We start from the raw sequence: 72,089 nt of genomic DNA, 5'->3' as shown, positions 1-72,089 counted from the left end.
CCCTGTGGCATGGCGGAAGTACTTGTTTCCAGACTCGCCAAACTTCCAATGCTCAGGTTCATGGTACCTTACCCCTCTGTGCAACAAGGTAAGACGGTAAGAAGCTAATAGTGAAAAAATCTTAACTCCCTAATTCAATAGAAAGTTTTTCTCACTTTTGAGACAGGACAGGTCCAGATTTCATGCATCCAATGTATATCCGTTGTTTTGATCGGTGTCTAACTAGAGTTTCTCCCAATGTTGCTGAAAAAGATTGAGTAGGATATCAAGACAAAAGGTACATATATTTATATCAAAACAGCATCATGCATATACTGACAATTTGAACATAAACTGATGTGAAGCATTTGATTTATGCAAGGAATATTTATACTATTATATTGTTAGGAAAATATCATTCTAAACATTCAAAAGCATTAGTTAATCACTAAATGCCAACATGTCATGCTTAGGTATATACAGTTAGCAACGATAAAAACTCAAACTTCAATACCTATATTTACATGAACATCGTCATCAACTTTGACATAAAAATCAGCATCCCATAAGCTCACAGCAGTGGCAAAGTATGTCTTTGTCTTTGCTGACAATTCAAGGTATCCTTCAACATGATTCTACATAAACAAAGTACACATTTTTTAAAACTGGTGGTATTTTTCGATTTCTCCTTTAAAAGCAATGCCAGTGATAAGAAATTACAGAAGATGTAAAGTAAAACACGAGAAAAGGGATATGCGGAAAGGAAATAGTAATGAAACAAAAAGGATAATATGTCAAATTACCAGCCTCAAAAAATCTCCATGCTTTCTATCCTCTGCTTCAATAGCTCTGTCTAGGATACCTCCTGATGTAGCACTAGATAAAAAACAGAAAACCGGTCAGATATACGATTTGTCACAATAACTCTTATCAATGAGAGTATTTTACAGCAACTAGAAAAAAGGAATTCGGGAAAGCCTAAAATACAGATTTATGACATGGAGAAGTAATTACTGTAATAATTTTTTAAAGCATTTTGAACTGGGATTGAGCCTAAATGCATGAAGACACCAATTATGCAACAAAATGGTTGAAACAAAGATGGCATAGCTACCTGTGTCCAATTACAAAGCGCATTACAATGCCTTTCTCTTCCTCTAGCTTCTTTCTTTTGTCACCTATTATCCATGTTATCAAAAGAACAAATCATCACAAACCGTAACCACAGTAAACTAGAAAGATCAGCATAAAAACCATAGAAGAAGATATTAGGAAACGGGATCAAATTATGAACCTTGTGGCAACCAGGTAGCTCGAACCGAGTCCCTTCTTTTCCTGCTGCTAAAGGCAGTATTAATACCTACGACCATAAGGTACTTTCTCTTGCCCGTCGACTCAGTCGTCCTTATATCTTCTGAAACAGGAGCACCACTCCGTACCGACTCTTGAACAGCTCTTGCAGCAGCCAAGTCCATCTCTAAATTTGAAATAGTTTTATCCAAAGCTCTACATTCAATACAACACATTTGCATTGCATTAGTTTGGCATACAAAAAGATAATAATAATTGGACTTACAATTGCACAGCACTGCATATAACTTACTGTTTAGAATTATGACCCTTGAAATCTTCACCATACATATCTCTAGTTTCGCGCCTCATTTCCAAATCTTGCAACTAAATTGGAGGCCAACAGACACAAGAAAAGAATATAGAAAATTCAGACTATAAACACAAAACATATTTTTTCTTTATCAAGAAAGGAAAATGAAACTGACGCTTACAATTTTCGAATTACAACCCTCGGAAACTACATTCAATTTACCAGTTTCTGAAGCTGTCGGTCTTGCAAGTCCATTTTGTTCAGGAATACTCCATATCCTGTTAAGATATTAACATTTCTTATCAGAAAAAGTACCACAATAACCATCCACTTGATTGCCCAAGCAATATGTTCAACAGTTAATCTAATACAATGACAAGATATAAGCACATTAAAAAACAATTTAAGTCAAATACACCGTCGGTGCAAATATTTTTTTACGCTGCCAATCAATCATAATCATCCTATCATTAAAAAAGTTTGACTTTAATCATAACCAATAATTATAACTACTTCTAAATGATACATATGATTGTAATTTGTTGACAGTTTAAAACTTTTTTACTCTCACAATGTATCAAAATTAAACTCTTAAAAATACACTCCACCAACCGGAATAAAGAAGAAGGCAGATCTGCAAATAACTGGAATTCATTTCTAATGTTTTGTCAAGTTTGACTCTGTAACCTCAAGGGACGGAGTTCAAATTCTCTCGGGGACCGGTGTCAAATTTACATTAGTGTCACTTAAATTAATAATAATATCCCCTTTTCCCAATTTTTTAAAAGAAAAGCTTGTAAGGTTTTAACAGCTAAAATGAATCTAAATAGTCCTAAGTAAGGATTAAGCAATGATTATGATCATGTGAGTGCCAATTAACATAAACAGTAATTACTTCAAAAAAAAGCAATTAGACTCACTGATAAGAGAATCATAAAGAAATCAGTAATGATAACTGAATCAGAAATCAAGAGTTGACTTATCAATAAAGAGTCAACACAAACAAAAAATCTTGCATTATTCAGAATCAATTCATGTCAATTAAATCGATAATCCCAGATCTAAATCCACTTATTCCATAATACATAAGCGAAATAGTATAATTATAAAAAAATAAAAAATAAAAAAAATAATCAATTAAGCACTTAAAAATCACTAATCAATTAAATTAACTAGCCAAACAATGTCTCATAAAGATCTTAAAACACCAAATTGAAAACAAGGGAATTCATGAGAACCTGTTAGTGAAGAGCATTCCAGCACAGAAACTACCGAGACAAAGAAAAAGTGCCCATTTTTGAGATATTACACTTCTTGAAGAAAACTCTCCTCTACTTTTCCACGTCATTATTTCTTTTTATTTTTATTGATGAAATGAAACCAGCTTCAATTCAACTTTGGCACTTGAATATGAAAAAACACTGGGTTTAATTTAATGAAAAAAGAGGTTATTATTTCAAAGAAGAAGAGGATTGTTGAGGTTTGAGAAGATGGTGGGGTGCTATTATTAAAAAACTAATAGTGGTTTGTTCCTTAGCTTATATCTTATGCTATCTATGTGAGTTGTGTTGGGTGTGTAGCTTGTTTGCAAGTATGGTAAGGGACGTTGGTTGAGTTGAACACAACATAAATGAATGGACACGTTAACCGACAGACCGGTTTTTATATGTGAATGTAATGCCCAAATTGTCCTTGTCGGCGCAATCATTTTTCTTTAATGCCAACACACTCACTTACTCCCTCTTGAGAAGTTGAGATGCTAATGGTGACTTCTTTCTCATGGCATTAAAATACCTCTTTCTCAAATATGGTTTTAGGAGCATTTGTTAGCATTTTTCTACTTTTATTTTGCTAATTTCTAATGAGATGAAACTTTAATCTTGATGGATTATGATCTGTCCGGTGAGGAACTGGTGGAAGCGGGGCGGCATGTGCTCTGATACGGTGGTGGCGAGTCTTTACGGTGGGATGAAAGGTGTCTGCAGGTATGGTAGAACTTCAACGCTCAAGTCAGTGTGGGAATGAGATGGAATGTGTGAAAAGTGTGGGAAAAGTGAATAATACCTTGGGGGTGAAGTTAAATCACCCTTATATAGACGTGTGTGTGAATAACTCTCTCCGCGAGATGCAACACCTCATCAGCAGGCCGTTGGAGGACACACGTATAGTGTCTGATGCACGGAGGCGTGCTTCGGTGGGGATGACGTGCATCGCCAATGTGTGCTCCCTCAGACAATGCCCCTTGGTTAGATGGACTTTTGGTCCTCATGTCATCATAGGATTGGCCTTCTGGCTGGATGTGTGTATAAAGATACTTCATTCGTCTCACAATAGGTGTCTATTTTGAGTTTTACACAATTATTAAGAAAATGATTGGTATTGTTGATTTTAATGATAAAATATGTTTAGTTTATTGAAACACCCTTGTTAATTATAGTTAGTGTAGAGTTAGATGATTGAAATGCAATAAATAATGGTATGTTAGTGAAAAATAATAATAAATGTTGCATTGGTATTGTAAAAGGGACAAATAATATGTGACAAAGAAAAATAGTAAAAAAGACACCAATTTTGAGACAAAGGGAGTACATTCTAAATGTTTGGCAGACCGTCTAAAATATGTTGATGGGAATATGATGTATGATTCTAAATCGAATTTTGTAAAAGATAAACAAATTATCGATTGTGTCTTAATTACCAATGAGGTTGTGAATGAAGCTAAGAAGAAGAAAATGGGGCTCAATCGTATTTAAAGTTGATTTTGAAAAAGCTTTTGACTCAGTGTATTGGTCTTATCTTGACTCTATTTTGAAAATGATGGATTTTCCTTTAAAATGGAGGTCTTGGACATCACAATGTCTTAGGTTGGCATTCGTCTCAGTTCTTGTTAATAGTAGTCCCAATGATGAATTTTTCCATGGGTCATAAGTTAAGGCAGGGGGATTTCTGTCTTGTGATGAACTCAATAGGGATTTGTGGTGGTGTCTGGCCTGGGGTTGTGTTGGGGGGTGGGGTGGGGGTTCTTTGCCACCCCTAGACGTTCCAGCTTCTTGAGATTATTAATCTAAATGGATATTCATAGATGCGTGTATGTGATATATGTGTCTGTTCCATTGGACAAATATGAAATTTGTACCATATTCATATCCACGAGAATATCCGTTTAGCGGGTAATCCACAAATTTTGAGCTATCCGCGAGTTTATATAGATATCTATGAATAACATTTATAAAATAAAAATAAAAAATTTGTAATTTTTTTTAAACTGAAATTTAAAAACAAAAGTTCATCACATGCATTTTCTTTTCTTTTTAACAAAACATAATATCCATACATTACAATAACAACAATGATCATTGACTCAACAAAAACCTAAATAAAGTTCTTTGATTTAACAAAAGCATAAATAAAGCTCATCATATTCAACAAAAACAAAGTTTCTTGGTCAACAATCCCGACCACTTTCACTTCCTTTTAAAGGAGCGTAATACAAATTTGAACTGTTGTGTAATAACTAATTACAACTCACAATACCGATGTTTTTTGCTTAGGAAGTTCAAAGATATTAAGATTACTTATGTAATTTACTCGGTTTAATATCGGGTATGGATATCCGCGCGTGCGGATGCCATTAAGTCCGCATTCGTATCCATTAATTAGCGGATAGTTAAAATATTCGTTTATTTCATCCACGAATATCTATTAAGGCATCCGCTCTGTGCCCGTGGTGGATTTTATTAGCAGATATCCACATGTGCATATTTTCTTTGCCATCCCTACATGTGTGTTTTGTATGGTGTTTGCTTTTTGTTGCCTTCTGTTCCTTTGTTGTCGTTGTTTTGTTGGGTGTTCTCGTGGTGCTTCTCCCTGCATGTGAAGAGTCGTGGGTTAGCCCTTAGGTATTCTCTTTGGATAGTCTTTTGGCGGCTCTCTTGGTGTATTTTGTGCTATCCGTCTTTTGTTATATATATATATATATATATATATATATATATATATATATATATATATATATATATATTCATTAAAAAAAGACATGGGGATTCCTTGTCACCTTTTATGTTTTTGATTGCAACAAAACTTGTTATTTTATCAGGCTATAAGATTGGAAAAGTAATATGGTTTTAAAGTGGGCGACAAAGATGGGTTCAAAGTTACTCATATATAGTTTGTCGATGACATTTTGATCATTGGTAGAAAGAGTTCGTGTAATATTCATACAATCAAGGTCATTGTTCTGCTCTTTGAACTGATTTCTAGGTTGAAGGTGAACTTTCATAAAAGTTTGTTGGTTTGTCTTAACGTTGATAGTTATTGGTTCAATGAGGCTGCCTTAATGTTGAATTGTAAGACGGTTATGACTTCTTTCAACTATTTGGGTATTCCGGTTGATGATAATACTCACAAATTATCGTTTTTGAATCATGTGGTTGATCATAGACGTATTATCTTATTGGAAGTATTCTAATTTATCTGTGAGGGATCGCCTTATTCTCTTGAAAGTCGCCATAACCACATTGTTGATGTACTTTCTATTCTTTTTCAAAGCTCATTAAGGTACAATATTTAAAATTGAATCTTTATTTAAATACATATTATGGGGGTGAGAGTGACGAGACTCGTAAAATTCATTGGATCCATTGGGACAAAACATGTTTACCGAAAGAAAAATGTGGTTTAGGGGTGAGAAATTTAAGAGCTTTTAATTTAGCACTTTTAAAAAATAGTGTTAAAGGTTAAGGAGAGAGAATGATAGTCTTTGGCTTAAAGTATTTGTAAATAAATAAGAGATTTGAATGGATTGACAAATATGGAAAGGAGAAAATCGTTGTGGTGAATACATATTTAAAGTATTAAGAGGGTGATGAAGGGAATAGAGGAAGACGATTTTGTGAGAATATGTTGAAGAAAATAGGGAATTGACGCAACACTATGTTTTCAGTATGAACCTTAGTTAGGTGGGGAGGTATTAAAGGAATATTTTAGTATATTATTTAGTCTTCCAATTGATCAAAATGTTTATGTAAAAGATATGGTGATTTCAAGTGGTTTGGATAAAGGGGGATGAAATTGGAGAAGAAATTTGTTTGCATTAGAGGAAGAGTTAGCTAAGGGGTGTAGGACTCTACTAGATAACTTTTTGGTGTAGGAAGATGTTCGGCTATGAAACATTAATCCTAATGACATATACTTAGTCAAAGAAGCTTATGAGTTGATCTCTAAGTTTGATTTAACATCAGATTTTTCGTTGGTCAAGATTTTTTGGAATAATTTGGTTTCATGAAAGGCGTCTCTCTTTGATCCGAGATTGTTAAATGATTGCCTTTCAACTATTGATGACTGTGTGCCTGTAGTATAGTATCCCCTTGGTGTATAAAAGGATGTATCATAAATGAAACATCTAAATACTTGTTTTTGATTTTCATGTATCATGTAAGTTATGGTCGGATGTTTTATCTTAAATAAACATTAGTTGTGTTTTGTCAAACAACAACTCTAGCCATGGTACTCGGTATATAGGTTTGATTTCCCCATGGGGAAAAAATTGAAGGAATGTCTTCATTCAATATGGGTGGCTTGTTTTTGGATTATTGAAAGTGGCTTAATCAAGTTATTTTCGATAATCATTATAGTTTTAAAACTTCTCTTGTTGATTTGATGAAGTTTTTTCGTTTGGTCTTGGATTAAGTTAAAGCTATCAATGGATAATTCAATCTATTAGATGCTTAAGTGTGACTACTCTTAGAATTTGATTTATATTTTGATGGGTTGGATGCGCCGTTATGTTTATGTGGTTTTTTTATGACTTTAGTATCCTTTCAATCTTAACTCTTCTTGTGTCAGTTGTGACTTTTGTATCCTTTTAAAATGAAGTGACCATTGGTGAATTACTATTCAGCAATATATTATAACGTGTGAGTACTTTTCACGCCTCTGTCATGCCTTTCGATTGGTAGGTAGAGTTTTCAGCTCCCATAGTCATCACCTTTACTGCGCGGGTGTAGTCTCCTTCTTCACCTGCGACTGCACCAAAATCTTTTGCGCAGGCTCTAACCGCATCACATAATTCATCTTCGAATGACAATTTGCTTCAGCCGTCCATAAGAGGTGAGGCTGCTTCTATCAAGATTTCACAGGAACCGTATGAGAAAGGCATCGAAGTTTGCAAGAGCAGCCTTCGTGGGGAGACTCGTGCTGAATAAGGGAAACAAACCTTATACGTCAAAAGATTTCCAACTAAAACTTCAAAAGAAATGGAAGACAACACGATCTTGGACCATGATTGCTTTAGGTAAGGGGTATTTTGAGTTTTCTTTTACCTCATATTGATTTACTTGTTGTTTGGCCATTGGACACCGTTAATTTGAAACCTAGTGTTTTACGGCTTTTTGAGTTGACAAAATATTTCATTGCACATACACAACGAAACACGCATGCTCAGGTGTGGATTCAGTTGTGGGAATTACCTTAGGAATATTGGATGGAAAGGACCCTTAGTGCGGTTGGAACGCCGTTGATTATTGATAATGCGACCAGCAAACACATTTTTGGCCACTATGCTAAAGTCATAGTTGACATGGATTTTCCCGAAAACTTTTTCATGATATTGTGGTTGAGCGAGATGGTTTCTCTTTTAGTGTGAAGGTGGCTTATGAATGGCTCCTGGATTTTTGTTCCCACTGTCAGAATATTGGTCATAATGTTACCTCCTGTTGTTCGCTATATCCCCATAAGGACATAAATGTTGTTAAGGAAAATGTTGCTAATGGTAAGAAGCAAGTTCCAGTGAGTAAACTTGATTGGGTGCCTAAAAAGGATAATCCATCCGACATTCCAAGGCGTTTGAAGTTCCACTGAAGACATCACCACAATCTAGTGTCCTGGTGTCCGAAGCAGCAAATACACACATGGATATTGTCACCATTCCTAAGGATGTTATTGAATCTCACCCTCGAAATGATGTTGATTTGGGCGCAGGCCAACGAGTTACCACTACTTCCGAGCAGTTCGCCATTTAAGGTAAATCTGACACTTCTTTTCGTATGCCTCTTGACAATGTTACATATGAAGTTCTTAGGTCATCACCTCGCGAAGTGATCCCGGACCAGCAGCCAGTTTTGGAGCCCGTGAATAATGCCTTGGATATTGAGGCGGTTTCAAGTCATCCCACACAACAAACTTCGCATAACACAATGGATCTTCAATTGCGACGTGAACTTGACCTTGTTTAGCATTTAGTGATTGCCGGTAAAGATGCAGATGTTCATTTCACACCTTACCTTACTAAATGTCATAGGAAGAAGATTACTAAGGCAGCCGGATATCAAACCCGTTCTATGGGTCCACCTCCTAGCCCTTCCAAATGAGAGTTTCTTTAGTATTTGGTTGTCTGCTTATTTTCTCCAAGGGTTTTGGCCTAGTCCCCCTCTTGTACACATTATTTTCTCCTTTATTTTTTAATAATATATAGAGTAGGGGGTAGAGGATGAAGGTTACAATTGGATGTCAACCTAGTTGGAATATTTGTATAGCCTCTTAATTCCCTCCCTACTTCTTTACTCATAAAAGAAAATTCTCCTGTACTTGATGTTGACAAGGTGAAGCTTTAGGTCTTATCTATGCTATGAAGTGGGTATTTGATTTGGAGTTAGAGCAAGTGGGTTTTGAGCTTGATTATAAATGCACACTGGAGAGCTTTTTCAGAAGAATTCTGCTCTTTACCTAACACATTTTGCTCATTCTCAACTGAAATTCAAAAAAATACCTTTGCGTGAGTTAACTCGCGCTAGTGTTAAATCTGCGTAATTTAACTCACGCTGCGTGACTTAACTCACACAAAGATTTACAGTAGCATAAGTTAACTCACGCAGGAGCATTATAGGCATATTTTAGTTGGAAATGAGCATTTTTGGTTGGGTAAAGAGCCGAAATCTTTTCGGAAATAAATCAAACGCCCTTGAATTCGGTGATATTATTAATAAATGTGGACTTGTGTTTAAAAATCATTTTGTAAACTCTGATGTTGAGTCTCAGGCATTTGTGAGAGTTGACACATCTCTTGTTTGATTCCATATTTTCATTGATATCTCAACCAGAGATAACTCAAATTGTAAGAGTTATTCGTAGCCATCAGCCAAGCATGTGTTATGGACCGACGCATGAAACACTTTTACAAGACAGGGTCGTGACAAACTCCACGTGCGTCCTATAACTCAAATTTCTTTAGATTTAAAAAGTAAAAGCTTTCACATGTTATGTTTACGTCAATATTTATAAGTGCGTTACTGCACAACAATATTTTTTATTTGAAATTATTGAAGGAGAATGCTAACAAGTTATTTATTATTTAAGATTATTGTATAAGGTTTGCTGAAAAAAATAGTATTGTTTGAGGTTTTGTTTGCAAGTTTGGAGGGGAAATGATATTGAGAACGAAATGTTTTGGGGGTTTATTTTTTTTATATAATACAAAATTCTTTTAATTTGAAGGAACTCAAAAATTATATTGAAGGAAGATTTTTGGAAGGTTTACATGAATTCTCCTAATTTAATCTACGTAGTTATAATATTTTAAAATTTAAAATATATTAATCTTAAGTATTAATTTATCATTCTTTAAAAATTACTCTTTTAAAAAATGCGAAGGATTTTACCATTTCTCCTATACTTCCAACTCTCCAAAGTTTTCCTTTCCTCTCATCTTCAAACTTCCAAACAAAGCCTAAGAAACTAAAAATGGTAGTTTTGTATGCCGGAAAATCTTATAAAAAGTGAAAGTCGAAGAGATTTTTATAAGTTCTAAATTTGAAAAGGGTTAAACATATTTTTATTTCTTATAAATTTCAAAATTTGTTTTAATTTTCTTTGATCTATTTTAATCTCGGCTAGTCAACTCATGTTTCCTCTTTTAATTTTTGAAAGATTTTGTGCAAACATGTTTAGAATGTTTTAAACATCAAAAGTTCAAACTAACATAAATTTAGACCTAAATTCCCTAAAAAAAAAAAAATTGGGAAGTTTTCTTTAGAGAGAGGATTGTATAGTAAAAATAGGCACACATAATCACCGTAAAACTACTACTCCCTCCGTCTTTAAATAATAGTCGTTTAAGGTTGATGCACAGTTATTAAGGAAATGATTAATTGTGTTGATTTTGATGGTAAAATTAGTATCATTTACTAAAACACCCTTATTAATTGTAGTTAGTGGAGTAGTTAATTTGGAGGAAGTTCAATAAATAAAGGTATTATAATGGAAAAAAATAATAAACGCTGCATAAGTATTCTAAAATGACAATTATTTTAAGAAAAAGAAAAATAGATTAAAAGACAATTATTGTGAAACGGAGGAAGCACCGCAAGAAAAGAATATCAAACACAGTTAATGAACCTGTAGAACATGAAAAAGATGAAATGAAATGTGATCTATATGTTGTGTGGAAATGATCAGGGAGACACAGAAATGTCTTAATAATTACAGTACAGTAGTTGCTTGTAACAGGATCATTCTGTAGTAACTTTTAAAGCACTGCTGCTAACTACTCTTTCGTTTTTTCTTAAAGCAACCCAAAGCTGCCATTCCACCAGAAGAGACCAACTATACTTAATTTGGTAGATGGTTCATAAATGCTTTGTTGCACAAGTAAATATCTATTACCTTGTTTCACACTCAGTCTCACATTCTCAAGTTTTCAATAGTTTGGAAAAACTTTTGTCTTCCACTCTTTTAAAACAATATATTAAAGGAAAATGCTAACAAATGTTGATGAAATACTAGTTAACGAACAAAATATTTAGAAATTTATGTAGTTAAATTCTTAAAAGTATAGAAGAAAATGTTATTATTCGTCTATTCAATGAGAATTGTTTAAACGAGAATGAATTTTTTTAAACAGCGAATGTCGGTATCTTTAACTCTCTCCTCTTATATGAACCACAAAGTCTTATTTTTTGAATGAGAAATGTTAATACGTTAATTGTTTAGTTAGAATTTCTCCTTTGTCAGAAATCAAATTGTTGATAATTAACTTTTTAACTTTTTTAATCCCTTAACTCAACCAAGTGAACTAGTAATCCCTAACAACCAATCATTATATCTCTTAACTAGAATGATATAAATTTAAAATAAATGAATAATATCATGGTGCATTTCAAATCCAAACAGTAGGCATAACAATGAAGCGGGGAGGAGATGGAGTTTACCTTCCTCGTCTTCATACCCTACTCATATACTTACCTGTTACTATATCCAGTGGGGATGAGGAATCAAATTTCATCCCCATCCCGACGGGTTTGGGTATCCCCCATCCCTCTCTGTAGTGGATAATTTTTTTAATTAAAGTAAGTATTTTTTAGCCCCGAGCACAATGTTGTAATGCATTATTCAACAAAGAGATTATGACGATCAATGACTGTAGTGATGGAGAAGAGAGGGGCTGAGAGTGTGAGATATGGAAGGAAAAAAGAGATAACTATGATAAGTGAGTGTCATCTGAAAGACTGAGACTCTGACTTTGGGAGTGAAATGATTTAAGATTTGGGTTTTTATTTATATGAAAGAGTAATAAATTGATTTTCTACATTCGCGATGGGGTGGGTGCCTATATCTCTTTTACCCGTATCGTACCCGTGTTTTAGAATCGGAGAAAATCAAACTCATTCCCAAACTCAGTCAAAGCGGAGAAAATCCGTCAAATTGTGTTTGATTCAAGCGAGTACTCACATGTATAGGTTTTGTTGTCGTACCTACCAAACAAATAGCGAACTTAATTAATATTTCATAGATATTTTATTGGTAAAAAAATTCATACATATTTTTAAATAATGATAACGCGGGGATTAGATTATTAGATTAACACTAAAATTTTAAATATCAACTTAATATTTATTATCTAAACAATAGTGAAACTTTGTTTTCGTTTTCATTTATTTTTGGAAAGCAAATTCTATTCTATTTTATCTACGCACTTAATAGAAAGGGGGACAAAGTGTTGTCTTGTCCTAAAGGTAGTGATCAAATAAAGGAACTTCCCAATTTACAACTTTGGGATGACCATTCCACTATAAGCACATAGGACTTATGATGGAATGATAAGAATATGATTGTCCCCATTGTTCTAATTATAATCAGATGCATTTTAATTTGGATTGTCATTTTGGTCATATTCGAGACTCACTTTGCCATGATTCAATTTCTATGAAAGAACTACCCTAAACAAATATAAAGGCTATTTAACAGGTTTTAGGACCCACACAAATTAGAAATAACCTAACTTTTTTAAGATATGCTAATCATTCTAAAGACATAAAGTAAACTAGAGGGAACTGCTTTGACATGTTCACATTCATGGAAACAGAAAAGGGTATACACACTTATTGATAGTTGATGCATATATTTTCTAAAAAAAAATATTGTGTACTAGTTTTTATGATAAACTACTTTTATGTACTAAAATACCTCTATTAATATAACTGTTAATGAACTAATTATATGAGTTGAGATATGATGAATAAGATATATCAATAAAAAATTAATGAATATTTCAATATTATTCTGAAAAAGATTAATATTACTACGTCCATTTCATAATATAAATACTCTATGGACGAAGTTCAATGGGTGGCTACATTAACAACTTTTAACTTAATGGATGATTTCCTTAAAAATATTATGAATAGTTTTGTAATTTTATGGTCAATCAAGTTCTTTCAAAAACTAATAGTGAGAGATTAGAATGTATATATAGACCTTATGATGTTTTCTATTCTCTTTTTCATCATGCTATTCTAATTAGTTAATTAATTAATTGCTAAAATGATAATTTGACTCTTAGAAATTGTGGTTGGACCTAACACAACCTCATAAAATCGGCTTTTGAAGTGATGAATAACCCCACTTATAAACACATTGTCAGGCCATCACCTATCTGATGTGGGACTCTTAACACGCTCCTCACGACCAACACTATTAGGCTTGGTTCTTGGACATATATGGTGGATGACCTAATGGATCTTGGAAAGACTCTGATACCATCTTAGAAATCGTGGTTGGGCCTAACACAACCCCACAAAACCAGTTTTTAAGGTGAGGATTGCCCCACTTATAAACTCACTGTAGGACCATCACCTATCCGATATGAAACTCTTAACATTAACCATAAAATTTTGTTGGTTAGGGTTTTTTATTTTTAGTTTTCCTTCACGTCTCATTTCGGAATACACATGAGGACAGACTAGACTACAGTTATAAAGAAAGTGCTCTTCTTGAGTCAATAAAGAAAAGAGGCTCTTCCTTGACTAGTCTGGCAAAGTTTTTTGGCTCAAGAAGAACCATTCGTCGGTGCAGAAATCACAATCTAACCTTTTTTTTTTCTTCATGGTGGGGAACATACATATATTTATGATTACATAAAATCAAATGGCATTTTTATAATTGTCTTCACCAAATCCAAATTACCATCATTCTCATCATATAAGCATTCCTAGCAAAGTAAGATGTCACATTCATACTCCACCCAATGCCACACTTGCTACCAACTGTGTCCCGTCACTTTCATAGTGTTACTTCAATAGGAAAATTAACACAAAGATAAACAAACTCTTTAAAAGAATTATAGATCTGATAAGAGATTGTTGACAATGTAAATCCTTAACCCACAAAACGATTTTACAAGGTTACGTTATGTTTTGGACCATTCACACAGCTACACGTGTACAATATTACGTTGTTTCAAGGCTTTGCACGCCAACTCGCCTACGTCATGCCACATTGGAGCACGCCTCCTTGTCGGGATCACGGTACATGTGTTCACTCTCGCTCCTAATCATATGCCGCATAACACAGACGGTTATGCCAAGAGAGCGCGCCTATGTAAGGGTGAACTTGCTTCACCCTCAAGATACACAATACTTTTCGCAACACTTCTAAGACTTTTCTCTCAATTCCATTACTGACTTGATCGTCGGAGTGCTAACGTGCTTGCAGGCACATTTCGTTCCACCGCAAAAGACGTTGGAAGAGAATCAAAATCATCACATTGGTTAACTATTTTTGACCCTTTTAAAGTAATATAAGTTGATGTTATATAATTAACTTTCAATACTTCAAAGTTAATCGAATTTTTAAAATAACAATAGCTTATAAGATAATGCTAACAAAAAAACATTTCTTCTAAATCAATTAAATTAAATAAAAAGAAATTAAAACACATACACCTCTAAATAATTAAATAAAATATAAGAGCGTTACATTATTATCTCTTAAAACATTTTCAACCTCGAAACTAGAAAGTATTAGAATTACTAGGTTAGAGTTCCATCCTTTTAAATAAGATCACAAGATAATATGATCATTTTATAAAGAATGAGGAAGATAAAGTATACTTAAGAACAAATAGAACAAAATATGTATGTATATGTTTAAAGAAAATTCTGAGATCTTACAACTAGTTTACTCTTACATTCAAGAGTACGATACTTTTTGGGGCTTTCTAGTGAAAGTACTGATATGATCACCATCTCTTTTTTGAATAGCATAATATTTTCATATCCATTCTAGGTTGTTTGTTAGATACTTAAATACTTCCAATATATATATGAGAGTTCCATATGAATGCTATTTTTGCTTGAATTTGTTGTCGTTCTTTACGGATGATCGGTTAGGTTATATTACACACGAGACAACTTTTCTTTGGTACCTAGAGCCTTTCAAGCCGGGTGCGGTTATGGTGCATAAGGAAATCCTTATGCACCCTGCATAAATCCAAAATGATTTTGGAGTACAACTCACAGAAACCATTTCCACAGCAAAATGGTTTTGGCATAATTTTATACAAAACATACTATGATATATGCAGAGTGCTGCAAACCATTAAGTACATCTAATGGTTTTGGAATACAACTCACAGAAATCATTTCTGGATTTATGCAAGGTACATAAGGATTTCCTTATGCACCATAACCGCAGCCTTTCAAGCCACCCTGTTATATTCTTATTATCCTTTGTGAAACCACTTTGAACCTCCAGACAAATATTTCTTTCTTTATTAGTGATGAATCATGTCACAATCCTACACTTTAAATGCACCTTGTTTGATTTCACTTGGAGTTAGATAAGTATTATTATGACTGCACATGCTTTGAAACTAAGTTTGGGGTTGCTCTTTGGAATTAACAACATTTTAATTTTGGGATGGGGTAACAGTAGAACACATTTGCCAGAAAAAGAAAAAAAATTGAAAATGTAGATGACCATAGATCACCACAAAAAAAAAATAGAAAAAAAAGAAAGAAAAAAATCAAGAGCAAAAAAAAATGGTCTCTTTAAAAAAATGTATCTTTCTGTCAAAAATAAAAAGACAGATAGTTCTACTGGTTTACCCATCTTGTTTGAATCAAGGAAGGAAGGATGGCAGTGCATTAATGTTTATAAGGAATCCCTACGTTAGTGAACTAAATCCAAGTTCTTTTATTAGCCTACTTTTTCAAAATATATTCACCCTTAACCTAAGTCAAGTTATAACCCTCAAAGTCCTTTAAGTGTGTGAATAACTTTAACTTGACTGTCTGTTTAAAATTGTTTCAAATTTATAGCAAGGTACATTCATGTGACGACTGAAGTGGGCCAATGTCGTGACCAGCCCTACTGGCTTTAGGAGATAAATATGTGTATCTTAGAAAAGAGTATGGCTAAGAATATAGGTTACTTTCACCAAGTCGAACACACTTGAATGTACTGTCGTAAGTTAGTTGTTGCTCTACTATAAATGTGATGAATGATTCCTAAGCACAACTCCCGGAAAGGTATGTTTTTCCTAAAACATGCAAAGAATAAATTATGTTTTTCTTTCGTTACTTGAGGACAAGAAAAATTTTAAGTTTGGGGTCGGGATGACAAGTCATCTTACGTTATTTTCAGTAGGTTTTAACAGCAAAAAGGATGAGTATTAGAAAAATTGCCTATGATTTCAGGACTTTTGTAATGTTTTTTATATTTGAGTCTGTAATTCTAGTTTTCCCGAAACATAGCAATTTTATGGGGTTTTTGAAGTAATTCACGAAGAAATCATGCAAATCGGCGAATCAAGAACATTTGAAGAATTGTGAAGATTTAGGAAGACAAATAATGAAGATTCTAGAGGACTCATGAGACTTACGAGAGGGAGGGATTATGTTCCCAAGTTCCGAGGCAATTTATTTGAAGACGAAGACCTAAAACGATGAAAAATCGAAGAATTTAGACCCATAAAAAGACCCCATGCGCTTAGCACATGAAAAAATTCCTAGGGCATGGATTTTGCAAGCCATGCACCTATAGCATTTTCCATGCGCCTAGGTCATGGTTTGCTCTCCACTCACATGCATTAGGCATGCTAGCCATGCGCCCCGTGCATCTAAAAATGTAAGGCACGAGCATCTTTTCCTGCTTTTATATTGGGTAAATATCACACTTTTAGCCCAAACCCGTGTAGAAACTCTCACTATAAATATTAGTCTTCCTCATTCAGAACTCGTTCAGAACTGTTGTAGTTCAAGAGGAAGGCAACTTTGGAGCTTCATGAGAGTTTCTATCTTCTCCTTGATTTTCTAGGGTATGTTTTTATCTTTAGTAATATGTTTTTAGTTACCATATGTAACTAATTCTTTTTATGTTAGAGTTATAAGATGAACCTCTTTATTTTTGTTGGATATTTATTTAATTTAATGTCGTTTATATTTTATTTATTTTTGTTCGCTGTTAACTTTTATTTAGTTATTTATTTCAAAGGAGCGTAACCCTAGATTAGGTACTTAGATTGTGACAAGGCTTCATATTGTTATTATTATCTTGTTGCTTATATCTTGACATTTATAGCATTATACTAAGGCTTAAATATGAAAATAGTCCCTGCAAATATCTGACATTTTGGTTTTAGTCATGTAAAAATATTTTTTTGATTTTAGTCCCTGCAAATATAAAAAAATTGATTTTGGTCCTTGGTATTTTGTTTTAGTCCTTGTAGAATTGATTCATATTGGATTTGGTCCTTGTAATATGTAGAATATTTGATTTTAGTCCCTCAAAATGAGGACTAAAATGAATATTATAGGGACCAATTTCAATATGAAATGATTGTACAAGGATTAAAACAAAATACCAAGGACCAAAACCAAATATTCTATATTTGCAGGGACTAAAACCAAAAAAATATTTTAACAGGGACTAAAACTAAAACGCCAAATATTTTCAGGGACCATTTCCATATTTAAGCCTTATATGTCTAGGAAGTAATTAGTTAGTAACTAGCGAAAGATATCGAGTGCGAGTTGACCCTAGTAGTAAGTACTTAGGAGGTGACATTACTAATACTGAGTAGTAACTCTGCTGAACCTAGGATGTAACTACTAGTAGTTAAGGAAACAAGCGACTCCAGGAAATAAACCTAGATAGAATCATTCTCTTTTAACATTTGGTAACGTGGACAAGATAGGGCTGCCCGTTTGTAAAACTATTAAGTCTGAGAGAGGGTGTGCTATGAATGTCCTAATATTCGTAGATGGGCTGACCTACTGGAACATTGGTCTTCATTGCCTTGGGAAAACCTGAAACGCCGATTCAGGTTTATGTTTTCAATTACCTTAGAGACGGTAAGACCCCGCACGTAAGGATCATCGTGCGATCAGCAGGTGCAACCAGACTTAGGAGGGATAGACCAAGATAACCGAGATTTATAGACCCCATATGTATGGATCACCGTGTGATCAGCTGGTGCAGCTTACAACCTTCTAGGTTAGTCACGTCCCAACGGGCTCATCACTTGTATAGTCTACTTAAGATAAATAAATGTGATATTACTGTTATTTAATATCCAACAATATAAATAGGGGGAATTCGAAGGATCCTAACCACTGCTTAATTTTGTCATTAATAAGTTACAAATTTATATTTTTTGGAGTGTTTATTTAATTATTTTAAAAATTGAGTACAATTTTAAATAACATTTATATTTTCATGATTAAACAATTTTAAATCCAGAAAATGAGAATAAAAAAAACCCAAAAGGGGTGAAAACACCAGCATAACAACACGTTTGAAGCTTCTGTTATGAATCTAAAACATGCATTGAAACCCATAATCCAAATATGAAAACAAATTCAGACCAATCACAACAACCTCACTCTAATCCCGCACCTTACACACAAACGTGAGAACAATGAGCATGTTTGGGAAGAAAGTATTAGAAGACAGAGATAAAACATAACAAAATTGACCATAATCCAATTCAAATTTCATCCTAAAAAGCAAAATTGATCAAACCCAGCTGTAGTACATCATTAAATTGCAAATTGAATTAATACCCATTTCAAATCACATCCAAAAATGGAAAATTGATATATACCCCATTCCAAATTTGCCTTAAAAACGTCCAACAACAATATGAAAATGAAAACTTTGATGGGTAATCTTTGGCTTCATGGGTGAGAGAACAAAGAGAACATAAGAAGGAAACCATCCCCTCTTCTGTTGTTGTCATCCGTGTAGAAGGAGAATATCGGTGATTGGGGTTTGATTTTTGAGGTGACGTAGTTGAACAATGGAAAAGAGAAGAAGATAGTTCAACATACATCAGTTTTGGACTAAGTATCGTTCCTTGGAATTTTCTATTTCATCCGGTTAAAAGAAGAAAATGAGATTATACAAGTGCTGGAAAAGATGATAATTTCTGGTCAGAAACAGTAAATGGAGAGGTGTGGTGCATAAAGTACAAACAATATTAAAAAACTGATTTCAATTTTGTTATTTTTTTTTCCAAATCCGGTTGCCAACCGACAGGTGGCAGGGAAAAGGACACTTTCCCATGGTGGGAAATGTAACACCCCGTTTTCCCAATATACAAATTTCTTAAACAATTATCAGAGTAAAAACCATAAACGGGATATCACATAGAAACGTAATCCAAAAACAGTTAAATAATAATTTAACCTTCACAATATCTTTAACATAGCAGCGGAATATTTAATTCAAAAATCATAAATCAGTTTGGCACGTAGGCCCCATCAAAATAGTTCATATTCCATAACATAATAAAAATAACATATTATCCACGTAAGAGAATGAAGCATGTTATAGCATATAACCCCATCCCGTTACGTATCAGAGCGACCTAGACGACACAGTGAAGGCAAGGCCAACTCACGAAGCAACTGCACACTAAGCACGATCACCTGCAAGTTACCCATACGAAGGGCAACATTTTCAAGCAGAAGGGGTGAGATTTCATAATAAAATAACATTAATCAATGTAATTGCGAATCATAAATTAACATCAATCATTCCATTATTAACTTTGCATAAATGCTAAACAGTTATCACGTAATCATATAACCAATCATTATAAACAACATAACATAATCAAATAACACTTATCACATAATCACATTTCCATTCATTATCAACAAGGCATCTTAATCATGACAATGTGACAATGCTCCTAGACTCCTTATATGCATGTGGTACCAATCGTCATCATAAGTATTAATATACTTTAATCGTGCGGAGGACAAAGCTCCTATAAAACGTGCGGAGGACAAAGCTCCTAATTTTCGTGGTGAGGACTAAGCTCAATGATATGCTATGCATGGACACATATGAACAAAACATCATAATCATCGTAATCATGTGCATTCAATAACTTGATGCAAAACGTCATCATTTTCATTATATTCATATATAAACATTGCATACTTAGTTAAATAACAACAGCAGCATAGTCAAGTCGCATAACAGCAAGGAGATATCAATATATCAACAACAATTTACTAGAATCATAATCATTTCAATTATATCTTACATATTGCATAATACCTTAATCATGCTCAAATAATATCAACTTAACTCAATAGCTTTACAGACTGCATTAAACGTTATCATAAGGTTTCATTACCAATTAGGGGTTCACTCTGGACCAAAAAGTGCGACACAGATCGCACAAACACATAATCAAGTTCATCCTGGTTGTACTCGCGAGGCGAGAGTACTTACTCGCCATGGCGAGCACCACTCCACTCACAAACTAAGCTTGTTCTGGGTTCCCTCTGATCCTACATTCATTCCTAATCAATACTAGGTAAGTTCAGGTACTCAAAGGCATACAAGATTCAACTAAAAAGGTCGAAACACGAAATATGACATGCACTCTGCCTAAGCTCGCGAGGCGAGGAAGGTTGCTCGCCATGGCGAGTTGAACCAAACAACTCGCGAGGCGAAGGAAAGGGGCTCGCGTGGCGAGCGATGAAGTTCATCACTCGCGAGGCGAGGATCATCACTCGCCGTGGCGAGCGATGAACAGAAGCACGGGCAGACTAGGGTTTTTCTCAAAAATCCCTCACACAACATGGTTCAAAGCCTAATTTTGATTCCAGAATTCATCCTAAACATGTTCTAAGGTTATAGGACGGTTCTTACATCAATCTAAACAAGTTTTACCGTTTGATCATCAATTTTTAGGGCTTTGACCTAATTCCAAAACTTCTCTAAATCAATCCTAACTTGGTCAACTAATCATCAGAATTACAACAATCAATGCTATTGAATTACTAGTCTCACCCTTACCTGGTTATGAAGAAATCGCAGCTCTCTCTATGCTCTTCTCCCTTCTAAGCTTTTTCTCCCTTTTCCAAAAGTTTTCACGTACAATGAGTTTCTAAAATATTAGGTCTTCTCCTATTTATACCTCTTTCTAATAACTTATCTTATCTCACTTTCTCCCCCAAAACTATCTAAAATATCAAAACAGCCCTCAACTAAATATTTTATATTATTTTCAAATCTTTATTTTATTTAACAATAAAATAAATCTCATATCATAATCAAATCCTTCAATACTCATAACTTAACACGTCATCGATCAAATCATCAAAACATACCAAAATCATGCATATACTATATAATTATCATATAATCGCCTAAACTCGATTAAATAACGATTAAACGAAAGTGGGCGTTACAACTCTCCCCCACTTAAAGGATTTTCGTCCTCGAAAATTTACCTCAAGCAAACAACTCTGGATAAGACTCCAGCATCTTACTCTCAAGCTCCCACGTCAAGCTTTCACCAGTCGCTCCCGACCAAACGACTCTCACGAGAGGTATCTCCTTGCCTCTCAACGTCTTCACTTTACGATCATCAATCCTTACCGGTAAAGTCTCTACCGTAAGGTTGTCTCTAACTTGCACATCGTCGCTTTGGATTACATGAGATGGATCCGGAACATACTTTCGAAGTTGCGACACATGGAAAACGTTGTGCAAATTCGAAAGATGCGGCGGTAAACCCACTCGGTAAGCCACCGTTCCAACTCTTTCCAATATCTGATACGGACCAATGAACTTCGGGGTCAACTTCTTTGACTTCAAAGCACGTCCTACACCAGTCATAGGAGTGACTCTCAAAGACACGTGGTCTCCTTCTTGGAATTCAAGATCTTTTCTACGCTTATCATGATAACTCTTTTGTCGACTCTGCGACGCCTTCATTTTCTCTTGGATCATCTGAACTTTCTCAGTAGTTTGCTGAACAATCTCTGGTCCTAAGACCACTCTTTCTCCTGATTCAAACCAACACAACGGAGTTCTGCATCTCCGACCATACAAAGCCTCGAACGGTGCCATTCCAATACTAGAATGATAACTATTATTATAAGTGAACTCGATCAACGGAAGATGACTATCCCAAGTTCCTCCTTGCTCAAGAACACAAATTCTCAACAAATCCTCTAGCGACTGAATTGTCCTCTCCGACTGACCATCTGTCTGTGGATGATACGCCGAACTCAATCTCAACTTCGAACCCAAGGCCTCTTGCAAACTTTTCCAAAATCTAGAAGTAAATCTTGGATCTCTATCTGATACAATGCTCGAAGGAACACCATGCAACTTCACAATCTCTTTGATGTAAATCTCTGCCAACTGGGCAACAGGGAAACTAATATTAATAGGTAGGAAATGAGCTGACTTCGTCAACCTATCAACAATAACCCAAATTGCGTCGTTCCCTCTAGGAGTATTTGGCAAACTCGTCACAAAATCCATGGATATACTATCCCATTTCCATTCTGGCACGTCTAAAGGTACCATCATCCCAGCGGGTTTCTGATGCTCGACTTTCGACTTCTGACAAACTAAACAGGAATACACAAACTGTGCCACATCTCGTTTCAAACCAGACCACCAGAAAATCTTCTTTAGATCATGGTACATCTTCGTAGCTCCCGGATGAATACTCAAGCTACTTCTATGACTCTCTTCAAGAATCATCTTCTTAATCTCTTCATTGTCTGGGATACAAATTCTTCCTCGGAATCTCAACACACCTAGATCATCGATTTTAAAATCACTGTCTTCAGTTTGATCTCTAGCAATCAACAAGTCCACAAACTTTACATCAACTTTCTGTGCTTCTTTGATGCTTTTCAGAAATTCACTATCAATCTTCAGCATACCCAATTTCACACTCTGAGGTGACCATTCGCAAACCAAACTCATATCTCTAAACTGTTCAAGCAATTCGAACTCTCTGACCATCATGGCGGACATATGCAATGTCTTCCTACTCAAGGCATCTGCAACAACATTAGCTTTACCTGGATGATAATTCAAACCAAAGTCATAATCCTTCAGCAATTCGAGCCATCTTCGCTGTCTCATATTCAATTCCTTCTGATCGAACAAATACTTCAAACTCTTGTGATCACTAAACACCTCAAATCTCGAACCATACAAGTAATGTCTCCATATCTTCAATACAAAGACTACAGCTGCCAACTCGAGATCATGCGTAGGATAATTCTTCTCATGAATTCTCAACTGTCTTGAAGCATAAGCTACCACTTTACCTTCTTGCATAAGTACACCTCCTAAACCCAACTTGGACGCATCACAATAAATCACAAAAGGTTCATCTGACTTCGGCAAAATTAACACTGGAGCAGTCGTCAAACGCTTCTTCAATTCACCGAAACTTTTCTCACAATGGACGTCCCACACAAAAGTTTTACCTTTACAAGTCAACTGCGTTAGCGGAAGAGCTAACTTAGAAAACCCTTCAATAAACCTTCTATAGTAACCAGCTAAACCCAAGAAACTTCTAATCTCAGTAACAGACTTTGGAGTCTCCCACTGTGATACCGCTTCAACTTTAGACGGATCCACTGCAATACCATCTCCGGAAATAACATGGCCAAGGAAACTCACCTCTTTCAACCAGAATTCACACTTAGACAATTTAGCATAAAGCTTCTTCTCTTTCAACACTTGTAAGACAATCTTCAGATGCTCAGCATGTTCTTCTTCAGTCTTGGAGTAGATCAAAATATCGTCGATAAACACAACCACAAACCGATCCAAAAATGCATGGAAGATGCGATTCATATACTCCATAAACACTCCAGGTGCATTGGTCACACCGAAAGGCATAACTTTATATTCATAGTGACCATAACGCGTTCTGAAAGCCGTCTTCTGCATATCTTCGTCTTTTACTTTAATCTGGTGATAACCTGATCTCAAATCAATCTTGCTGAAAACTCGTGCACCCACTAGTTGATCCATCAAATCATCAATTCTCGGAAGTGGATACCTATTCTTGATAGTTACCTTGTTCAACTGTCGATAATCAATACACAACCGCATACTACCATCTTTCTTCTTTACTAGCAAAACCGGCGCTCCCCAAGGTGAAACACTTGGTCTAACAAACTTCTTCTCAAGCAAGTCTTCTAACTGTTTCTTCAACTCAGATAACTCAGAAGCAGACATACGATAAGGTGCCATCGAGACCGGCTTCGTTCCAGGAACAAGATCAATAGAAAATTCAACTTCTCTCTCTGGAGGCACATCAGGAATCTCATCTGGAAAAACTTCAGGAAATTCACACACCACCGGTAACCTGTCAATCACTGCTTGATTCTCAATAGATAAAGTAGCCATCAACGAAAACATCAAGATACCGTCGCGTTCCAGTTGCTTCAGCTGCTTAGTAGATAAAAACTCTGCACCACTTTCCTCTTCGACGGAAGAGAAATGTACTGACTTGCTAAAACAATTAATAAGAACGTGGTTGTACTCTAACCAGTTCATACCCAAAATCACATCCATACCACTCAAAGGTAGACAAACTAAATCCATTTCAAAATCACGACCAAACATAGACAAAGGACATTTCAAACATACGAGAGAAGTAGTCACCGAACCCTTAGCTGGAGTTTCGACAACCATCTCTCCATTCATATCAGACAAAACAAGACCCAAGGCAGAAACACAATCGAAAGCAATAAAACAATGCGTAGCACCAGTATCAATAATAGCAACTAAAGGAGTATTATTAATATAGCAAGTACCTCTGATCAAACGATCCTCATTCTCTGTCTGAGTCCCAGTCAAAGCAAAGACCCTACCAGTAGTCGGCGCCCTCTTAGGCTGAGTACACTGTGAACTAATGTGACCCTCTCCATTGCAATTAAAGCAAACAATGTCTGTACGGTTGCAATCAGCTACAACATGACCCTTCTTACCACACCGGACACACTTCTTGATTTCCTCAGGGCAGACGTTGCTCTTGTGGCCTTTCTCACCACAATTGAAACACACAATCTCTGCAGCATCCTTCTTCTTAGGCCGCCTAACATCGACCATCTTCTGTTTCCCTTTGTCAGCGGGGGCACTGTACGGCTTAGGACGACTCTGCTGTCCCTTGCCCTTCCTTTCATTCACTACCTTGTAGTGAGCCTTGGTATCCTCCTCATAGATCCTGCAGCTGTTAACCAAATCCTGAAAAACTCTCAGCTGCTGGTATCCAATCGCCCTCTTGATGTCGGGCCTCAAACCGTTCTCGAACTTGATGCATCTCGAGAACTCAGCATTCTCTGCAGTATAGTGCGGATAGAACTTAGACAGCTCCACGAACTTGGCAGCATACTCTGTCACGGACATATTTCCTTGCTTCAGCTCAAGGAATTCGATCTCTTTCTTCCCGCGAACATCTTCCGGAAAGTATCTTCTCAGGAACTCTCTCCTGAACACAGCCCAAGTCACGACAGCTCCTTCCTGCTCGAGGGTAGGCAGAATAGCAACCCACCAGTCATCAGCTTCATCGGCCAGCTGATGAGTACCAAACCGCACTTTCTGATCTTCAGTGCACTGCATAACTCGGAAAATCCTCTCAATCTCCTTAAGCCACGTCTGGGCTCCATCAGGGTCATAACGTCCTTTGAAAGTCGGAGGGTTCTTCTTCATGAACGTCTCCAACATCGTAGCTTCAGCATTTGCACCAGCATTCACGTTAGGTTGTTGTCCCACAGCTTGGGCAACAGCTTGTAGAGCAGCAGCTAACGCAGCATCATTCCTTCCAGCCATTTCTGATATTCTACAAAAGTAGCAACAGCAACATAAGATAGTAATATAAATATTACTAAGACTCGACACGACTCTCTAATTGACCGGACGGATCGACCTGCTCTGATACCAATTGTAACACCCCGTTTTCCCAATATACAAATTTCTTAAACAATTATCAGAGTAAAAACCATAAACGGGATATCACATAGAAACGTAATCCAAAAACAGTTAAATAATAATTTAACCTTCACAATATCTTTAACATAGCAGCGGAATATTTAATTCAAAAATCATAAATCAGTTTGGCACGTAGGCCCCATCAAAATAGTTCATATTCCATAACATAATAAAAATAACATATTATCCACGTAAGAGAATGAAGCATGTTATAGCATATAACCCCATCCCGTTACGTATCAGAGCGACCTAGACGACACAGTGAAGGCAAGGCCAACTCACGAAGCAACTGCACACTAAGCACGATCACCTGCAAGTTACCCATACGAAGGGCAACATTTTCAAGCAGAAGGGGTGAGATTTCATAATAAAATAACATTAATCAATGTAATTGCGAATCATAAATTAACATCAATCATTCCATTATTAACTTTGCATAAATGCTAAACAGTTATCACGTAATCATATAACCAATCATTATAAACAACATAACATAATCAAATAACACTTATCACATAATCACATTTCCATTCATTATCAACAAGGCATCTTAATCATGACAATGTGACAATGCTCCTAGACTCCTTATATGCATGTGGTACCAATCGTCATCATAAGTATTAATATACTTTAATCGTGCGGAGGACAAAGCTCCTATAAAACGTGCGGAGGACAAAGCTCCTAATTTTCGTGGTGAGGACTAAGCTCAATGATATGCTATGCATGGACACATATGAACAAAACATCATAATCATCGTAATCATGTGCATTCAATAACTTGATGCAAAACGTCATCATTTTCATTATATTCATATATAAACATTGCATACTTAGTTAAATAACAACAGCAGCATAGTCAAGTCGCATAACAGCAAGGAGATATCAATATATCAACAACAATTTACTAGAATCATAATCATTTCAATTATATCTTACATATTGCATAATACCTTAATCATGCTCAAATAATATCAACTTAACTCAATAGCTTTACAGACTGCATTAAACGTTATCATAAGGTTTCATTACCAATTAGGGGTTCACTCTGGACCAAAAAGTGCGACACAGATCGCACAAACACATAATCAAGTTCATCCTGGTTGTACTCGCGAGGCGAGAGTACTTACTCGCCATGGCGAGCACCACTCCACTCACAAACTAAGCTTGTTCTGGGTTCCCTCTGATCCTACATTCATTCCTAATCAATACTAGGTAAGTTCAGGTACTCAAAGGCATACAAGATTCAACTAAAAAGGTCGAAACACGAAATATGACATGCACTCTGCCTAAGCTCGCGAGGCGAGGAAGGTTGCTCGCCATGGCGAGTTGAACCAAACAACTCGCGAGGCGAAGGAAAGGGGCTCGCGTGGCGAGCGATGAAGTTCATCACTCGCGAGGCGAGGATCATCACTCGCCGTGGCGAGCGATGAACAGAAGCACGGGCAGACTAGGGTTTTTCTCAAAAATCCCTCACACAACATGGTTCAAAGCCTAATTTTGATTCCAGAATTCATCCTAAACATGTTCTAAGGTTATAGGACGGTTCTTACATCAATCTAAACAAGTTTTACCGTTTGATCATCAATTTTTAGGGCTTTGACCTAATTCCAAAACTTCTCTAAATCAATCCTAACTTGGTCAACTAATCATCAGAATTACAACAATCAATGCTATTGAATTACTAGTCTCACCCTTACCTGGTTATGAAGAAATCGCAGCTCTCTCTATGCTCTTCTCCCTTCTAAGCTTTTTCTCCCTTTTCCAAAAGTTTTCACGTACAATGAGTTTCTAAAATATTAGGTCTTCTCCTATTTATACCTCTTTCTAATAACTTATCTTATCTCACTTTCTCCCCCAAAACTATCTAAAATATCAAAACAGCCCTCAACTAAATATTTTATATTATTTTCAAATCTTTATTTTATTTAACAATAAAATAAATCTCATATCATAATCAAATCCTTCAATACTCATAACTTAACACGTCATCGATCAAATCATCAAAACATACCAAAATCATGCATATACTATATAATTATCATATAATCGCCTAAACTCGATTAAATAACGATTAAACGAAAGTGGGCGTTACAGGAAAGAACTGTCCATGCCCAGGCTAAACGCCACCTGGCATTTAGGGTGGGTGAGGGAAAGAATTCTCCACCATAGGAAAGTATTTTTTTGACCACTAGATCAAAATAAGAGCACCTTATTATCATACACTTTCAACACTAAATTACACTTCCACCTCCCTTTCTCTCTCCTCCATCCTCCCACGCTCACCCACTCACCCTTTTCCTGATTTTGAATCCAACATATATCTGAAAAATGAAGAAATTAAATCAGCAAAAGAAGACAACATGTTTTTTTTTTTATTTTTTCTTGACTTAAATAAGCATTAGCCATGGAGATGATGAGAGAAAGAAGATAGAACGGTCACCGTCCCATCTCCGCCGTGAGAACGACAATGACAACGAGGTGGGGTTGTGCATGGCAGAGGTAGTGTCCCGTCGACGGGATGAACAGAGAGGGGCGGCAACAGTGGCGAGAGAAAAAGGGAGAGGCAACCATAGAGATTGATGAGAGGAAGATATGGAGAATCCACTTCAAACATGTATTTGAATGATGAAGAAAGAAAAACCTACATTTTATGACAAGATTGATTCAAGATGTTAATTTTTAATAAGATCAAAGGAAGAGAACCGATGATATATTATGTACGGTGGTTGTTGGAAATGAGATCATAGAGTTAATGACATAGTGGTGGTGGTTCATGGAGGTTGAAGACAATGTAAAAAAAAATACAATGTGGAGAGACCATAGTAAAAATTTTGCTCCTCTCTAATCTAATGGTAGAAATTAACTTACCCCTCCCACCCTAAATTCCACCCTCAACCACACTTATATTGACATTACTTATTTAATTATCAACCATTGTGCAAATTTCACATCACACACTTTTACTTGACAACAATTTTCCCTTAACTTAAAGTCTTGAGGAATTAATGGAAATACCAACAAACAAGTGAAGTATGCACAAATATTAACCATTGTCCACTAACACCCGACCCAACAATATCATCGGTGGCATTTAACCTACACAAAGCATAAATTTATGCACCATACATAAGTTATAAAAAGTTATTTTTAAACATTAGTGTTATCACGATTTTAGGGTATCAAGTCATTAATTAGGCTTGAACCTTTCAATCTTTGATATTCTCTATTTTTTCTTGGGAAGGGTAAAATTGAGAAAACCCTTAGAAATTCTAAGTTCGGGGGTCGTTTTCGTTACGGGAAGGTGTTAGGCACCCGCAACGACTATAGTACTCTATAGGAACCGTTTTCCTAGTTTTATGTCTACGCTTTATTTTTAATGCTATTTATTAAAAAAGGAAGTTGTTTATGTTAAGAATGGGGGGAGGAGTGTTTGGATTTTTATTTTATTGGACTTGGAGAGGTTTTGACCTCTTGCCTACATACCCTTTTAAGGGATCAAAAATCCATGTAGTTCTCTTTCAAAAAAATGTTTTGTGTGTTTGATTGATTTTAGTTTTTTTTTTTAAAATGGTTTTGAAGAAGAGAAAGAGGCCGTAAAGGCATGAGAAAAAGTAGTGAAGAGTTGGTTCAATTATTAAAGAGAAAATGTCTAAGTAGAAGTTAGAATTCATTGAGGTTTTGATTAAGAAAATAAAAGAAAATGCAATGGAGTTTTGACTCCAAGGTTTATTGGGAAAAGATTTGAGTGAAGGAATTAGCTTGTTTTGAAAAAATTAGTATTTTTCTAAGTATCGCGTTTCCTAAACATACATCTAAAGCGGTAAACATACAACGTGTGTGCGTGTCGGTGCTTGTGTCGGTGTACATCACTATAAAGAGTCCATTGTCCTTTACATTTGCCCTAATTTACATTCTATGGTCTTGCAAGAAATTAAAAGGAGATTTAAACTACCTAAAATATTACATGACATTTTAACATAGAAATTAAAAGGTAAAAATGCCTAAACTATGAGAAATTGAGATGAAAAAGGTAGGATGCTCATGAGATGGATGAAACATGAAATGAAATAGTTAGTAATATAAGGCATAAAATGGTAAGAAAAAGTAAACAATATTGAATAGGATAGCAAAAAAGAAAAGAGCAATGAAGTGAAATAAAATGGCAAAATATACCTAAAATTTGTTATAACACTTAGACATGCACATGACCTATAATTCTCTCATCATAGCAATTTTAAAGAGGTTTGATTTTAAGCTATAATGTGAGGATAACAAGGACACATTCAAGCCAAGCATTATAACACATTCATAGGGATATTTTACACTTTCTCTTTGACAAAAAAAAAAACACATATTATTGGCAAAAATAAAGGAATGAAAACACACATCACATCAACAGTAAAACACACATATAATCAGGGATATATTCATCATGAAATTGCACATCAATCATTCACATCATATACCAAAATTTTATGAAGAAAATATGACAAGAAATTCACAAACTTAGACCAAAAAGAACAAATTAATCAAGAAAATATCACATATATTTTTTACCATTTTAAACAGGTAGAAATATCACAAAAAAAATGTCAAAAATGCAACAAGAAACATATAGAATTTTTTAGGAAATTTTTAGAACAAATAGAGGTTCATATAGCAGGAAAATAAGGTGCAGGTAGCAAAAAAACAAGAAAACTCAGAAAAACGAAATGGAAAGGCCCAAGCCCAACACCAATGGATACGGATCTCACAGAGACGCTCAGGGATCGTTGGATTGATCCAAGATCCCAAACCCTAGATCTAAAGGCTCACAACGCAGGGGATTAGACCGGTCTTGAACCGGTCCGGTCTAGCGCTCTATATAAAGGCCTAATGCGCCGGTTTATTCACTTGCACCAAATCTTTCTCTCTCTAAGCTCCTCTTCTCTCGCCTCTCTCTTCTCACCTTCGCCGGTTTCTGAAAGAAACGGCTGAGGAAGATGAAGATCGGCCGGAACCTTCAAGGTTCGCCGGAATCTTCATCTTCTCCGGTGAGCAAACCCAGAATCTTGACCTAAATTTCCAGAAACCTAAAATTTTCACTCCAATCGATTCGTCTCTTTATTCTAAGCATGATTTTGGCACTGGTTTTTACACAAGAAGCTTGAATCTTTATAGATCTAAACCTAGGGTTACGATTTTGAAAACATTTTTTAGGGTTTTCAGTTTTTTCGAAAGAAATTTCATGAAACCCTAAGATCTACATTGATTCGTTCTCGTTGTTGTTCTTGAGAAAGAAAAGATGAGGTTTGAGTTTACCTGTGATTTTTCTGGAAAATTTCGAATCAAAGATTCTTCAGAAATCTTTGATTTGATTTTGTTTGCTGGTTTGATTCCCTTTTTCTTCTTCACCGGTTTAGGTCTTCATCTTCTTTCTCTCTTCTTCTTCCTCAAAAAGGCTCTGCGATCGTGCTTGAGTTCGCCACTTTCAGTGGTGAATTCGCACTTGAATTGCAGAGCAACACGATTCAATGATGAAGATTCTTTGATGAATCTCTGAGAATCGAAAAGAAATTGATGAATTTGTGATGAATTTGATTTCTGGAAAATTTTAGGGTTTGTGATTTTTCTGGTGAATTTCTGTTTTGATCTAACTGCCAAGAGAGAGAAACTGAGAACTTTGTTTGTGATGTGGCATTGACTGAATTCTTTTTTTTTTTTACTTGTGCATTGAATGGGCCTTTTATAGGCTGCCAAGTGTGCCTGGAATCCAATGAAAAGGTGACATCTGTCCTGGATAAAAATGGCTCGGCCTTGGGCTAAAAAATGAACTTGGGACCTTTCTGCAAAATAAGAAACTTGAAGGACTAAACAGCAAATAAGAAAAAAGGACTAAAAAGCAAATTTAAAAAGTTTTGGACTAAAATGCAATTCTGGAAACTGTTTGAGGGACCAGAATGCAATTAAAAATAAAATTGGACTAAAATTGGTAAATTGGAAAAAACGTAAAGTGAAGCCTAAAATTAAAATCAACAAAAGGACTAAAATGAACCAATTACTGACATGAGGTATTTTAAAATACCTCCCTGTCGAAATTTCAATAGGAAAAGACTAAAATGCCCCCTAGGGACTAAATTGACTTAAAACTGACTCAGATGCAACTTTTTTGAAATGATTTTAAACAAAGATTTAACAATGACTTATACAGACAAGTTGAAAAGACTCAGAGACAAATGCAGGGACTGAAATGGGTTCCAATGCAGAAATGACCAAAATACCCTTTTGTATGATTTTGCAAATATTTGAAATAAAATGCAAGAAAAGTAATGCAATGATTCAGAGAGACTTTTTAAATGACTTGTAATGCAAGAAAGACACTTTGGATGGCTTTATGCAAGAAAAATACTGATAAAAACATGATTGATAAAAACTGCGAGGCAGGGACAGTAGAATGTGCAGATGAAACAAAATAAAGATTCAGAGAAATTTGACAAGTATCAGTGATAGAAAAGAGATTTGAATGAGTATTTTTAGGTCCAAAATCAGGGTATAACAATTAGATTAGAGAGAAACATTGATCTTTATCATAGTCTTCCTACACTATTTTTTTTTTCAGTTTGTCTTCAACCCCTCTACCATTTTGTAATGGCTTGCAAGAAACCCAAATAAAAAAAAAATTAGTCTGAGATTTGTGGATGAGATATTAAGAATAAAATTATAATTTTTTTTTCAGTGGAGGAAATGTAATATGTTCTAGATCTAAAAAAATACTCCTCAGCAAGTGACATATAAGCATTTCTAGCATCCAACGACAATTCAACGGGCTTGGTGCCCTTTACTATTCACAAATCACAAATTTATGCACCATATACAAGTTATAGAAAAGTTATTTTTAACCATTAGATTAAAAAGGAACATTAATCTTATTATAGTTTGTCTATACTATATATCTCTCACTTTTTCTTCAACCTCCCACTTTTCACCACCACTAGGGGTGAGCAAACACCCGTCACCCGACCGTAAACCGATAAAGCCGATGCAAAGTTGTGTAAATGGGTCGATTCGGGGCGGGTCTTGGGTAAAGAAAATGAAAAAATTGGGTTTTTGTGGGTTTAGTCGGTCGAGATCGATTTTAAAAATTGCAACCCATGGAAGCCCATAACCGCCCGCATATTAGCCTACTCGTCTCTCTTATTTTGACCTAGGTATAAATATCTTGTGATGTTCTCTCTCCTGCTCTCTCAGTTATCGCCGCTTCATGCTTTCACCTAACCTCACACTATTTATCAATCAACTCTCTTTTCTCTGATTCAATGTTCTCCATCCAAATCCAATCAGTTTAACTTTTATCTTCTTTCTCGGGTGCAATTGCATATATCTGTTGTGGTGTAAGCACCATTCAACCACACGTTGTGAACTAACCTCTCCAAGTTGTGAAGATCTGTTTCAAATGGCATGAATGATGTTTAAAACCCATCTTCTTTTGATTGATCTAGATGTTGAAACAAACTTGTTATCGGATCTGGGTTTCTATGCTATCTTAATCATTGTTTTTTTCCTTCCTTTTATCAATTTATTTTCTTTAACCATATTTATGTCTATGGTTTTTGTTCACAAATTGTTTATAGTGTTCTAAAATTTGTTACTTGTTTAATCTTTGCTATGGATTTTTTCCCCTTGTTCTGGATTTTTTTTCCTTTCACTACTTGCTTTATCTTGCCTGTAACTAAAAAACCCACCCGACCAAACCGAGAACCGTCCAGGTCGAGAACCGCCCAAACCGAACATGTCTGTGGGCGGAATTGGGTCTAGAAATGTGATGATCGGTTTCCTCCATCATGACAAATGTAGGCCTGAACCCATCTGATGCTCTACCCTAACCACCACCACCACCAAACTCAATTGCTCCGGTGGTCACCTCCGCCATCTCAAACGAAGGTGAAAATGTTGCTTAAGATTTTAGATATATTTGTACAAAGATTTGATTAAATTTTATGGAATCGACCCCATAGATCTCGAATTTAATTGCAGCAGCATCATAAAACATGTGTTGCTTGTTCATCGGTATCATAAGCCACTAACCAGACACGAGTTTTCTTCCACGGATCTCGAATTTCAGCAACAAATCGACCCCATGGTCGCTTCCTCACAACACGGTAACAAATTTCTTTCACCGCCATCGTCACCATGCTTTTCATCCATTTTGTAGTTTTTTTTTTTTTTGCCACCGTAGATCTAGCTGTGTAAAGAAGAACCACTTGCAAGTTCACGGTTTTCTTCCTTAACATATAATTTCTGAATTTTGTCTACCTTAGTTTCTCAGTGTTCTTGTCATCCATTTCTCATAAAAAATAATTAAAATTGTATTATATTTATACTCCATAATTTTCCCGAACAATTAATTGGAAAGGTGGCTGATTTAATAATAAGTAAAGAGAAGTATAACAATTGTTCGGGTAAATTTTGGAGTATAAATATAATACAATATTCATTATTTTTTATGAGTAATGGATAACAAGAACATTGAGAAACCAAGGTAGCTAAACAAAAATTCAGAAATTATATGTCAAGGAAGAAAATCGTGAATTTGCCAGTGGTTCTTCTTTACGCAACTAGATCCACGACGGCGAAAAAACAGCGGCGGAGAGAACAAAAGCTTCAAAACCGATGAAAAGCACGGTGACTGCAACAATGAAGGAAATCTATTATTGTGTCTTAAGGAAGAGGCCACGGGGTCGATTTGCTGCTGAAATTCGACATCCATGGAAGAAAACTCGTGTTTGGTTAGTGGCTTATGATATGGCTAAACAAAGTGGCACATGCTTATGATGCTGCCACAATTAAATTCGAGATCTATAGGGTCGATTCCATAATATTTAATCCAAACATTTTACAAACAGATCTAAAATGTTGAGCAACATTTTCATCTTTGTTTGTCATGGCCAAAACAACATATTCAAATCACGAACATTGGACATATTTCCTTCACATAACAAAGTAAGGTTTGAATCTAAGGAAAGCTACTCTATAGGAATCAAATCCAAATCGGGAGATGGTATAGGAATCAAATTATCCACACAAAATTAATTTCCAAACATAATTAAGGACATTAGACATGTTAATATGATGTTTGGACATTGGACATAATTTCCAAACATAACTTCAAGACTTGCTAAGAATAATTTTGCTTAGAATCAACATTAAGACATTGGACATGTTAATATGTGATTCATGTATTGTGGTGGCATAGGTGCTATTGAGTTTGGTGGTGGTGAAAAAGGGTAGATTGTAGAAACATCGAAGGCAAAGTGAAAAAGTTATAGTGTAGCTAAATTACAATAAAATCAATGTTCCTCTTTGATCTAATGGTTAAAAAAAATAAAATTCTAACTTGTGTATGGTGCACAGATTTGTATCTTGTGCAAGCTAAATGCCGCCAATATCATCACCTATGACACCACTTATTAAAATGGCGACGAGAAAGGGTTCAAAAGAGAAAAATTGAAAGAGTTTTAAACAATGACTTGAAATAAGTATTAAATACATGAGCAAACACCATGTCTTAGTTTAAAATTGAAGAGATTGAATATATCTATATCTACACACTTTAACGTTTATATGGATCCGAATTGGGTGCAATTGGCACTCATAATATGTAGTCAACGAAATCGGGGTCATCCGATCGAGTAGTTGGGATTTTGAAGTCAAAATTTTAAATTTTAAAAAAGTAAAGAAGATATTAAGATCTGAGTTGTCTGGTTTTGATCAGATGTCTGTGAATAGGTGATTGTAACTTGACCGCACATAATCCACTTTCAAATGTGTTTTATTTATCCCATCTCATTCCACTGTTAACAAATATGAGACTTTCACAAATCCAAACTTGCATTTTACAATAGCAATCCCATCATTGTTGAACTAAACAAAATCAATCACGTAGTTTAAGCATAGAAAACAAAGACATAACACAAAATTTGAGTTTGAGTTAAGATCATCTTCATTTATAAAAATAAATGGAGAATGTCATTTACAACGAGATACATACATAAAAAGGATGTGGGTCCTACCATTGAGTGAGTCTCACCATCATTAATTATTTTTTTTAATTTTTATGGGGTTAGGATCCCCTCCATTTATGTGTTTCTCCATTTCTTCAATTTGGAGAGATAAAGACAGATAAAATCTTGGAAAAAGTAAAATATAATGAATGATGGTGAAAGACATTTTCACCATTATCTTATCTTATATTATTGAAAATGACATTTTCACCCTTATAACTAAGGATGAACTCTTCCCACTTTAAAAGTTACATCATAAATGCACATCCAAAAAAATATAATTTGGGGGGTCGTTGAGCATGTAGGGGGTGAAATGAGAATTTCCTTAAGGATTTGAATTTCTCACAGGCCCAATTACATTCAACAATCACCTTCTTAATTACAACTACGCCGCAAGCAAACACCGCCTCCACCGTTCACTCCGCACTGAAAACAGCATTGAACAAAATGAACAATGAACACAAAACGCGCGTGGCATTCACGATCGTCACTTTAACTACTGCTGCAATAATCTTCTTCACTGTTCGCCGTATGCGGCGGAGGAAGCAACGTGAATCCCCTTCGAGTTCGTGCTACTCACATTCCGAACCCAAACCGCAGTCGGCTTTTAAGCGAGTTTTAGCTGATAACTCCTATGCTCCCTTCAAGCATTTGAGCTTCAATGCCTCCAAGAATAACGGTAATACATTTTTTTTTTTGCTTTCGCACCGGTTTTCGATCCATCAAAGGTGTGCGACTAATCCGGCTCATGCGTAGAGGCATGCGCACTGGCCAAGCGTTGTTCCCCATGGGAACGGTAATATATTTTGTTGAACTACAAATGTTAGTAGTTAGTTGTTACATTAATATTTACTCATTTGTCGGGTTTATGATAAATGAAATAATTGAAAGGGAGTAATGATATTTTAACAAGTGACAACTTTTGGGCTATTCTTATTGGTCAAAAATAATAGAGAGAGAAAAAAGAAGAGAGACAATAAGAATACAGCGTGAGTAAGTGAGAGAAAAGTTGTTCAAAATTTGTCACTGTTGTATAAATATTATTTCTCTTGAAGGGGGAGAGCCATGTGACTGAGAGGGTTCAAGTCTTGGAAACAATATCTTGTGTATAAAACAGGGTAAGGCTGCATACAATACGCTAAATGGTGGGACCCTTTCCTGGACAGTTAGCGGGAGCTTTAGTGCAACAAGCTAAAAAAAGGAGAAATGAATAATTGAAGTAGTTTAATTTAATCCAGTTTAAACTAGATACAACACTACAAAGACAATAGATTTTGTGGTGTTTTCTGAAATTTTGATTTAGTTAGACCAATTGAATTTTAAATTTGAAGGGATGAGATTTAGTTGAAAATTAGCACAGAACACAGAAAGTTAGAACTAGAACTAGATGTTGAGAATATGGTTAGTTAGGATTATTGTTAGTTAGTATATAAGTCCGATAGTTGACTCGTTTGTACTATCTTTCATTAGTATCTCATTTCTACTATCATCAATACAATAAGTTTTTCAGTTTTTCTCTCCTATTTCAATGGATGCTACGTTTCTTAACAAATTTGTTGTTTATGTTTATTTTTAACTCTTCGTGATCTGCTGCATTGTCTTCAGTTAAGATTTTAAATTGTGAAGATCAAGCTGAGTCAAGTGTTTTTTGTACAGGAAATGGCTCTAGTTTGCATCCATTTCAAGCAGAGATTACGGCGTTGTTACAAAACCATCAACCTGAAATTGAACTTGGTGCTGAGAAGTTAGAAATGAATGATTCGTATGTTTGGGTTGATACTGAGATGCAGTTAAAGAAACTGGTTAATGTATTGAGCAAGGAAAAATTCTTTGGTGTGGACACAGAACAACATAGTTTGCGTTCTTTTCTAGGCTTTACAGGGTTAGTTCAGGTAATTTCATGTTATCTCTTATATTTCTTTGATTGCATTATGCCAATAACATAATTTTTTATAGTTTTGTTGATGATACATGTGTTTTTTTCCGTTGTCAAACAGATTTCTACACAACAAGAAGATTATTTGATCGATACAATTGCTCTCCATGATTCTATGGAAATTCTCCGTCCAGTTTTTGCTGACCCTTCAATATGTAAAGTATGTAAGTTATCATTGTCATGTTTTTTCCAAGGGGAAAGGGGGGTGATGGTTCCGGTTTCTAAATTTTCTCTTTTAAGCCTAATTTCTTTTAATGAAGTTATAATTATTCTGATTCTTTTGACTTTTTGTATATCTAGACTGTAATTGAATTAAAGCACACCACATTTATCATATATATTTTACTTTGTCTATTTGTCTTTGTTTTTGCTGTCCAACTTTCTGCTTCAGGTTTTTTTAATGAAAAATTTGTTGATAGGTGTTCCATGGGGCCGACAATGATGTTCTCTGGCTACAGAGGGACTTCCACATATACGTTGTTAATCTATTCGATACTTCAAAGGTATGCTATCATGTCACCTCATTTACGTTGTACCATACAAAATTTCTCCTCATGCATGATAATGAGTGGAGAAGTCTTACATTTACCATTGACTGGCAACTTCTTATTTATCTGGTGTTCATGTTCTGCAGGCGTGTGAGGTGCTATCAAAACCACAAAAATCACTTGCTTATTTGCTAGAAACCTATTGTGGTGTCAATACAAATAAATTATTACAGGTTTGGCCTAATTATGCTTGATTTCCTGCATTGAGTGAATTCATTGGTTTGTCATCAACAATGTTGTAGTAGTAGATCTTAAACATTTACTATTTATCATGGATATATTTAGTAAAATGTAATGGCCATGTTTTTTCATTCACTCGTGTAATAAATAGCAAAGTTCAATCTAAACTGAATTAGTAATTCAAAATCAAATATTAAGCTCTCGCATCACGTGTTTTTCCTAAAAGAATGATAGGCTACCTGAGTACGTTATCTTGAACATGAGAATTCACTAACTCTCTTTGACTAAGTTGTAATAAAGTAATTTGATCCCAAGGTTGGCCTGAGTTTATTGAACTAATGAAGGGGGGTTGGGGGTGGGGTGGGAGGTATGAAGAAAAAAATGACTACAATTGAATGATCAAGTTACAATATATATTGAACTAAACAGGGAATGCTAGACGTTTAAATAATTATAAGAGTGTGGATTGAAACTTGAATAATAATAATAATAATAATGATGATAATATTGAATTCTTTTTAATGTGGTACATCAATAATAGAACATGCAATTGTTTTTCTTTACATAGTTAATGAATGATCACTTTTCAAATAATAAATAGATTTACTATGTCATTTATAATTGTATATGCTTGATTGTAGCGTGAAGACTGGAGACAACGTCCTCTCTCAGCAGAAATGGTACATTATGCACGGACAGATGCACACTATCTGTTGTATATTGCAAATTGTCTGATCGATGAACTCAAACAACTGGACAATGGTATTCCTTCTTAACTGATATTGTGATTAAAGATAGCCAATAGAAACAGAAATTTCTGTAATAAATGTTAAGCATTTTAGTAGAGTAAAACTTTTAATATCTATCTTGTCAAGCTCTCTTTCTCCTCCTTTGAAATTTCCGGGCCCAAAACTCGGCAGCTGTTTCATACTTGTATTGGGAAAAACCCAAGTCCCACATCGGATAGATGAGACTCTTGATGAGAGTTCATAAAGAGGAGGCAACCCTCACCTTGCAAGCCGGTTTTGTAAGGTTGAGTTAGGCCCCAAATTTCAACATGGTATCAGAGCTTGTCGAATTCAAGGGCCACCTACCTATTCACGCACCAAGCCCAAAGAGTGATGGGCGTGAGGGGGTGTATTGGGAAAAACTCAAGTCCCACATCGGATAGATGAGACTCTTGATGAGAGTTCATAAAGAGGAGGCAACCCTCACCTTGCAAGCCGGTTTTGTAAGGTTGAGTTAGGCCCCAAATTTCAACATGGTATCAGAGCTTGTCGAATTCAAGGGCCACCTACCTATTCACGCACCAAGCCCAAAGAGTGATGGGCGTGAGGTGGTGTATTGGGAAAAACCCAAGTCCCACATCGGATAGATGAGACTCTTGATGAGAGTTCATAAAGAGGAGGCAACCCTCACCTTGCAAGCCGGTTTTGTAAGGTTGAGTTAGGCCCCAAATTTCAACATGGTATCAGAGCTTGTCGAATTCAAGGGCCACCTACCTATTCACGCACCAAGCCTAAAGAGTGATGGGCGTGAGGTGGTGTATTGGGAAAAACCCAAGTCCCACATCGGATAGATGAGACTCTTGATGAGAGTTCATAAAGAGGAGGCAACCCTCACCTTGCAAGCCGGTTTTGTAAGGTTGAGTTAGGCCCCAAATTTCAACATGGTATCAGAGCTTGTCGAATTCAAGGGCCACCTACCTATTCACGCACCAAGCCTAAAGAGTGATGGGCGTGAGGTGGTGTATTGGGAAAAACCCAAGTCCCACATCGGATAGATGAGACTCTTGATGAGAGTTCATAAAGAGGAGGCAACCCTCACTTTGCAAGCCGGTTTTGTAAGGTTGAGTTAGGCCCCAAATTTCAACAACTTGAATGTGCAAGATCTGCATACTATAATTTATGTGCAGTCCCAAGCATTTTGTCATTTTGACAGGATAACTTTATTGAACTAACTGAAATAATGAGCTTTTTAAACATCTCATTGGGGATCATTCTTTGTTAATATGCTGGGTCAAAATTCTGAATTTATTATTGTGTCAGAAAACTCTTGTTCCGATGACAAATTCCATTTTGTTCTCGAGGCTAGTCGACGTTCAAACATGATTTGTTTGCAACTTTTCACAAAGGAGATTGAAGCTTCGCCAGGAGAATCTGCTGCATTATCATTATATTCGCGTCATCAGAGCAATCGAGCCTCTCCTTCAATTTCCAATGAAACTCAGGTTTGTTGCTTCAATGTCGATTTGGAGTTCAAATAGTGTGAGTGATCTAATTGGACATTTTTCTAACGAAATTCTATGATTACAGTTTCTGTCTATTGTGAGGCAGCTGTGCACATGGAGAGATTTGATGGTAAGTTATTTATAAAGACTCTTAAGTTTAGCTACCATTAAAGAACACTTTTGTTACTAAAACTGTCTTTTCCATGTCCTTGAGTTGCAGACCACTTTAACATGTTATTTTGCAAATTATGATATGGAATAGGAATTTTTTATGCTACATGTTCACAGTCAATTGGGAGATCTTAACACGTATCTTGAAATTAATGTAACATATTTGCTTGTTTTACACAAAATAAACCTTTGGGAAATAAAACCTCAGAGTAATTGTGGCCTTAAATAAAGGAAGAAAGTTAAGTAAGTATAGCGATTATATATTTTTTTAAATAACATTGGTCAAGTATATTGAAGATTGCTTTGATATATTTATTTATTCCAACTTTTAAGTACGTGACATTTGTTCAGTAACTAATGATGATAATCCATCAAGTTTATAGTAATAGAAATATTTATGCTTAAATTTTGTTCTTACATAATTTATCACCAAAAGAATATGCAAAACTAGGTCAAACCGTCTCTACTCTCTATTCAGATAGTGAACTGAAGCCATGAATCAAGATTCTGTTGCCTAATCTACAGATTTTGATGTGGGCTGATCATAGTCTATTCAGTGTTAGAAAATTATATTTTTATTTTCACGAGCTGATTATTCTTTTGCATGCTCATCCTTTCAGGCTCGTATTCATGACGAGAGCTTAAAGTATGTGTTGTCAGACCAGGCAATTGTTGCTTTGGCAAGTCGACTTCCAGCAAGTAACTCTGAAATATACAACTCCATAGTTCAGACTGATGTCAATGCAGAAACGGGTCTCAGCTCTTCTATCCCTTCTCCATCTCCTGTTGTTTGCAGCCACCTCACTGATATCTGTCATCTGCTTGCAAACAAGCTGGTTAACCATGGTGATATTTATTCTGTGATTCTTCAAAAGTGTCTAGGTCAAAATGGAAATTGTAAACTCAACATTTCTAATTATGCTTTGTTGGTTAACTGTAACGTAAGACCTACTTTATCCTCTAAACGCTCAAGCCTAAAAAATCCTAGACAACATTCTAAAAAGGCTTCTCGAAATTTGTTTGTTAAAAAATTCTCTTGCAAATCTCCTGTTTATCACAATTGCCGGATATTTGCTAACGACGGGAGGCTGCTTTGTTATTGTGATCGGAAGAAGCTTGAATGGTTGGTTCATTTTCACTTGTTCTTATTCCATTTATAAGAACAACAAAAGGGGCTGCTTTTACATGATAAATGTTCATTTCTCCAGGTACCTTAGCCGGGATCTTGCAAAAGTTGTCGATGAGGAACCCCCAGCTATAATGCTTCTTTTCGAACCCAAAGGCCGGCCAGAGGACGAGGGCAATGATTTTTATATCCAAAGTAAAAAAAATATATGTGTTGGATGTGGTGAAGGAAATCACTATTTACGATATCGAATAATCCCATCATGCTACAGAATACATTTCCCTGAGCATTTGAAAAGCCACCGCTCTCATGATATTGTCCTACTTTGTGTGGATTGCCATGAAGCTGCCCATGCTGCTGCAGAGAAGTATAAGAGAAAAGTAGCTTCTGAATTTGGGATTCCTCTCTATGTTCGTAGGGTAATTCATCCGGGGCAGGAGACTGAAAAACCGAATGACGAGGGAGGTGTATCTCCGTTACAATTAAGATCAGCTGCTGTTGCTCTTCTACGTCACGGGCCAAGAATGCCTCATGATCGGCGTGAAGAACTGACTGAGGTTTGATCATATTTTCGTATGTTATTGATTGCTCTGACACAAAACTATTGTAGCGTCCCTTCTGATGATAGTCAACTTGATAGTTCGAATAAATATTAATCCATCAAAATTAATGTGATACTTTTTAGTTTTTATCTAAGATTGTGACCTTGTTATTCTCAACAAGAGTCTAGCTGTGGTACTGAGTCGTGAAACATTCTTTTATAGCATATCGTTCATTGATTGTGTACACAAATTTGTAAAAAGGACTAAAAACCAATCTTGATTCAACGGTGTAAACATTTTTAAGGATAAATGACTAATTTGACACAAAAAAGATATAGCACCTATTTTAAACTATTTAAAGGACCTCTGATTCAGTTTTTCGTCGCTTATTGTTACCTACTGCTACTGGATCTTTTATTTATCAAGTTAACTTCTTTTTGTTTAGATTATAAAGACATATTATGGAGGAAGGGAGATATCTAAGGAAGATCTAGAAAAAGCTTTGCAAGTTGGCATGACTCCTCACGAGAGAAGAAAGTTTGAGAAGAAGAGAGGAGTATCATCTAAACATTCGACTGGAAGTGCTTCTGCAGTGCCATATGAGGGGAATGATACTGATTATGCACCTGGAATGAGTAATGGGGACACATTGAAGGTTGATACTCTTGACGGTTCATACGTAAATGAAGAAACAAGAAGTGGAGATAATAGACAAGATGATTCGGGAAAGCCCTCTCTGGCTTCTGATCTTGCAGTTGATAAAGCTACTTCAAATGGAAATACCATCGTTGTTAAAACTACTGATCATGATGATGATGAAACAAGTTACTCGCTTGTAGATACTGATGAGAGTCTTAACAAAATGCAACCAAATGTTGTTAGCGACGAAGAATCAATCAAAGATGAAGATACAACACAAGCAAAACATCATTCAAAACTGTCACTTTTAGGACATGGTCCACATGGGAAACAAGTTGTAGATCATTTACTGAAGGAGTATGGTGAAGATGGCATTAGAGAGTTTTGTCAAAGATGGAGACAAGTATTTGTGGATGCTTTAAAACCGCGTTTTCTTCCCGGGGGATGGGATGTAAAACACAGGTATGCTATAATTATTTATTTTTCTACTTGCTTAATGCTTACCGTTTTCTCTCAACTAAAAATGGTCATCCTTGCATCACTAGCTTTGCTTAATAAGTATTTATTCAAGGAAAATGCTAACAAGTGCCCTAAGAGCATTTAGAGAGTCAAGAGGTAACTTTTGTACACTAAAAAATTATGTAATTATTACTTTGGCAATAGTTGACTTGTATTTTGAAGATAAAATTTCCTATTATAAAGTCCGTAAAGAATGTCCTTAGGACACTCACTAACACGACCCTTTTATTTAATATCACCAATTTATCTTTTTTATAAGGCATATTTTAATCAGTTATGTAGGTAACAAATTTATGAATATGCAATACATGTTTTGAAGAATGAAGAGACTTGAAAGACTAAAGTCACTTTCAAGTTATTGCAAAAGATACTGACATTAGGTTCATGCATCATACTACAAATTTATTCATTAAAAATATCAGTAAGTTATCAGGGATAAGGCTCCTCTTAAGTGATCAATTTACTTCAGAGAGTAAAGTGAGAAATATCAACATTCGATAAACATATCAGTTGTTGATATTATATGCACATGTATAATTAATCATGGACGATTAAAACATCAACCCATAATTTTCTCATTTTACTAACTTCATACTTTAGACGAGTCAAATCCGTCATTCACTAGCCGGTTTCTAAAGTAATTGATAGCCGGTTTCTAGCTGCAATTAGATTGTTGTGTATAGTGCATTAATAATAATAATAATTAATAATACTTCTATGCATAGCAACTGAATTATTACTCCTTTCTTTGAGGATTTGATTTTGGACGCTATTTTACCAGCGGAAGAAGGGACTTTGGTGAGTTCAGCGTATACAATCATCAAAAAAGAGAGACTGCTGATAGTATGGAGTAACTCTTTGCAGGTTGAACGAGTAACATGCATATTTTAGTCCTTCAATACTTGTATTCTGCCCGCCTTTATTTTGATAATACCATCTACAATTTTGTTAATTTTACTATTCTATTACTTTTCAGCATCTTGTTAGATTAAAAAAAACGGTGGTAGCAACATTTCTGCCTTTGCTTTGATTATTCAACCATAAAAATGATGACATTCTTGTGAAATTACAGTAGAAATGCATGCCGCCGTTTTACAAACATGACAAACACAACTTTAGAACACTTAGTGAGACGGGAATTTGAATCTTAAGGATGGTTTTGAAAAACTCAGCTCTCTAGAGCAGGAATTCCAGCAAATTAGAATGGAATTTGGTGCAAGATAGAGTGTGTAGAGTGAATTAGTTTAAGACAGAATATCATATTTCTGAAAATAATGGTTAATTCATTCCTTAAATCCTCGGTTAAGTTGTGGCTTCTAGTGAACTCAGGTTTTGGCTGTAGAAGTACAATTTCATATTCACGTTTGGTTTTGCCCAAACATTACATGAAATTGGAAACTTGCGTTTGGATAGCTGAAACACTTAACCAAGCAGATACATATTATATAAGTTCGGTTCTGTATTTTTTTATTTAAAAAAAAAAAAAAAAAAAGTAGCACTATTATTAGCCCTCAGATGTTATTTGCATAGGCATTTATGTTGGTTGCTTCGATTTTTAATGAATCAAATCAGTGTCTCACGTGTACATGAAACTCCCTCAATCCCTTATTACAGGAACATCCAACAAAAATTACAAGTTTTGAGAAAAATTATTGACATAATTTTGTCAGAAATGTGTGACCGTTACTGAACTAAGATGTGTGGAAGCATTCTATGTTAATTTTTCATATTTCAAGGTAAACCGTCTAAAGCAAGTGTCACAGTTGATCATTTCACATAAATTAAATTAATAAAATAAATGAGAAGAGAATAGTAGTTTTCATCCTTATTAACATTGATATATTCTAAATCACAGATGCGAAGTGACATAATGAATTGAAAGTAGTACACATAGTATTAATATTGCATTGGAAACTAAAAACAACACATTGGGACAAACTATTTTATCAAATGTCACTACCAAAAAAAACCTATTTTATCAAATGTGACTTATTTTGGAACGGATGAAGTGGTATTAAAAAATGAAAAATGTTAACAGGTGCATTAATAAGAAATAAAAATATATATACGTTTTTGGAATAGATGAAGTAGTATTAATAAGAAATACTACCTCAGTCTCAAATTATACACGTTTTGATATTTTCACACAAATTAAGAAGTGTGATCAATATTGCATGAGAACGAAAAATTATAAATCATTTTACAACATTATTCTTACCTTCATTAATGATATTAGAAAGATAGACTAAAGAATTGAAAGAAAAAAGAGTAATAAATAGTTGATGATACGATAGGAAAAAACATAACTTAATATTTCATTAATATTATAAAACGACTTATAATTTAGGAGAATTTTTTTCCTTCTCAAAACGACTTATAATTTGGGACGGAAGGAGTAACAATGTAGATGAGGGACAAACAATTTTTTAAAAGGGTCTTTTAAAACTTGTAATTGTGTTGGATGTTCCTGATAGCGCATCTACTAAAATGAAATTCAAGTTAGAGCATGAACAATATCATTTAATAAAGACAAGAAAGACAAGTAGGGTTACTTGATATACAAGTAATTGTGTTTAGCTTGTTAATAATTGAGATTAGCATGTTAACTACGAGCTTTTTTTTTTTTGAAGGAATGTTAACTAGGAGCTATGTACTCATATATATATATATATATATATATATATATATACTCCATGTACTTGTTGATTCATCCATGAGAAATGAGAGATATTCATTTTTACACATTCCTTAACAGGTGGACAATATCATTTTTACACATTTCAAGTTAGTGCATGAACAATATCATTTAATAATGAGGACTCGTATAACATCTTTTTTCTCTATTTGTATTTGTCCAAAGATCCATACGGTAATTACAAAATTTCCGTACACGTTAACGAGCAAAAATGCCACAGAAGTGTGCATTATAAAATGCATGGATGCATAGGCATTAGTCCACTCTAATATTTTCCAATAGAAACTCTACATCAGCACCACTACAAATTACAATGTAAGGATAAAAACTGTAGCCGATATGTTACGTAGCCAAACAATTCAGTTAAAAATTCTACAATACTAAAACCTGTTACAATAACAATAGCTGTGACTTGTGGTCAATGCCGTTGAATATGTAGGTCCCCGTTATTGGTACAAATTGCCTTGTTATGAGCTGCAAGTATAAAAAATAATGTGATTCCCCAACTCAAAGATGAAAAACCATTCTATACATATTGATTTGATACAATTCTGAAATGTATTACTGCTAAATGCTTGCTGAAATTGCACAACTCGATGATCATACATAGAACAAAAGCCCTTAATTCAAATGCATGGAGCATTGCATGAATTTTTGTTTTGAAGAGTTAAAGTTCATCTAAATGGATTTTATTATATTCTTTTGTACTTCCGTCTTTCCATGCTAATGCTTTAACTATAGACCACATTACTACATTAGGGTTATTCTCCATCATGCATTGTTCAGTGCATGTTCATGGAAATTTAATTATTAAGGAAAACGTTCGACAATCATGCTATTATTGTATACTCTCCCCTCAACTATAAATTACAATGTAATATAGCATCCCGCTTAAAGCCTTCTTACATTATCTAATAATATCTACCTTCTTCCACACTCCATTTTCTCTTTAAAATGATTCCATAGAATATTCACCTTCACATACACCATGCCATTTAGAGAGTATTAAACTTGTTTGAGTATAGTTTCATGGCACGACTCCCTCACATTAATTTATATATAAATAATAAATTGACTTGCTCCTGAATTATTTAACAAACTTACAATCCTGAATTCCACCAAAAGAATTTATGTTGCTGATAATCTAATATTGATTCTGGCTGTATACACACCACACAATTTTTATGTGGAGTTTCTATAAAAATAATTACTTATTCTGAATATTGCAACGTCATTACTCAAATGATACTGTTGAGCTCAATTTTAATGCTCTTATAAAACACAATTTGGGTTTACATATAAATGCGAGTTGGTAATGTTATAATAATGGGTCAAGGTCCAGGGAATTAGGCATTGAGCGGGGTGTCGGAATAGGGTTTAATCTGGGTCTGCAATTGTATGCTCAACACATGGCCCATGCTCTCATGATATGGTTTATGTTTCACTCATAAAGCAACAAATTAGAAATTATTAGAAATCTCTGCAGCACTCTCCAGGCCAAGCAAGACACAGGGATGATTTTGCTAAAGCCAAGAAAGAACAACAAATTTCATCGCTTAGTTGACTTCTTTTTATGTGTTATTTGCTGTTAATTTTTTTTTTTTTACGTTAATATTTCATTCATGCTCATGCCCTGAGCTTGTAAAAGCTCAGAAGTGACTTAACCAACCAAAGGAGCCTATAAAATTTTCATATTAAGAATGCAAACCCAAGATAATAAGAACTAGCAAAAAACTATTCCAGATGAGCTAGAATTGCAAACCTTGATCACTTCTTGTGATGCAATTCCTCCGACCAAAGCAGCAACAGCATGAAGTTCTGAAGCACCAAATCGACACATCTCATTGATAAGGTCATCAGCCAAAGTGGCACTGTTGCATCCCAATTCATTAAGTAGGCTGATTGATGTGCTCTTTAATCGTGCTATATCCTCATCCATTGCACTGCAAAATATAAAAAAAATGACCCTCAATAAGAAGTCACTGAAAAATGCTAGCAACGCATTATCTCACATTGTTTAACACGCTCCTAATGGTTGAAATTTATATGGGTCCCACCGAATTTATGTAGAACCCACCCCACATAATTTAATGGGTCCCATTTAAATTTTGAATACTGATAATGCTGAAATGTCGTCTTATGAGACCACATTTAATTTGTATTTATAATCACAAAGTGAATCAACTAGTAATTACATACAATCAAGCCAAATCCTTGATTTGTTTAACTATATCACTAATTCCTAGCTGTCACTGTTTACATAATGAAACAAATTTCAACAATCAACACAAATTTCAACCAATAGGAGTGAGTGTGTCGGAAAGTGTGTTATAAATGATCTATTGCTAGCACTACTCCAAGTCCCAATATAAGGGAAAAATTCTACCATCAACAGCGAGGCTTTACCTGTCAAACTGTCCAGGAAAACGGTTGTAATTAGCAGCAAACCGATCAACAGCACGAAGCAAAATATAAATTCCCACAGCAAAGCTGTCATGTATATAAATAGGAAACCAGCTTTTCAGAAAGATAAATCCATGGATGTAGATTATATCTTAAAACAAAAAAATAAATAAAATAACTAGAAAAAACCAAAAGGATAGGTATGGAGAGTAAGGTACTTTTGTAACTCAGGTAGGTTTGGAGAGTTAACTATAAACGGGCATAACCTGTGATCCTCATCAGTTAGGTACTTTTGTAACTCAGATAGGTTTGGAGAGTTAAACTCGTCTTCAATCGGACGATATCTACAAACCTACAAAACAAAGGTTAGTATCTGCCCAGTAGGCTTGGCAAAAATCTCTAATACTGTAATAGCTAATTTTAGACAAGGGGTAGTTTAGGAGTGTGGGGGATAGGCACTTCCAACTGTCTACTTGAAATATACTTGATGTACATTATATAAAACCCATTAACCATAATCAAATTCTACCAAAACAAACAATAACAACAACAACAAGAAAGATAACAACAATGATAATAACTTAAGTTGACTGCTATGAAAGAGAGCTCGGCAGTTTTCAATCCTTTTTTTTATCACCAAAATTCAAAAGTGTTGTTATACTTTTGAATGATCACTATATAAATAAATCTACATCTATAATAATATATAAAGCCCATTAACTATGATGATAATAATAAAATTCCACCAAATCCAACAACAATAAGGATAACAACAACCATAGTAACAGAAGTCCACTGCTATGAAAGACAGCTCCGCAGTTTCCAGTCCGTTTTTTTGGTCTCCAAAATTCAAAAGTGGTGTGATCTTTTTGAATATAAACAGATTCCCTCCCCCACAATTCTACATCTAACTTCCCTCCCTCGCTATATAATTTGCATTTCAGAAATCTAGTTTTCAAAAGGAAATTTGATATGAAGAAAATCATTTGTTTAAAGAACAACGTTCACTGTGCCCCACACGCCCTACAGACTGTAGTTCCAAGCATTTAATTGCATTATTATACCGCAGCATCTGTTGTAACTTTCTACATTGTAAGTTAGGTTCAATATCCATTTTTTTAATTCAAAGTATGGTGTTTTGCATAGAACCCCCTTACAAATTTCAATTATTTTTTTAACCAGCTCAACAGAAATCTTAATTTTACACAACATAAGATTACTGCAAGCATATAGATGGAATTAAATAAGCAGTCCTTTGGAGAATTTGTCAGAAGCTTTGTCTTAATCTGAATCACTTTATAGAAAACTTATATACGTTGAATGTAATATTCACTTAATCAAAATAGAAAAGGCTTGACCATGACACATAAAAACGATAGTCAAATAAACAGGATGAGTAACTCAACTGGAATATTGAGGTTGTACATTGTATTTACACAATCAAGGACCTTATGAAACATTAAGATTTGTTCAAAAAATAATACAAAAAAGTAAACATTACTCAAAACAGGAGCTGACTATTGATTATTGGCATCTAAATTGAATTTGACTCAGAAAATTCACATGCTTACTTTGAGTTTTCTTGCATTTTTACAGAAGCTTTTAATTGTTGCCCTTGGAATGCTATTTGGATCTCTACCAATTTTCTTTAAAGTATTTCTCGCCATTCGTTCTATTGCAAGAAAGTCAGCCTCAGCCTTAGCCTGATAGATATTCTGCAAATTCACATATTGCCTGCAGGAGGGTAGATAAACCTAGAATAAATAAATCGATGATATTTATTTTACAAAGTAGAACAACTTATTCTGACAAGAACGTAATAGATTCAATTACTAACTCAGTGGAAGAAGTCATATCTGGTATAGACCCTTCAAGAGGCGCCTCCCCACCACCTTCATTTGCAACAAAATCCTGTACAACGATGTGAAATGTAACAATAAATAACTAAAGCAAACAACCAGGAACATTGATATTAATATAATTTCCAGCCCAAAACTGAACAATGTAGTTCAAAGTACCAAATAACGACAAACTCTTAACTATTTTCAATTGCTATTGTATTTCAAATTAGAAGACATTTTTCGATTAAGAAAACATTAAATATCAAATGACACAAGTCTTGGGTTTTTGAATTGAGTCAAACTCATCCTTACAAAACCAGCATGTACGGTGAGGGATGGCTATAACTTACTAACACATTCTAAGTCCATATCTCATTCAATTGGACTCTCAACACCCCTACGCCTAGGACTGAACATCTTTTGAGTGTGACCTGAGTAGCTTGATTGGGGATGGCGGATAGGCTCTAATACCAAGTTAAATAGTTCAGAATAACGAGAGAATCTTTCAAAATAAAGAAAATAGGAAACTACAATAATGATAATAAATAGAGAGTATAATCCTAATTATAACTATAATCAACAAAGAGAAATTTTCTCAACACATGTTCAGCAAAATGTATTTGAATCAAGGTTGAAGATACAACGCAAAAAGCACCAACCTTTAGAGCTGCCACCAACACCCAAAAATCTGACGAACTAGAGTCTACTTCCACAGAACTATCATTTAGTATCAGTTGCAACTCTGAACCTAAGAATGTAAACAACATCAGAGATTAGAAAAAGCCTCAATTTTGATTGGAGTGGGGCTGTAAAAGTTTACACAATGCCTAAAAGTTGTAGATTAAAAAAAAAACAAATTTTTTAATACACAGTAAAATAAATAATCATAATTATCTCACCCTTAACCTTGACAATTGTCAGATACAAACTAACAAAATTGTCAATGAAAACATTTAAGTAATTTTTTTGCAAAGCTCAACAATAGACTCTCAGAACCTTTATATACTTGACATTTAAAAGATTCAACAGTTTTCTTTAATTTTATATGTCTCCTACCAACCATCTCCAAAGGTCCGATAAAATCTAAAACTACAAGTTCACAAAAGTCAATTCTTTCTTATGCTCCTTTTTATTATTTAATAAAGCAAAAGGATAAAGTGACTTCAAAAATGAAAATTGGCGGATGCATTTGTTACAATTACACACTTACTAATTCCTCGGGGGGCAAATACTTTGAATGAGGATTCCATAGCTTCTTTATAATTATCTTCATCTGGTGCAACCATTCCAGCCTTAAGAAGCTCCTACATTGTTCACATCCAAAGCTAATTACATAACTAGAATACATCCAAAGCTAATTACATAACTAGAATAGAACAGAAGCAGATGAAAAGGCTTATAACAACAAACCTTGAACTCCTTTTTTTCTTCTCTAGTTGATGGAAGCCTACCACCATGGCTTTTGGCCCACTCATCAGCCATCTTGACAAGAATGACAACATAGGGTATATGCTTATGAGCAACAGGGTCATGCACATTCAATTCAAACCCCTCAGCAAACCTGTGGGTATACATGCAATGAGAACATAGAGTGGAAGGACCAAGTCTGTGGTCTTTGCTTTTAAGCAATTATATTGGTTGACAAGTTAAATCATTGAAGCAGAACAGGATCATATAAAATACAAAACTAGTCTAATACCTCTTGAGTTCAGGCCAAGGATTGTTTAACCGAAGATCATCCAGAAAATGCTCAGGCTTTGACTCAATCACAGTATGTTCCTATCAAACCCAAAAAAATGGACTAATCACCCAAAACATGTGATCCAATATTTAATAACTTGTCAGTTCTTTCAAGAAATGTATTTTCAGCTTTTAATCCATACTATTGCAATTACAACCTTTATTTCCCTTCTCTTTTCAATACGATTTTACAAATAACCACATTCGCTTATTTTATTTTCTCTCTTTTACGGGTCAAACATCATATTAATGTAACGTCAGTAATATACCAAAGTACCTTCAAACTGATTCGAACAAACCCGGCAAGGCCATAGGAGCGGGCAAAGATCAATATAACATTTGCCTCCCTGCAGATTTTGTCAAGCTTTACCATTGAACTTTCCACCAGCTGAAAGTTTATCAAAGAGTAAGTTAAATGAGATAGCTGTTCAAAAGAACACATAAAGCAATGTGCTTTTTATAAGGTTTAATACTTTAACTTAAAAAATTTAACTAAGATATACAACCAATTGATTGGTTTCTTTCATTTGAGAAGATAGATAAAAAAAAGTATAGTTTTGAATGGAGGCGCATAGCTACTTCTACAACAAGTCTCTCTCTAAGCGAAATGAAAAGCAATCGTCTAATAGAAGTTGCAGAAATTATAGTAGCACACCTGTGTTGCAACAACCAAAGTAAACTGAGAAAAGAATGATGGGTTTGTCTCAATCAATTTATCTGGATACTCTTCTATATATTTTGCTTTAACTGCATCATTCAGCTCCTGGAGAAATGAGCACACAATTTTTGCCTTTGGCTCCCCAAGGCTTGCTTCATCGACTACAAAAAAAGAGACAAATTGAAAACCAAAAGAGAGGCCAAACCAAACAGAACAAGAACACAAGAAGATAATGTACCCAAAAAATTGTTTCCAAGGTCACCGACTTCAACTTTAGATCCATCAACAACAGTGATGCTTCCAATCCCACCAAGAACAAGATTCTTAAGTGTCTCGGAACCAGTAGGACCACAGTTGAGTAAGCAAATATTTGATTTCTCAAGGGCTGCCTGTCCTTGGTCACCCCATATTCTGCATTTTCAAGAGTAAACATTTTGCCATACAATTCGGATCAGAGACATCATAAATAATACCCAAATAAAACAGTAAGAAAACGATGAACAGATAACAATTTAATTTTATATATCAGAATAGTTTAAATTAAACACGGGCGCACACACACTCAGTCTCAAAGCAATCGAAGCAGAGCATGAACAACAGCTATCTTACAACAATGTTTTAAATAGTGGTTGCAATCCTTGATATTTCAGTCAAATGTAGCCGATGCGGCCTCAACAGTGGTCACGTTGCACTTTCAGGAACATAAAAGCCCAACGCCGTGACCCACGAAATGTTTTCAAATAGCGGCTACAACGTAGCAGAATTCGAACAAACCACTATTACTCCACAATACGAAATTTGGTACAATGTGTAGTCAACTAGTGCCTATAAAGAATCTATAACACTTTATTATAACGTAATTTTAACAAAGCACGGTTTTCAGCAATCCAAACTTGACAACATTTGCCGTGCCTCATATCGCAGTCGCAAACCTTTATTTAAGACCCTACTTACAGCCAATCAATTGGGCTCAAGTGGTTAATGATTCACCAAGGACAGACTGTTTATAAGAACCTGAGTTCGATTCCCAGGTGGAACAATTCTTTGTCGGCTTTACTTAGCTCCCACCCGACTCCTAATTAACAGGGCCCCTTTCCCTTAAAGCTACTATGAATTAGGAAATTTCACTAAAAAAAACAACTATGATCAATAACACCATTCTATTTCGCAAAGATTGCGGACACGGAAATTTATTTAAAAACCTACTTACAGCTACTACGAATAGCAAAAATTCACTGAAAATAAAATAAAATAAAACTATGAAAATAGGAGCATTCTGTTTTGATTAAAAAAATCTATAAAAGCAGTTCCAGTTGAAGATACATTAGAACTCTTCTCCAGTTAATTAATAGTTGAATCAAATAAACTTCATTCAAAACCCTAACGTTGATTGAATCTTGCAAATACACAGAATAGTTGAATGAATTGATAATCGAATATTATATTGAATGAATATTAGTACCTGAGTTGGCGATCGTATTTAACTTTAGGTTCCGCCATTGTTGAACTTGCTCGCGCTTCGCTTCAGAATCACGCACGCTATGTGTCTCTGTGTGTTTTTGGTGTGTGGGGTTTTGGGTTTTTCTTTTTTCTTCTCTACTCTCACTTTGTATAAACTTGAGTCTAGGAAGATTTGGGGGTGCCATCTAGCCTACCCAAGGGCATATTCTTTGGTATGGTGCACAAAAATGAAAATAAATAAAAATACCTGTTATAGCAAGTTTACAGGTTTATGTAAGATTATGACATTCACCCCAATTGTTCTATTTAATATTATTATGGACCTGCCACAAAAGTTTTGATTATTACACATTTATCCATGCGTAATTAATCTTTCTATTGTACAATTTCTAACTTTAAATAAATAATAACTCAAAAAATTGTATTTCATTCTTCATTTCTAACTTCATATTTCAGATCGTGAACCTCTAAATATTTTGGAGCTGTGTTCAATTTACTTCTGGGTATTAACCCTTCACTTCTAAAATCCAAGTCTGTAATCTTTATTTTTATCTTTCTTTGCAATTTTCAATTCATTACATGTTTTATGTGTTTCTTGCAATCGATTTCTGGGCATAAAGACAAACAAATGTTTAAACCTAAATCTGGCTTCTAATGTAGCGAATAACTCAATTTTCAATTCATTACATGTTTTATATGTTTCTTAAAATGGGTTTCATGGAAGTTGGAATCGAAAAAAATAAAGATTTATATGCAATTTTTTTTAAAGAATCCTAAAAAATAAAATTTGTGATTGACTTATGGATTTGCAAAATAAGTTTGTGACTCCTTCATGCCTTTCAATTTCAGTCAAAACTACGTAAAATTCGTTGAATTTCATTGTGTACCAAAGGAGATCTGATCGGGTCGGGTCGCGGGGCAAGAAAATCCGTTTGACAGTATACGGGCGAAGATGATGAGCTTAAAAAAAATACAAAAAAGAAAAAAACCTGACATAAAAGGATTCGAACACGCGACCTACAATTGAAAGATAGCTTTCCAACACCAATTGCACTGCACTTACTTACAATTTAGGAATTCGATTATATTTAATTATTATGTATTCGAATTTTGAGCAAATAATAAATGATTTAATTCATTTAATTTTGGGTTTCATAATAGAGCAAGTCTTACGCAGACACAAACCTAAATAAAATTTGTTGTACACTTACCTAAATAAAGCAAGTTAAAATAAAATTGATCTGTACACACATACATTAATGTTAAATTTATAAAAAAAAAAAACGATATTAAGTGATGTGATTAAATTTATCATCATTATTGTGTGTGTCCGAATTTTTTATTTGGGTTTGTGTTCAACTAAGTATTTCTCTTCTATATAATAATTCAACGGTTGAATAAGACCAAAGAGGATTAAGAACGACATACGAACTTGAAATTCGGCAATCAAAATTTTTGTTTTAGTCGTCGGATGAATGGTCTTCCTAGTTGTCTATGTTTCTGTGGGGAAAGTTTATCGGATTGATTTGTCTATAAGATTATGATAGGAAAAATGTCAGTTCCTATATCTTTCTTGGTGTATTTAGGATGGCTTATTCCATGGACCAGTTAGTCAATATGTTCCACCATGGATCAATTTTATAAGATTCTTCGAACCATCAGATTAAGCATCCCATTGGAGTTATTGTGTTACATTTCACACTATATTTATTTCTTTTCTTCTTTTGTCTTTCTTCTCCTCAATTTAAAAAAAAAAAAACAACAACACATTTATTCCAATTTACTGTATTTATTTATTTCCTTATATAAACAATTAAAAAAAATTAATGAAATTAATATTGTCTTTCTTTTGAAATTAATACTTGTTTTTTTAATACGAATGTTGTTCAACGTAACATTTCTCTAAAAGTTTAAATTAATCAAACTTTTTTTTTTATTTGAATCTGAAAAATTTATTAAGCAACGGAAGGGTGCAAGCTGCACAATAACCAACCGTGCAAGCGAAACGAAACAAATCAACACAAACAAGGGTGTCGTATATAGGCGGAACACCTGACCCAAACCACACCAAAACAAACACCCAAAAGAGCCAAACAAAAAGAAAAACTCAGCCTCCTAAAACAAGTGACTGATGCAAAGGTATACAAAGACCCAAAACTATCCGGAAAGGCAGCCAGACAAGAACAATGACCCCCTATGCATAACACCGCACCAAACCAAGCCCCCAACCACACCAACACGTGCTGAACCGCACCACAGAAGCTGCTGGCAGCAGCAAACACCAGCTGACAGCAGGTGCACACAGCAGCAGCCGCCCCTAACAGAAGGCAGCACCCACCAAAACAGCAAACAGAACCTGCGAACACAAAAAAACCATAACCGGTCAAAATTTTGCAATTATAACCACATTTTTGGGAGATATATTTGGGTCAAATAATGGCAACAGGTAGGCTTCCAGTGCATTGCCATGCTCTTCAAGAAACAATAAGTTACTAAGAAGTACAAAGTAATGTCAGTGTAAACACTTAAATACTTAAATCCTTGAATATTTTTTGACTTTGAATTCTCTCAACAATTCCAACCACAATCAGCAAAAAAGTTAACAAAATGCAATAGTAACCAGCCCATATTTTTTCGAAGCAATGAACTCTTTCTACACTTGATGCTCAAACCTTACTAGAGATTAAACCATATTGAAAAGTAAAGAACATGCTCAAGTTAAAAATCTGCTCAAATGTTAACCTTCTCTAATAATAAAGTCTAGTAAGCTTCTTCAAAAATTTAAATTCTTGTAACCAAATCCAAATCATATGCATCACAAACTCAGAAATTAAACAAGTTTTATACATCATTTTCATATTCATTCTCCAAATGACAAGTAGATTCCAAAATTAGTACTAAATCCATAAAAATTCATTTTCTAAAAAATATCTTCTATAGAAACAATCATATAATATAACCATATTTAAATTAAGTTAATCAACCAAAAATAGAAGCAATCATATAAAAGCTTGTCAAAGACTGAAAATTTAAAATTATAATCAATACTTACAACATTACAGAGACAGAGAACCATACCTGACTAGTTTCGACATCAACAACGAAATCAAAGGTGAAAGTGTGGCCATTAATGGACAAAGAATCATCGAAAATCATCTGAACTATAGAATCTCCCTTGTACTTATCTTGGCACAACGACCCCCTATGCATATCACCGAGAAATGAACAAGATCTGAAACCTTAAATAAATTGGGGAAACTGGGACACTGGAATCAAACGCTAAAGGAGTGGATTGTCGGCGGTATGCGAAAGAAGAGAAAAAATAGTTTTAAGTTTTGATTTGGGGAAGAAAAAAAAAAGGGGAAATTATGCTCTTTTTAATTTGGGGTTTTGGTGAAAATGAGATGGGGGGAAATGTTGGAGCCATAAAATACGTGAAAATGAGATGGGGGGAAACATTGGAGTCATATGACAGTGGTGAAATTAGATTTTGGAGCTTTGTCTCTTACTAAATTTTAAATTTTAATTGAAAAAGTAAATAAATTTGACATGTTAGAAACGATAGTGGAATTAGGGGGAAAATAAGGAGGGAGATGAAATTTGATTATTTTGACAGAAGGGAAATGAAATTGAGTGAAACAATTATGAGAAAAAAAATTAAAGATAAATTGAGTTTTTTTTTTTATGTGAAAACTCAATCTATTCCTTAGAGCATCTCCAATGGTCCACATGAGCTTAGATCAGTTGGTATGAACAATATATAAAATATGCAAGGTTCGAGGTTTAAACTCCGGCCACCACAAATAAAAAAATATTTTATAATTTTTTTTTAGGGATTATAATTAAATATTATGAGGTAATTTATAATTTAATAAATACAATATTTTTGTTTAATGATGTAAAGATAGTGGGGCCTATTTAAGTACTTTTCATTTGAGTCCTTATTAGTGTACTCCTATTGGAGTCATTGAGTCCTTAATAGCTACTTTTATTAAAATATTATAAATAAGTGATGTGTAACATGATATTTATTTAAAAGAGTCTCTATTAAGAAATTATCATTGTGGATGCTCTTATAGTTTTCTTGCATGCCAATGTGGTCTTTGATAATATATATATATATATATATATATATATATATATATTCTCTAAAATATGTGTTTCAGTCACCGGATAATTGTAGTTCCTAAGTTGACTAGGTCTCTGAGGGGATAGTTCGTTAGATCGACTTACCTCCGGAAATCTGATCTGAGAAATTTCAGTTCCTATATCCTTATTAGTTTATCAAAATCGTTTTCAACGGTCTGATTGATCGTATTTGTTGTCGTTCAAATTCTAGCCACGTTTCAGTCGTCGGACAAGTGTTGTTTCTAAGTTGACTAGGGTTACAAGAGGATAGTTCGTCAATATACTTACCTCTAAGAATCCGATATGAGAAATTCTAGTTCCTATATCCTTATTAGTCTATGAAGCTGATGAATGAGTTGATGAATATGATGAAGGTATAATGAAGACGTTGAAGAGTGATTTAATAAAAATAAAAATCTTGATGAGAGAAAATATGAATAGATAAACAAAGAAAATTAGAGAGGAGAGAAAATTGGAATTAGAGAAAATTGGAATTGGAATTTCGATCATATTCAACGGTCGTATTAATTATATTTGTCCCCGGAGAAAACTAGTTTCTAAGTTGACTAGTTTCTGAGGGGATAGTTCGTCTGATCGACTAACCTCCGGGAATCCAATATGAGTGAAGGTGAGAAAAACACAAGAAGGGGGGGTTGAATTGTGTTAGCTTTTTCTTCTCCTAAAATTGTGTTCACTGATCAGAAGTTGATAGATTTCAGATTCTGATGCAATGTTCAAACTCTAAATGCAGCGGATAAGTAAAGAGAAAGATAAATAGAAGAAAGACACAAAGCAACTATAGTGGTTTCTTCCACAATCCATAAGTAGTCCACTCCCCCTTTCACTTTCAAGCAGAGTTCGCTAAAATCAATATCTGATTACAATTGCTCAAGCACAAAAGCAAGAGACTTCAAACTACTCAAGCACAAAAGCAAGAGGTTTCCTATGCTCAAGCACAAACACAAAAGACTTCATATGCTCAAGCACAAAAGCAAGAGACTTTTATTCAAACAGAATTACAAAGAAAATGTTTGAGGTTGAACACTTGATATACAATCAGTGGTGTTCACAATACAAATCAGATAAGACTCTTAAGACTTTAGAATTTCTAAGATAGGAAAGTTTTTAAGAAATTCTATGTGAACTTTGATGTGGAACAATTTCAGTAGATGTTTAACACTTGTAAAATTGTTGTGAGTCTCTTATAATCTTCAAGTCTTCACTCCATTATATAGAGGTGTGAGATAGACGTTGTTGATTACCATCACATCAAAAGAGTCGTTGTTGAAGCTTGATAATTACCGATGATCTCTTGCTTGATTTGGTTATTGTCCTAGGATGGAAAATCTTTTATTCGTATTCTGAATAGTTAAGAGTTTTGTTCGCATTTTTGTACGGTTAAAATCACTATGTTTGTATTTTTTTCAATGGTCTGATTGATTTTATTTGAATTTTTAACAAGTTCTTTCTTAATAGTATCTCATCTGAAGCTCTTTTTGAATTTTCTTTAGCTCTATTTTTTTTTAAACAAACTGTAGCAAACAAATGCAATACTCCTAAAAATAATATTTTTTTTAAAAGTGATTTTTTATTAAAAAAAACTATAGCAAACGGTTATTAGTTTTCATTAAAACAAAATAAAAAAACTCAAATTTACTAATCCACTTTTTTATGGTGAAATCACTTTCACTCAATTTCATCTTCCCTCTTTAAATAACCAAATTTCATGAATCATTTTCACTCAATTTCATTTTCCCTCTTCTTCCAAAATAACCAAATTTTATTTCCCTCTTTATTTATACGTGACAAAAGGAGGACTGTTTGAGCGCTAACTTTTTCAATTTTCAGTTTTCATTTTCGAGAAATTCTAAAATGGTCACACGACCAAATAAAAGTGTTTGGTCATACACACATAAAGAAATATTTTTTTAATAATAAAGAGGAAATTGATAAAAAAATGATTAAATATTTTAAGGACAATTTTTTATATGTGTGTATTCAAACACTATTGATTTGGTCTTGTGACCATGGAAGAATACATTTTCATTTCCCTCTTAGTTTTCATTTCCCTCTAAGCTAATATGATTTTATTTAGTTTTTAATATTGAATTTGTCCCAAATTTGTCTCAAACTAGTAATAACATGCTTCTTTTATTCTATATGAAATATGTCTAGAAAAAAAAAAAGGAAGGAAACTTGGTAAATATGAAAATACCTCTTTCTAACAATCAAAATGGATTGAATTGACTAATTGTATCAAATATAATCAATTTAATTAATTTCGAATATTTTGTCAAAAAACAAAAACTTATGTCAAATATCCTGATTGTCGAAAGTCAACATTAATGTTCATTCATAATTCAATTGGGCTATATTCATAAGGAAATGAGAAATTAAGGTAATTAATTATTGTTAGATAAAATATTAAGGCTATATTCAATGATCATAAGGAAGATGAACAATTTTTTCAAACGATAATTTATTGGATTTACTTATAATGAAGATTTCGATCGTTGAAATTTCAATTTCTATTTCGTGGGAATTGCTTAGTTGGACACAATATAAAATAAAGAAGATTTTGTCACACATAAATGATAAAATTTAAAAGAAAAATAATTTAGTCTCAACACTTAATATCATTTATATTTTAAATTTTAACATTAATAGATTAATTCCCAAATAAATTTTATTTGGAATTAAGAACCCATTAAAGGACGAATTAAATTAGGGATTATTTGAATTAATTCAAAAACAAGTACTAGAGATTAAATTAAATCAGAATCCAAGTTTCACGTAAATGCATGTTTGTTGCAGTTGGTAAGGTTTGCCTACTTCTTTTTGGTCGTGGGTTCAAGTCACGCAAAGCAAAAATTAGATTTTTTTGGTATTTTTTTATGCTCATCTTCTTCGCCCATCAATTCTAAAACGGGTCATTTTCACCCCGCGATTCGACCCGACCAGATCTCGCTCGGTACACAACGAAATTCAACGATTTTTACGTAGTATTGATCGGAATTGAAAGGCAAGAAGAAAACACACACTTATTTTTCAAATCCACAAGCCAAATACTAGTTCTTTTTTTTTTTATTGTTCATTTGATGTAGTTGATGAACATCACTATTGTTGCTGCCTTTCTCAGCACCATGGAAGCTTAAATCTAAAATGTTACGGCGGTGTCCAGAACACAAAAAGAAAAAGAGAGTAGACAAAGAGAGAGATCTCGTGAAAGAGAACAAGGATCTGATAACCATTTTTATTGAAAAAGATCGTGGTGGTCGGAAACTGGTTGTGAAGCAGGTGGTTCCAATATTTTAAGAATCATATCTGAAACATTAATTAAAAATTAAAGGTATTTGATTAACTTGCAATAAGTTCAGACAACCACTGTATTTAGAAAGTGGTATCGAAAAAAAATCACCCAGATGCAAGCTAATTAATGGTGGTTTACAACGTTCTTGATGAAGATTGTGGAAAAAAAAAAAGAGGAAATACACATAATATAACTTCTTAATGGACAAATAAAAAATAATTAATTGTGAATTACAATTACAAAAGTGTGAATGACTATTTCTGCAATTTCTAAAAGTATAAACAAATACCTAGTATTCAAGTACCAAGTGTGCAATCTTGACCATTGAATTGTTTAATATTAAATCTATGGTGATTTTGCTATTTGTGCACAATACCAAACTTTATCCACTTGGGCATGCTAGATGCCACCAGATTTGGGGGCTAAAATTTGTAAAAATCTATTAGATTTTTTATTTTTTAATAAAATTAGATATTTGACACTTGTTTTTTAAGTTTACGAAAAATAACTTAATATATAGTTGAATATGCATAATACATGTTGTTTTGAATGGAACAATAATTATATTATTTATTCATTTTTCGAATTTATTTATTCATTACATAATTTTAATTATTTGAATTCACATTATATTTAATTAATTTTTATTCGAATATGCAATTATTCAAAATGCGACTTCAATCGAAATTATTCAAAACACGAATTTAATCGAAATTATTTAAAACGTGAATTTATTCAAAATACCAATATGTCAAGCAAAATGTACTATAAAAAAAAACATAAAAAAAGATCCAAAACAATTAAGCAAAAAAAGATCCAAAACATAAAAAACAATTACATTCAATCGTCACACAAGTCAATTGGGTTGTCATCAACAATCCATGGGGTACCTGCTTTTGGCTGAGGACAAAATTAGCATGTACTCCCGCTCGTCGTCAACCTCAACTGATTATACACCAGCACATTCGAATCAGTCTTTTTGACGGAACCATCACATGTGATTCCGTGCCATGTCATCGGCGATTTTTCTTTCTTCTTGTCATTGTAACGCCCATTTCGAATTATTTAATTATTTAATTGAGTCTAGAGTTATTTTAGATGAGTTTATATTATATTTATATAATATATACGTGATTTATGCGATTTTTATGATTGAGGTGGTTTATATGATTTTTATGAGGAGTTGTGACTTATTTTATTGTTTAATAAAATAAGATTTGAAAATAAAATAAATATTGAGTTTAGGGGCTGTTTTGATATTTTAGAGAGTTTTGGGGGAGAAAGAGAGATAAGATAAGATAATTGGAGGAGGTATAAAAGGAAAACCTAGTTTTAGAAAGAAAAAAAACATTGTACGTATGATCAGTTTTTGGAAAAAGGGAGAAAAAACCAAGAGAAGGGAGAAGACCTAGAGGGGCTGCGATTTTCATCATACAAGGTAAGGGTGAGACTAACTTTGCAATCTTATTAAGTCTATGAATCAATGGTTGTATTTAGCATGAATTAGGATGTGTTTAAGAGGAATCGAAAATCAAATTGAGTGAATTCATGATTAAACGGTGAAAAGTTGTTAGATTGATGTAGAAACTGTTCCTAGACCTTGGATAATGTATAGGATGAATTCTGGAATCAATGTTAGGCTTAAAACCATGAGAGAGGATGAATTTTCGTAAAAACTGCACTTCTGCCCGAGCCTACATTCATCGCTCGCCACGCGAACCATTTCCCCTCGCCTCGCGAGTTGCACGTTGCAGCTCGCCATAGCGAACAGATGAACTCGCCTAGCGAGCTAGACTAGAGAGCATGCAAGATTTCGTATTTTTGACTTTTGAGTTGAACCTTAGATGCCTTTTGTAACACCCCGTTTTCCCAACATAAAAATATCATAAAAATAATCAGAGTATTCACATAAACGGAATGTCACATTCTTTTCTTAAAATCATAAACTGAATAAATAATTATTTATCCTTTAAAATTCAATAACAAAATCTTTAATACTTCACAGCGGAATTTATTCAATAACTAAACAGTCTTTGGCATGAAGGCATTTTCATAAATGTCTCATAAAAATCCAATCTAAAAACATGGTCATAAATTTTCAAAAGCAATACGTAAGGAATAGAAAAGCAATAACAAAGTTCTCATCCCGTTACGTATCAGAGCACCTAAGACACACGAGAGAGTAACTTCACAAGTCATCAACTATTCTTGGTTACCTGCAAGTTACTCATACGAAGAGCAACATTTCCAAGCAGAAGGGGTGAGATTTCACAAAACAATAATATTAAGCATATAATTCATTAATTATATTTAACAACATAAATAACTTCCTCTATTAGTAATAATAATCCTTCATGTAATAATTCTTAATAACTCAACCAACTTCTAATTATCATTTACTTCATATTCATCACATTATAAACATCATCATATAACACATAATAACCAAATCATAACCAACATAGATCATCACATCATAATCATAGTTCATATACAACATAACAACATCTTAATCATAATTCATATACAACATAACAACATCGTTAATCCTAATTCATATACAACATAACAACATCTTAATCCTAATTCATATACAACATAACAACATCTTAATCATAATTCATATACAACATAACAACATCATTAATCCTAATTCATATACAACATAACAACATCATTAATTCGTAATAACATTTCTCCACCAAGCATCTCATTAGCAACTCATGAATAGAAGACAACTTAACAACTATACGTAACATCATCAATTCATAATAATAATTATTCATCAAACATCTCATTATCAATTCATGAATAAAAGACAACTTATCAACTTAACATAATCATCATCAAGTACATTTAACAACTCATAGATAACATCATGTAATCATCATCACTAATAACTTAAACAACACAATATAATCATCATCTCATAATAATAATCATATATAATACAACATAATAATAATCATATACAACACAACATAATCATCACTTAATAATATATATCACAACATAAATATCATCTTATAATAATATAACAACAACATGTTCATCATTTTATAATACTTAGCTTAGTTATGTAACTCTGAGCTACGGTATATTATCAAATCTATTTGGTAATTTCCAAGTGTTATCATTGCCAAATACAGGTCTTGTTCTTCTGTGCTGTCATTATACCTAACTAGCTTGCACTGGTAGCCTTTTTCGGTTTGGACAGTTCCTTGTTTCCCCATTTATTGTATCTATCTTATTTTAAAGTGAATAGTCTTGTCTATCTATCAGCTCATACCTGAAAAGGGGACTTATGGTTCCGTAAAATATTCAAGGAATTAAATATTTGATGGTGAATATCTCTATTAGTCGATATACTCGATATGCTCTTGGATTGAATGTTGTAGACAATAGAGTAAAGAAATATGAATGCATACTGATTCGTTTTTTGATTCTTTATTCATCTGACCGTTTTTGGTTAGAGTGAAAATTGGGCTAATTCATCATTTTATTACTTGCGAATTATCTTTCTTTTAATTTTAGAAGATGATTTTAAATAATTGTTTTTGGTGCACCTAATATCATGTAAGAGTTGAGTAATTATGTAAAAGAATTTTATAAAATAGATAGGAAAAAATTACCAAAAAAAGGTAAAATATAAGTTAAAAAAATAATTTTTTTTCTACAATTTAGTATATATTTGACTGAATTTAAAACTATTAATAAAAATACGAAGTTGAAAATATTAATAAACATCGTCTACTTCTAAAATAAAACAGAATTTGTGTTTAATTGGAATTTATTGTCAAATAAATGAATGCATCATCAAAATTCATTATTATTTTAGATCTTATCCACAATCCTTTTTTTTTTCTTCTTCTGAAGGAAGACATCCACATGATGTAACTATGTCTAAAGCCACCTATATTTTATTAATTAAGTGTACATTTTCGATGGATAAGTACAGCTTATAATTCCTGGAAGATATCCTGACACAAAACCCAAAAGAAATATACCTACAGAAACAACACCCAAATGCCTTGTCAATCGGCTTGAGGAGAAAATAAAATACATAATAGACATCGACCTGCTCCTGAGCCATTCCATACCGTAAAATAACGTCAATTTTCAATTCTACTGTCACTAAACTCAAAATGATGGAGATGACCATAGTTGGGATTTTACAACTCAATTGACCATTTTATAATTCTTCTTTGTCAAACAGCATATTTTTATCTTTTTTTAAATATGAGATGTTAAATCAGTGTATAAAGAATTATTTGTTACTTCTTTGGATGTTCTACATAGGCATACTAACTTCTAGGCACTAAAAATTTATTATTAATGGTTATTTAGTTTGTCCTTCGTTGTGTGTTTGATGATAGTTTCTCAAAATGAGCAATTTTGTTCAGGTTCATGATCTTGAGTAAGTAAATTTTATTCTCTAAATAATTGTATATTTATTAACAATAAGATCATCTTTTTACATCTCAACTTTTACTTTATTTTTTTTATTTCGTTTGGAATTGAAGTGAGGATGATGCTGGTATTGTTCGAAGATATTTTCACCTTCTTCCGGAAACGACTTTTGAAGATGATGATGAACTGAGTAAATTACTTCATATTATAACTTCTAATGATTTTATTAAGGAGATGTCTTGGGAGAAAGAAGTTACGGTATCTCTCAAAAATAGTAAGAATGTTCTGGTGTGTATCCTCTCGTGTTTTTTTTTTTTTAATTATTCACCTATGTTTAATTAAGTTATTTATTTTTGTTATAACGTATAATAATTTCACTTTTTGTGTATCAATGTAGCATATACCATAAAAGATTTCTAGAGGTGTTGCATTGGACAAGAAGAAGACTGTTCAGTTGGTTGACTTTGACAACAATGATAAGATTTTTCTTTGTCCTCTTATCAAGAAGTCATCTTCATCTTCAAAGATTAGTTTGTATAAAGGCTGGATTGATTATCTTGATGAAGCAAAGAAAAATATGACCTTAAAAGACAAACTTCGTTTTCAATTCCACTAAGCACATTACAGTTTTTCTGTTGAAATTATAAAAACCAATCCCTAATGATCTAAGGTATTTTTCATCTTTTTAACCTTATTGTAATTATTTTACTCTAGATTATTATTTTTTAATATTCTCTTAAACTTAATAATAATTATTTAACTGTTTTCAGATTCGATGTTTGTGCTGGAGTATTTATGATAATGTTGTGATGTATTCAAAAGAGTATGAATTGTTCCTTTATTCTCTATCGTGTTTTAACCAAGTTTCTTATGTTCAGACATATTTTTGTGGTGTAACTTGTTGTTTAATCTTTATCGTGTTTCTATGGTTGTTTTATTATTTGTATTTTTCTACGCTTGTATGAAGTATGTAACAAATACTCTGTTGTGTATTATCTTTATTATTAATTTGTTTGATATCATAGATATAAGTCTTCATTTGTTCTCAATATTCTATTTATCAATATGTTGGAAATTTCCAAATCAAAAAAACATTTTAATAATCTCTTTTCAAGTTTGAATAAACCATGTGGCGTTTAAATTGGGAAAGGGGAACTGTTATCCACCATGGGATTGTAGATCTAATGGTTAAATTTGACTTTCATATATTAGGAAACAATTCTCCTTTCCCATACTAAATGCCATTATATTTCTAATGAGGTAGTTATATTTTATCTTCGAGGTTGATTTGTTTTGTTTGAATATTTTAAAATTATTTGATTCAATTTTTTAAATCTTCTATGTAGGTGACTAAGAATCATTCTTACTATTTGATTCAATTTTATATATCTGATGATGAGTATATCTGTTCACTTGATTCTATTGATGGGAAACATTTGAGTAATTTAGATTAAATGACAAGTTACTTAAAAAGAAATAAGTTGGCTGTTTGTGATGAAGTTTAGGATTTTAATATTTGTATTTCTTCTAAGATGTCTTGCCTCGACAAAAAATAGAGTTGTTATTAAGTTAGTAGATTTGCTACTTTTTAGGTGTTGTCGTTTTGATATGCTCCTTTTTCTTCTCGGACTTTAATTGTACCATATCTTATCGGTCTTTATTTCTTTGCTTTATCAAATAATATGTTTTACCTTATTATGTACGCTTTATCCTTTTAGGTTCTTATTTAAAATTTTCCTTTCATAAAATAAATTATTACACAAATTTGATATCGACTCTTATTCAAATAATTCAATCAAGCGTAATGTTAATCGTGCAACGCACGGGTAATGGTATCCTAGTAATCATATACAACACAACATAATCATCACTTAATAATATACATCACAACATAAACATCATCTTATAATAATATAACAACAACATGTTCATCATTTTATAATAATATAACAACAACAACATATTCATTATCTTATAAAAATATAAACAACACATAATAACATCATAATCAACATCACAAACAACATTATATAACAACATCACAAACAATACCATAAACAACATAGCAATCGTCATAAGCAATTTGACAACGTCATGAACATCGTATAATCTTCATAGGTACTTCTTTAACAACACATGGGTATAATACAACTCAGCAACTCATAGATGATAATTCGTTAACAACTTAACAACTCGTGGATGATAATTCATCAACAACGACTTTGAATCGACAAATGCGACTCCAACTCGACTATGCAACTTAGACCTCTTATATGCATGTGGTACCAATTCAGGGCATGAGCCCCCAACGTTATTGAGTATTAATATACTTCCAGGGCATATGCCCCCATCGCTAATTTGAGCTAAAGCTCCATCGTGGTGAGTACAAAGCTCCAGGGCATGAGCCCCCAACAAATGTATGCTAATGCATGGACTCGATCTCTTAAACATCATAATCATCATCTCTTATATTAGTCCAATAATTTGGAACATCATCATCTTCAACAACTTAGACAACATCAACAACTTAAGACTCCAATACTTTGGAACGACAACTTACAACTTTACAACTTAGACCAACACCTGCAACTTGATCAATATTCAACAACAACAGAAACAGCACAAGCAATTCACAACATAACAATATTAATGTGAAGCATCAACAACTTAAACATCATACATCTTCCACATAAGGCATATAAATATTTCACATAACCAACAACAACAACATAGGCAGCACGTAAACATCTCAAGATATAACAATATCAAATGATAATCAACAACAACTTAAACATCTTATATAATTCACATAATGCATGTACAAATATATTACATTACCATCAACATCAAATCATATTCAAATAATTCTCAAGTAATGCATAAAACATTATATCACATCATAATCAACAACAACACATCTTAAACAGCTTCACAGGTTGTAATTAGTCTCTTCATTAAGTCTTAATACTACCCAAAGGTTCAACTCTCAACAACTCGTGCAACAAAGGTCGCAAAGTCTCACAAGGCACTCTGTTTCCGGGTCACTCGCGAGGCGAGAGCCTCTGCTCGCCATGGCGAGTTCAGGTCAGAATCCCACAAGTTTCATTCCAGTTCAATCTCATCCTACATTTTTTCCTAATCATTATTAGTCATGTTCAGGCACTCAAAGACATCTAAGGTTCAACTCAAAAGTCAAAAATACAGAATTCAACATGCTCTCTGGTCATGCTCGCTATGGCGAGTAAGGTTGTTCGATGTGGCGAGCTACGACTTATAACTCGCGAGGCGAAGGGAAATGGCTCGCGTGGCGAGCGATGAACTTCATCACTCGCGAGGCGAGGATCATCGTTCGCGAGGGCGAGCGATGAATATAGGCTCGGGCAGAATGCAGTTCTTCACGAAAATCCAACATCTCACATGGTTTTAAGCCTAATTTCAATTCCAGAATTCATCCTATTCATAATCTAATGTCAAAGGACAGTTTCTACATCTTTTTAACAAGTTTCCACCGTTTAATCATCAACTCTATCAATTTGACCTAATTTCCGATTCCTCTTAAACTCATCCTAATTCATGTTAAATGTAACCGTTGATTCACATACTTAATAGAATTGCAAATTTAGTCTCACCCTTACCTTAATAAACAAAATCGCAGCTTCCTAGGTCTTCTCCCTCTTCTCTTGGCTTTTTCTCCCTTTTCTCCAAAACTGATCGTACGTACGTTATGTTTTTTCTAAACTAGGTCTCTCCTATTTATAAAAATCCTTAACCTACTTATTTTTCTCTTATATCCAAATCTCCCCAAAATCTCAATATTCTATTCTTATATATATAATATTTCTATAATGAATAACAAATATATCTCTATAACGTATATAAATGTATATATATTTTCTACACTAAATAACATATATTTCTACAACAAATTATATATATTCCTATAACAGATCATATATATTTCTACAAGAAATCATATATATTTCTATAACAAATAACATATATTTCTACAACAAATCATATATATATTATACTAATAAATATCAACATATAACATAACAAAATAACACTTATCAAAATAAATTATATAAATCATACAAATCATATAAGTATATTCTAAACTCATTAAAATAATCAAATAATTAAAGAGGGCGTTACACCTTTGAGTGCCTGAACATGTCTAATAATGATTAGGAAAGAATGTAGGATTAAGACTTAATAATAAGGTTAATTATAATCTGTGAAGCTGAATAAGATATGTTGTTGTTGATTAAGATGTGTTATAATGTTTATACATTACTTGAAGAATGTTTGTATACATAAGATGTTGATGAATTGAATTTGATATAATTATGTCATGTTGTTCTATACTACCTATGTTGCTGTTTGTTATTTAACTAAGCTGCATGAGTCGGTCTAAGATGTTGAAGATGATGATGTTCCAAATTATTGGACTAATATAAGAGGTTGTCGAATTAAGTTGTTTAAGAGGTCGAGTCCATGCATTAACATTCATAGTTGAGGGCTTGATGCCCTGGAGCTTTGCACTCACCACGTTGGAGCATTAGCTCAAAATTAGCGATGGGGGCTTGATGCCCTGAAAGTATATTAATACTCAAATAGCGATGGGGGCTTGATGCCCTGTATTGGTACCACATGCATATAAGAGGTCTAAGTTGCATAGTTGCATTTGTCGAGTCGATGATGATAAAATGATTAAGTTGAGATTATTATGAAGTGATTTGTGATATATTACTATCAATGTTGATTAATAAGATGTTTTATGTTATTAAATATAATTGTTGAATTATATGCTTAATATTATTGTTTTGTGAAATCTCACCTCTTCTGCTTGGAAATGTTGCTCTTCGTATGAGTAACTTGCAGGTAATCCAGAGTAGGTTGCTGGTTGTGCTGTCGTGAGTGGCCTTGCCTCACTGAGTCTTAGGTTGCTCTGATACGTAACGAGAGGGGATCTTTAGTGGCTATTTCTCTTTCCTTACGTACAAGATATGTTTTGATGTTACTTAACTGAACTTATGATGTGTTTTGATGAGGCCTGCGTGCCGAGACAATCTATGAAGTTGAATTTAATTCCGCTGCTTTATGATGAAGTTTATGTTGCAGGATAAATTATTATTTATCTATTTTTGAGATTTTAAGAAGTGTGATATCCCGTTATATGTTGTTTACTCTGATTATATGTTTGAAATTTTGAAGTTGGGAAAACGGGGTGTTACAGTCATCACCTCCTTTCTGTTGTTCAACTCAACTTTTTCCTAATTCTGAGACATATCTACATAAACAAATTGGCGATCAAAACCTACATCATGTCGTAACAATTATACAATAATCGTAACAATTCTATCACAAATTTATACCAA

The 72,089-nt window shown here is 34.0% G+C and overlaps 2 protein-coding genes, 2 long non-coding RNA genes and 1 pseudogene across 9 annotated transcripts in view; 2 read left to right on the top strand and 3 right to left on the bottom strand.

The window, feature by feature from the left end:
• The window catches only part of LOC25492133 (probable beta-1,3-galactosyltransferase 2), a 4,372-nt pseudogene extending 1,149 nt beyond the window's left edge, over positions 1 to 3,223 (bottom strand). The window contains exons 1-9 of the transcript XR_005645895.1: positions 2,821 to 3,223; positions 1,764 to 1,860; positions 1,583 to 1,656; positions 1,274 to 1,485; positions 1,094 to 1,157; positions 783 to 855; positions 494 to 614; positions 156 to 243; positions 1 to 76 (exon numbers count right to left, since the gene is read on the bottom strand). The exon at positions 1 to 76 is cut by the window's left edge and continues 50 nt beyond it. The product of XR_005645895.1 is annotated as a probable beta-1,3-galactosyltransferase 2 (transcript). The remainder of the gene's footprint in view (positions 77 to 155; positions 244 to 493; positions 615 to 782; positions 856 to 1,093; positions 1,158 to 1,273; positions 1,486 to 1,582; positions 1,657 to 1,763; positions 1,861 to 2,820) is intronic.
• A 33,297-nt stretch (positions 3,224 to 36,520) lies between these two features.
• On the top strand, positions 36,521 to 45,140 carry LOC11445200 (protein RRP6-like 3). 3 transcript variants are annotated; one of them, XM_003605886.4, is made up of 12 exons: positions 36,521 to 36,850; positions 37,828 to 38,063; positions 38,169 to 38,267; positions 38,527 to 38,610; positions 38,742 to 38,828; positions 39,477 to 39,597; positions 40,884 to 41,065; positions 41,151 to 41,195; positions 41,857 to 42,359; positions 42,445 to 42,919; positions 43,350 to 44,005; positions 44,844 to 45,140. In XM_003605886.4, exons 1-12 carry the CDS (start codon positions 36,619 to 36,621, stop codon positions 44,914 to 44,916), a joined length of 2,793 nt encoding a protein of 930 aa, XP_003605934.2. In that variant the 5' UTR covers positions 36,521 to 36,618; the 3' UTR covers positions 44,917 to 45,140. The 3 variants fall into 3 exon arrangements, with proteins under 3 accessions (XP_003605934.2, XP_013455649.1, XP_024638551.1); XM_013600195.3 differs by having other exon boundaries at positions 44,816 to 45,140; XM_024782783.2 differs by lacking the exon at positions 36,521 to 36,850 and having other exon boundaries at positions 37,921 to 38,063; positions 38,169 to 38,271.
• Positions 45,141 to 46,867: 1,727 nt separating this feature from the next.
• Positions 46,868 to 55,100, bottom strand: LOC11444042 (NEDD8-activating enzyme E1 regulatory subunit AXR1). Of its 2 annotated transcripts, none has more exons than XM_003605885.3 (14): positions 54,862 to 55,100; positions 53,638 to 53,810; positions 53,397 to 53,560; positions 53,019 to 53,129; positions 52,701 to 52,780; positions 52,412 to 52,562; positions 52,212 to 52,305; positions 51,661 to 51,749; positions 50,998 to 51,071; positions 50,732 to 50,894; positions 49,379 to 49,512; positions 49,164 to 49,247; positions 48,520 to 48,700; positions 46,868 to 47,231 (listed from the first exon to the last, which is right to left on the bottom strand). In XM_003605885.3, exons 1-14 carry the CDS (start codon positions 54,897 to 54,899, stop codon positions 47,148 to 47,150), a joined length of 1,620 nt encoding a protein of 539 aa, XP_003605933.1. In that variant the 5' UTR covers positions 54,900 to 55,100; the 3' UTR covers positions 46,868 to 47,147. The 2 variants fall into 2 exon arrangements, with proteins under 2 accessions (XP_003605933.1, XP_003605932.2); XM_003605884.3 differs by having other exon boundaries at positions 49,427 to 49,512.
• Positions 55,101 to 56,769: 1,669 nt separating this feature from the next.
• Positions 56,770 to 58,323, bottom strand: LOC11445199 (uncharacterized). The gene is made up of 2 exons (XR_003011072.2): positions 57,939 to 58,323; positions 56,770 to 57,216 (listed from the first exon to the last, which is right to left on the bottom strand). It is a non-coding gene; the product is annotated as an uncharacterized lncRNA (long non-coding RNA).
• Positions 58,324 to 66,213: 7,890 nt separating this feature from the next.
• LOC112420773 (uncharacterized) lies at positions 66,214 to 67,554 on the top strand. Of its 2 annotated transcripts, XR_003010845.2 has the most exons (4): positions 66,214 to 66,715; positions 66,822 to 66,996; positions 67,106 to 67,378; positions 67,479 to 67,554. It is a non-coding gene; the product is annotated as an uncharacterized lncRNA (long non-coding RNA). The 2 variants fall into 2 exon arrangements; XR_005645907.1 differs by having other exon boundaries at positions 66,219 to 66,996.
• Positions 67,555 to 72,089: the final 4,535 nt, after the last annotated feature.

Source organism: Medicago truncatula, chromosome 4, assembly GCF_003473485.1.
Source record: "Medicago truncatula cultivar Jemalong A17 chromosome 4, MtrunA17r5.0-ANR, whole genome shotgun sequence".
In the NCBI taxonomy this organism is placed as follows: domain Eukaryota; kingdom Viridiplantae; phylum Streptophyta; class Magnoliopsida; order Fabales; family Fabaceae; genus Medicago; species Medicago truncatula.
Note: the sequence above shows the minus strand (reverse complement) of the source record. Positions and strands in the feature narration are given on the sequence as shown.

Coding starts and splice junctions, on each gene's coding strand:
- LOC11445200 (XM_003605886.4), top strand. CDS start 36,619: ATGAACAATGAACACAAAACGCGCGTGGCATTCACGATCGTCACTTTA. Junction 36,851..37,827: donor CAATGCCTCCAAGAATAACG/GTAATACATTTT, acceptor TTTTTTGTACAG/GAAATGGCTCTAGTTTGCAT. Junction 41,066..41,150: donor CAATTTCCAATGAAACTCAG/GTTTGTTGCTTC, acceptor CTATGATTACAG/TTTCTGTCTATTGTGAGGCA.
- LOC11444042 (XM_003605885.3), bottom strand. CDS start 54,899: ATGGCGGAACCTAAAGTTAAATACGATCGCCAACTCAG. Junction 52,781..53,018: donor TTGTTCGAATCAGTTTGAAG/GTACTTTGGTAT, acceptor TGGGTTTGATAG/GAACATACTGTGATTGAGTC. Junction 49,248..49,378: donor AACCTACCTGAGTTACAAAA/GTACCTTACTCT, acceptor TATACATGACAG/CTTTGCTGTGGGAATTTATA.